At 41.1% G+C, this 72089-nt stretch overlaps 3 protein-coding genes across 3 annotated transcripts in view; 2 read left to right on the top strand and 1 right to left on the bottom strand.

Moving 5' to 3' along the window:
* The first annotated feature begins 12365 nt into the window (after positions 1-12365).
* Positions 12366-28766, top strand: LOC138966553 (uncharacterized). The gene is made up of 2 exons (XM_070338822.1): positions 12366-12866; positions 27677-28766. Exons 1-2 carry the CDS (start codon positions 12415-12417, stop codon positions 28353-28355), a joined length of 1131 nt encoding a protein of 376 aa, XP_070194923.1. The 5' UTR covers positions 12366-12414; the 3' UTR covers positions 28356-28766.
* Positions 28767-39501: 10735 nt separating this feature from the next.
* Positions 39502-55910, top strand: LOC138966552 (galactoside alpha-(1,2)-fucosyltransferase 1-like). Its single transcript, XM_070338821.1, has 3 exons — positions 39502-41954; positions 52136-52726; positions 53135-55910. Exons 2-3 carry the CDS (start codon positions 52186-52188, stop codon positions 53515-53517), a joined length of 924 nt encoding a protein of 307 aa, XP_070194922.1. The 5' UTR covers positions 39502-41954; positions 52136-52185; the 3' UTR covers positions 53518-55910.
* A 15367-nt stretch (positions 55911-71277) lies between these two features.
* Positions 71278-72089, bottom strand: part of LOC138966561 (protein zyg-11 homolog B-like) — a 17631-nt gene continuing 16819 nt past the window's right edge. The window contains exon 15 of the mRNA XM_070338835.1: positions 71278-72089. This exon is cut by the window's right edge and continues 1068 nt beyond it. The gene's annotated coding sequence lies outside the window, so the exon portion shown is untranslated.

The raw sequence follows: 72089 nt of genomic DNA, 5'->3' as shown, positions 1-72089 counted from the left end.
AAGTTACCTTTTTCGTTCAAGGAGAGGCTTCCTTTCCCTCCAGAAACATCAACAAGTCGCGAAAGGCGAAATTACTACATTTAGTCAAGCTGTGGAACTCACAGAATGAAACTGAACCCACTGCATTTTTTCACAATGACCGTAGTCCGCCGTTTGTGCATAACGGAGTGAAACTGACGAGCCTGTTCAGCGTGGTAGTGGTTTCGCTGTGCTGCATAGCACGCTTTTCTGTACCTCTCTTCGTTTTAACTTTCTGAGCGTGTTTTTAATCCAAACATATCATATCTATATGTTTTTGGAATCAGGAACCGACAAGGAATAATTTACGATGAAATAGTTTTTAAAACGATTTCGGAAATTTAATTTTGATCATAATTTTTATATTTTTAATTTTCAGAGCTTGTTTTTAATCCAAATATAATATATTTATATGTTTTTGGAATCAGGAAATGATGTAGAATAAGATGAACGTAAATTTGTATCGTTTGATATAAAAAAAAAATTATTACAATTTTTAGATTTTTAATGACCAAACTCATTAATCAATTTTTAAGCCACCAAGCTGAAATGCAATACCGAAGTCCGGCCTTCTTCGAAGATTGCTTTACAAAAATTTCAATCAATTTGATTGAAAAATGAGGGTGTAACAGTGCCGCCTCAACTTTTACAAAAAGCCGGATATGACGTCATCAAAGGTATTTATCGAAAAAAAGAAAAAAACGTCCGGGGATATCATACCCAGGAACTCTCATGTCAAATTTCATAAAGATCGGCCAGTAGTTTAGTCTGAATCGCTCTACACACACACACACAGACAGACAGACAGACACACACACACACACACACACACACACACACACACACACACACACACACACATACACCACGAGCCTCGTCTTGATTCCCCCCTCTATGTTAAAACATTTAGTCAAAACTTGACTAAATGTAAAAAGTGGTCCATACTGATTCGGGGCCCTTTCACTGTGAGTCTGTGTCATTTATGACTTTATTCTGCATCTGTTCATTTCGTTGGCGTTGCTGTATTTGTGGGTTTTTTCTTCTAGTTTTGCAACATTACTTGCTCATTTACCTAAGAGTTATCTTTCTTTTCCGGCGTTGTTACTGCCGGACCATTTGATTAATTATTCACATAAACAGGCGTCCTAATCGCAAGTCAGAGGAGGTTTTGACTACTTGGCGCTTTTCGTGACAATCGAAATCCGTTCCAAGCCAAAAAAGGGGCCGCATTGAATAATTCATTTCAGGTTTGGCAGAAAACAAGTGTGTGTGTGTGTTTTATGTGTTTTGTGTCTTTTGTCTTTTTACATTTAGTCAAGTTTTGACTAAATGTTTTAACATAGAGGGGGAATCGAGACGAGGGTCGTGGTGTATGTGTGTGTGTGTGTGTGTGTGTGTGTGTGTGTGTGTGTGTGTGTGTGTGTGTGTGTAGAGCGATTCAGACTAAACTACTGGACCGATCTTTATATTTTTCATGAGAGTTCCTGGGTATGATATCCCTAGATGTTTTTTTTAAATTTTTTCGATAAATGTCTTTCCTGACGTCATATCCGGCATTTTGTAAAAGTTGAGGTGGCACTGTCACACCCTCATTTTTCAATCAAATTGATTGAAATTTTGGCCAAGCAATCTTCGACGAAGGCCGGACTTTGGTATTGCATTTCAGCTTGGAGGCTTAAAAATTAATTAATGACTTTGGTCATTCTTTCTTTCTTTATTTGGTGTTTAACGTCGTTTTCAACCACGAAGGGTTATATCGCGACGGGGAAAGGGGGAAGATGGGATAGAGCCACTTGTCAATTGTTTCTTGTTCACAAAAGCACTAATCAAAAATTTGCTCCAGGGGCTTGCAACGTAGTACAATATATTACCTTACTGGGAGAATGCAAGTTTCCAGTACAAAGAACCTAACATTTCTTACATACTGCTTGACTAAAATCTTTGCAAAAATTGACTATATTCTATAAAAGAAACATTTAACAAGGGTAAAAGGAGAAACAGAATCCGTTAGTCGCCTCTTAAGACATGCTGGGGAGCATCGGGTAAATTCTTCCCCCTAAACCGCGGGGGGAACTTTGGTCATTAAAAATCTGAAAATTGTAATTAAAATTATTTTTTTATAAAACGATCCAAAATTACGTTTATCTTATTCTTCATCATTTTCTGATTCCAAAAACATATAAATATGTTTTATTCAGATTAAAAACAAGCTCTGAAAATTAAAAATATAAAAATTATGATTGAGATTAAATTTTCGAAATCGATTTAAAAACAATTTCATCTCAGTATTCCTGGTCTGTTCCTGATTCCAAAAACATATAGATATGATATGTTTGGATTAAAAACACGTTCAGAAAGTTAAAAAGAATAGAGATATAGAAAAGCGTGCTATCCTCCTCAGCGCAACCGCTACCGCTACTGCGCTTTTCTGGATTGTTAATTTCACTGCCTCGGCCACGAAGAGCGGTAGACAGACGATGCTACGAGTGTACGGTCTTGCGGAAAAAATGCAATGCGTTCAGTTTCATTCTGTGAGTTCGACTGAGCTTGACTAAATGTTGTATTTTCGCCTTACGCGACTTGTTTGTGTATGCGTTGACAATTAAAAATCTTTCCTATTTCTCCGTCTGTCTGTTTGTATGTATGTCTTCCCGTCTCTCTCTGCTTGTATGTATGTCTGCCTGTCTCTCTCTCTCTGTCTCTCTCTCTGTCTCTGTCTCTGTCTCTCTCTCTCTCTCTCTCTCTCTCTCTCTCATCAGAAATATTTCTCATGTTGTTCGCGGATGATCTCGCTCTCATGTCATCTACTGTAATAGGACTGCAAGCTCAGCTAACCACTCTAAACGAATCGTCAAACAGACTTGGACTGAAATTTAGCTAAAACTGGTGAAAAAACCATGAAAAAGTATCCAAATAATTATTTGACAAACGGAATGCCATAAAAATCCTCGTGCATTTCGTGCTCATCCACAAAACTTTTTCCGCAATACGGCAGCCAGCACAGGCGCATTACATTGCAATTTGGGAAAGGCGCCCCACAAAGAGTTCCTTTCCCACTCGTGTCACTGAAACCGTGACAGATTACGTGAAATGCTGCTTTTGTATATATATATATTTTTTTTTACCATTGTAAAAACCAATCCACTGGTTATACAATTAAACAATCCATCCATCTACCATCCATCCATCCATCTATCTATCTATCTATCTATCTATCTATCTATCTATCTATCTATCTATCTATCTATCTCTCTCTCTCTCTCTCCGTCTCAGCGTCCCCCCTCCCCCCTCATGTTTCCCCCTCCCAACCCCCAACCACACAAAACAAACTACGATGTTCAAGGACACTACTGTCTGACTGAATGTCTGTACAAATTTAGTGTGTTTAGAATTGGCAAGTGTGTTTTTATTTTATTTTTTTATTCTTCTGCAATTACACAATTCTATCAAAGCAGTGCAGTTCAGGTCCTTTTTGTGTATTGCATGGAAGAAACTTTCTTGCATTTGAAATCGTTTGAAACTTCTCACAAAGTTACGTGATCAGTTCAATGGGCATAGCTCTATCTACACACATTCTATACAAAAGAATACACCTCCAACCTTGTATTCGCCGTGTAAAAGAGTGCCTGCACACAACACATAAAGGGGAAAATCAATCATATTTGAAATGGAAGTCGTGCTTTTAGTGAGTCAATGCGGATCTACATAGCAGTCATACAAAGAAGCACAGAGATTTTGAAGTTATGGCTGAATCTTCTGCATAGTGTCAGTTAGTGAGTGGGGTATATGCCATAGTGTGTGACTGAATTGACAAAGCAGCGAAGTGGTATTAGGCGGCGCATATTTCCCAAGGGTAACTCAAGATTCGTGATTGTTTCAGTAACAAATCGTTCACAGATTGGTAGGGAACGCCAGTTATTTGATTGCAAAACTCTTTGATGTCTCTTTGGTTTTGCCAATGTGGGAAATTCTGTGCGGTCGCTCTCGTGAAATCAGTTTAGTATCCTGGCTGATTTTGCGGGGTTACAGGCTTTTCAACTGAATTTGATGCAGACGTGACTAAACCTTTAGTTCGATGTTGGAGCCCTGTCCAGCTTCTGTTAGCGAAACTACCACGATTTTGTTTCACAAGGTAAGACGTGTGTGTGTGTGTGTGTGTGTGTGTGTGTGTGTGTGTGTGTGTGTGTGTGTGTGCGCTCGTCAGGTATGTGTGTGTGCCGTTGTGATGGTGTGTGTGCGTGTGCGCTATGCGTCAGGATACACTAGATGTGTGTGTGTGTGTGTGTGAGGGTACGTGTGTGTGTGTGTCGATCGGTCGCTCAAATCAGGCTGTCCATGTTTTCGTTTTTCTGTCTCTTTTTCTGCCCAGCCGACTGTCCGTCTTATTGTGAGTTGTGCGTGACTACTGCAACCATGATGCAGAGCAAACAAAGTTCTTGCCCACACTGACGGTTGCACTACTCACTGTCGTAAGTTTGTTTCTACTGTTACAAGTTTATGACAAACGTTACCCCAGCTCTAGAGAAAATAACACACACATTAATACTGCGAAACAACAAATCTACCAAGGGCACATTGCAGTTTATGCTCGCCAACATTCTATGATTGTTGATTATCGCAGTGCCGATAGACCAAGCGCTTTTATTAGGATTTCTCTTTCTAACACTTGGACTGGTTTGATCGTATGTCTCTTTCTTAATTAATTAATTGATTAGTTGCCAGTTGGCGGCACGTAATTATGACTTGCGGCGAGCGGGCCGCTGTGGCTTATTGATTGCGTCGTAAACTCGTCGGCCAGGGTTGGCCTGATAATTAAAGTATTATATCTTAATTATTAGGTTCATAATTGATCAATGAGGTTGAAAGCTGCATGTTCTTTCTGCGTGGAAAAAATCTTTCTTGTGAGACAACTTTTGCTTTGAGAATTGTTGTCTCAGTCTGGCTGCCTGCTCTTCTGTTTTTACATTTAGTCAAGTTTTGACTAAATGTTTTAACATAGAGGGGGAATCGAGACGAGGGTCGTGGTGTATGTGCTAGTGTGTGTGTGTGTGTGTGTGTGTGTGTGTGTGTTCGTGTGCGTGTGTGTGTGTGTGTAGAGCGATTCAGACTAAACTACTGGACCGATCTTTATGAAATTTTACATGAGAGTTCCTGGGTATGATATCCCCAGATATTTTTTTAATTTTTTCGATAAATGTCTTTTATGACGTCATATCCGGCTTTTGTAAAAGTTGAGGCGGCACTGTCACACCTTCATTTTTTAATCAAATTGATTGAAATTTTGGCCAAGCAATCTTCGACGAAGGCCGGACTTCGGTATTGCATTTCAGCATGGAGGCTTAAACATTAATTGATGACTTTGGTCATTAAAACTCTGAAAATTGTAATTAAAATTATTTTTTTTATAAAACGATCCAAAATTACTTTTATTTTATTCTTCATCATGTTCTGATTCCAAAACCATATAAATATGTTATATTCGGATTAAAAACAAGCTCTGAAAATTAAAAATATAAAAATTATGATTACAATTAAATTTCCGAAATGGTTTTAAAAACAATTTCATCTTATTCCTTGTCAGTTCCTGATTCCAAAAACATATAGATATGATATGTTTGGATTAAAAACACGCTCACAAAGTTAAAACGAAGGGAGGTACAGTAAAGCGTGCTATGCAGCACATCGCAACCGCTACCGCGCTAAACAGGCTCGTCACTTTCACTGCCTTTTGCACTAGCGGCGGACTACGGTCATTGTGAAAAAATGCAGTGCGTACAGTTTCATTCTGTGAGTTCCACAGCTTGACTAAATGTAGTAATTTCGCCTTACGCGACTTGTTGTTTGTCTTCTTGCCTACCTGCATCTATATGTCTGCCTTAGCGTCTGCCTGCCTGTTTGTCTGTCTGTTTTCTGTCTGTCTATCCGTTAATTTGTCTTCCTGACAGTCTATCTATATTAATGTGTTCGCTTGTCAGGGTTAAATCTATTTCTCAAAGTCTGTCAAATATCTTGCCGTTTTCCAAACCCGCGTTGCAGTCGCTGTCTTTCACTGACACGCTAGGGCAGCCTGATTTAAACGAAATGAATATGCTCGTTTAATTAAGACTCCAAAGAAACTCACTGATGTATGAAATGTGAAATATCGGTTCAGTTTTACCGGCCGGTAAGTTTGTTTTAGGTGTCGATCACGGGAGTAACTATAATAGTTCCGGGTAGGAGCGTGAGTCCCAGTGAATTTGAGACAGAGCACTGGTAGAGTTAGTATATAGCCTAGGTGCAGTCGATAACATTTGTTACAAACTCATTTGTCCTCTCCTAAAAAATATTCCACACAGTTTTCAAGTTTTTGTGATTCTGTGATGGTTCAGGCAGAGCTAGCTGTCTCACGAGGATGCAATTTCCCAGAATTCATATTTTATGCAGGACTGGACCATTCCAGAATCGTCATTGCAGTGTGCGTTGACATGAATTTGAACATACTGGGTTTACGAATTGTTTGTACGGACCGATAATTCTCACGACTCCTTTGTGAAGAGTTCTCTTCTTTGGGATCTCTCTAGTTTAAATATGGGTTAGCAGTGAAATTCTAGCCCTAACACTTAAGGAGTTTTAGCTGTTCAGTGAATTCACAAATATATGCTGCGACTCTCCAAGGACTTGAGAGACACTAATCCATGAGGACTATATACGTATCTGTTACATCTGGGAAGATGTCGGCATAATTTGAAGCGACTCAGAAACTATGTAACAGCATCACATGATAGCATACCGATCATGTGCAAGCATATTCAGACCTTAAAGTATCTCATATCGGCTTCAGCCACTAACAATGGAGACGCTGTTTTCTTGGGTCGTTTTGCAGATTAGAGCGCTGGGGTTTGCAGGAACATTAGAAAACGATCTGTTCACTTCAGTTCGTCTTGGAGGAGTTGTTCGCAGCAGTATCAAAATCGGATCCATCCTGAGAGCAGGACCTTGCCGCAACGGTCTTGGAAACCCAGAAGCAAACAATGTCAGGCTTGTCGAGACGCAAAACAGAGGGAAATGTTATTACATGTAATTCTGCAAAGAAGCTGCAAAGCATTCACCCCGTTGTGAAGACTGGAGAAAGTGCGAGCTTAAATTCTGTTGCAAACGCATTATAATTACGAGTCGAGACTCTAGACCTTGAGGAATTGTGATTTATATACACTTGTTTAAGATAATCTAAATTTAGTTCACGTGCATTTTGTAGAGTATAATTATCTGAATGGACCATGACATGTCATTGTGTGTCATGATTAAGGTCGAAACATAATTGTCTATCCCATACATATTCATTCTTTCGAAGGTTTGAATGAAAGACGTAGAATATTTAACAACATAACGTTGTCAACACTGTATGCGGCTGCCAATATACTGAAAGAGAAAATGCCAACTCTAAAATATGACGTTGGCTATAATTGCAACACGGTTTCTTGGTTCAGTGGTGTTTACAGTGTTTCCCGCGGGTTTTCTATTTTGACAAATAGACTTGAACTGCCAAATTTTCTTGTTGAGTGAAAAAGCTCAATGAGCCTTGGTAGAGGTTAGTCAGTGGAGGTCTATTTCTCAAAGGGGCAAAAAGAAGGGACGTTGCTAGCTGTTAATACCTCCGGCAATTGTGCTATAATGGCCAAAACAAACATTGTTGGAAAGTTTAGGCAATCCTAGGTGCCACCATTCCGGCACCGTGAAAAAGTTGGGCAATTCTGCCGAAATGTCGGTGAATTTACGGCTATTTGAAATAAGTTCCGTGTCACAGTTACGCCGACTGCGACGTCAAACGACATCCCTGAAAAGGGACCAACTATAAGGAGTACATCGCGGCAGGCCTTTGTTGCTTCACGTTCCACCGACCATTTATGTCGTCTAATGAAAATGAGTTAATTGACCCATACTGATAATCAAAAGTAGCTTCGCACTGTTGACTTTGTGCACTTGGACACCACACTGACCTTACGTCAACAAACGCAGTCAATCGTTTCTTTCAAAGTCAACAAGGTCTGTTACAGAGAATCAACCAGCTGAAAAGAGAAACGGACTCTTGCGGGGAAAGTGCTGTGAAAATAGTGTGCAGGCGGGGTTAGAGCCCCCAAAAGCCTATTAGTAATGTAGCTTTGTCTCACGTAATTTCTTAGTGGATCGATACGTTATATTCGTTTCTACAAACGCCCCTCCTCCAACTCTCTCTCTCTCTCTCTCTCTCTCTCTCTCTCTCTCTCTCTCTCTCTCTCTCTCTCTCTCTCTCTCTCTCTCTCTCTCTCCGATTCCTGCACCCCCCCCCCCTCCACCCGCTCCTCGGCTTCCACTGACTCTTAGTGAACCGGCCTCAAACGGCCCTCAGTGCAATACTAATGCATTTCCAGCCAAGCTAATGGGTTTGTTCGTCTGATCAAAACCTCCAAGATAAAACCTTTATTATTCTCTCTTCAAAGAGCTTTTGAGCCTTATGTACCAAAGACGCAACTTGATTTGCGGAAGATGATTGTTTCTTCAGATGGCTTTGAAAAAGCCTGCGCGGTTATTAATTCTTTTTAGTTTACAACTACGCTATTCTGTCTCAGGACAGGATGTTTTCTCCGATAACAGTGCTGTATTGTGTCGGTTAGTTTGCATCTGAGGATTTCGAGCCGATGCGAGTGTTTCATCTTATGCTTCTGTGCGACTGTGTTGTAGTTACTGAGACGTTGTGTATTTTCTCCCTTGGAGGAGGAGTGTTTTTGCTGCTTTTTCGATGACGTGTGGTTCTGTGACATTTTAGTGAGAGACACACTGCACGTGCTTTTTGTCCAGGCGTCTCTTTGTGTGTTTGGTCTTAGAAACAGTAAATATGCGACATTTTGGACGATATGTGTTTCGATGCTGGTCACTTGACACAGGTGTGTCCGATCATTCACACTAAAGGAAACGCAGAATGCCGCTTACCAGCAAAACCCGGCCAAGAAATTATGGGACGTGAACGTTTGAATAAATGATGAACAAAGCTAGACTTAATCAAATCTCAGTGTACGATACCGTGATCAGATGTATTTCTTAGAACTGATACTGACCCACGGGTCTGGTGGTACTGGTCATAATAAGCATGAGTTGACGACGATGAGAGGTCTGTAGTATAGTCAACGAGACTGTCCTTCTCAGTGCCGAGGACAAAAACTCAGTCGCTAATTAGGTACACCATCGTCCAACATTAGACTTAAAACAATAATGTTAGTGGAATTTAGTGGAATTCCATTCCTGCCAAAAGCGAAGACGCGACCAAAATTCGAGAAAAAACACACGTCAAAACTGAGCGTCCGAATCTTAGTTCAAAAGGCGTTTCAATGTGATAGAGGATTTCAAGTTAATCTGGAGTAAACCTGCGAATACGGATTGATATTTTGATAGTTAAGCAAGAAAGAAAATAGTTTCAGAGATATGCTGTATGTAAAATATACCACTTCGCACCCAGTTACGCTATTAAATCTCGTTCTGTCGCGATATAACCTTGAACGGTTGAAAACGACGTTAAACACCAAATAAAGAAAGAAAGATATTTAAAAATCTCGTTAACTCTCTCCCCCCCCCCCCCCCCCCCCCTACATTCTTATAACGAAGGCGAAACGCCGACGAATCCGAAACTGAGAAATCCAGCAGCCTTTATTCACCTTTCAATTATTCAGCTTATTGTCGCATAAAGACCGAAGTAGTTACACGCTCTGCCGCGGGCGTAGTCTATACCAACCAGTGTGGGAACTATAGGTTAGTTTCACTTAAGTCGTGGGAATACTTAAGTGTTTCAGTACGATTCCAATTCTGTGTGAATAGACCAAGTTGTTTCGTGAAAATATATGACCAATTCAATACTGCTTATCTGAAAGGGTTTAAACTACATACTTGTGTTTCTTGAAGGGGAATTAACTGTAGGTCGATAGTAGCTCTTTACTCAGAAAGAAGTTCATAGCTATTGGAAAGGATAGGTTGGAGCTAAAATAACTGCAAATGCCATTGATCAAGAGTGAATCTTTTCAGTGTAAACTGAGTCTTGACAATCGGCGACCAGAATGATCGTTTCCACCATGCGGTACTTTCTAAATATGATAGCATATTGTAGGCTACCACTCTCTGGACATTTTGTTAGAAATTAAATCTTTGTTCAAAATCAATACCACCACGCTGTGCCTTCAGAAAAAAAATCTACTGAAATCATTAAGTTATCAAATGCAGCTGAACCTTTTCAATAACAGCTGATACTGAATTTTGTTTTTAACCGGTGTTAGTATGAAACAGTATTGGTATACTGCTCCAAATACTCGTGACGACTATGCAGCTGCAAACTCAAGCTGTTTTGAAACTGTATTAATATTGAGTTCTAATATTGACTTACAGCAGCAAACTCCAGCTGTCTGTTGAAATTGTATTAGTATGAATTATGAGTCTAATGCAAATGTCTTCATACCCAACGGCAAACCTAATCTCAGAGTCAACATTTTCTAGCAGTAAACTCCAGCTTTACATTCCCACTGTATAACTACGATTTGTTTTGTTGTTTTGTTGGGGGGGGTCTTTTGTAGCTGTACTATTTATCAAAAGCAGAAAGGAGCGCAAAGACCTCGTACTTAATTTCCAGCATACAAATCCAGAAAAGTTTTGAATCTGTATTAATATCAACATGAAACGTGTGTCTCATGCAATAGTGTTAATCAATACGCAACGCTAAATTAACCCTCGGAGTGCTTAATTTCCAGCAACAAATCCCAGCTGTCCTTTCGAATTCTGTCTTTTGTACCTGTATTCAATAGCAAAATCAGCCCACACAATGCTCGTGGCTCTCTGTAGCCAAGTCAAGGTGAAAAGTCTCAAAGAAATGGAGAAGATCGAACCGAGCAGCCAGCCCACGGCAAATCAATAACCAATTATGACATCAGGCTGGAGGTGAGTTCTCAAAGACACCACACTACCAGTGTCATTTTCTGCGCTACCACTACAATCTTAAAACTCTTGAACTTGCACGGTGGCTGTGAGTGAACTTCACAGGCGTACATGGACTGAAATAACTGAAGTTGAAACAGATCTGAACAAAAAAAGGAAACGGTACAAAATAGTCGATTGGCAAAAGACGTGAGTTTGAGGTCCGATTCTATGAAGAAAGTCCTGTTCAAATCTTGGTCCGAAAACAGCTAGATGTACGTGTGATTTTGGCTTTTTCGTTGGTCATAAAGTCTTGCAGGACCCAACCATACTTCTGCACGCTTTCTTTTCTTTTCATATTCAGTTGCTTCGCAAAAATGAAGTGTCATTGGTTTTCTCAACTTGTCAAGTCAGTCAAAACGACCGCAGAACACAGAACTGGGAAATGACACTGATTGAAATACGAAAGATCTCCGATCACGAAAGTATAAATGACGTCATGTGGTCACACCTATCTCGAGAATTAAGCTTCGCTCAGAACCAGCGCCCTTCCATTAATGTGCGTGATTGGGTTTGACACTAAGAGACAAATAATTTTTCGAGTATGATTCTTGGAGACGGTTGATGTGTTCTGCTAAGGCTTCATTCTTTGGAAAAGACTTGTGTTTTAGTTTACTGCTACACATGGCTCGTTTCTGGCCTGATTAGGGAAGAAAACACACAGAGAAACTTCCGTCGACGTCAAGCCCGGGAATTAAGAATTATGCTTGAATCTGACAGACTCACGGGTTATTTGGACTTGCTTGCTTTTTGAAGATACATATGTGATTTATGCTTCAGTGTACAGGAGATGCACACACGATTTTGGCTTACTTCTTTATGATATATATAGCTATGTCGGTTTAGGCTTAATAGACGAACTCGGAAATAATAATATAATTCTGTCGGTTTTCAATAGGTTGTGGAAGAGTGACTAACTAAAGGGGGGAGTTTACGTCCTCTCAGAAACTATTTCTATTTGGGACAAGAGTTGGTGATACGCTAGTGAATAGGCTACTCTTGCTTTTATAGTGAGGCAAACACGTGCTCCTTGTCCCCGTGTTTCAAACACACCCTCGCTCTTGACTGGCCTATAGGGTCACGTGAGAAAGTTTGACTCACGAAAAGCAAGAATATTCACTCTTTCTCAACCCATTACAAACCTGACAGATTTATTTCTGAACATTGTCTATTGAAGGAGATACACGTGTTGACTTCTTGTGATTCAGTTTACGGACGATCAGGATGTAGGTGGAAAATACACTGGTGGCGCATGAACTCGTGTTTCGTTTGTCTTCAGGTTTATGCGCCACCACTGTAAATTCTCAGTATGAGAAAATAAAGTGAATTTGAATCTTGATTTGATTTGATTAGAGACTTACTTCTTGGAAACACAAGAGTGATTGAGGACAAGGAATAGTAACAATCAAAGTTGACAGAATTTCAACTATGGAGCAACCATCAAGAGTAAACAGTGGGTACGACCCTTATATCCGCATACCCTCAGACCTCTTCGGCGAGCGCAGTAACCGCCAGGCCCCCTCCGTCCTCCTGCCAACCTCCAGCCAAGGGAGGACCGCTGGGGTGTACCCTCCGCCACGCCCCCTCCCACACACCCAACCCTGGACGTTTCAAAGTCGCCGGAGTGACGCCGAGGGGCAAAGAGGAGGGATGGCGGACCAAACTCCGGAAGGTTACAGAAGACACGTACAATCTGGACAAAGACTGGGGATGGTATATCAAAGTCTGGATGGTTATCGACGCTCAGTGGATGCGTGTTATAGGTACAGTCCTCATCGTTGTGGCTTCCGAAGGCCTGTGGTGTGGCAGCAGGAGGACTCCGTGGAAAGTGATATCTGTCCTCTTGCACATCCCATCGCCAGGAAGAGGATGGATGCGAAGTGAGTGGATTGGCTCCCTTCTACAAGCAAGCAAGCAAGCACAGACATAGGCGGACATGCACACATATACTTGACAGCCAAACACTGACGCACGCACGCACACGCACGCACGCACACACACACACACACGCACACACACACACACGCACGCACGCACATACTCACGCACGCACATACATACACACACACACACATACACACACACACACGGGTGATGAATGCTTGGTATTTTTGTTTTTCTAACCCACCGAACTGACATGGTTTGCATGATATTTTCCGTGTGAAATTGGCCTTGTGCTTTCGTATACACACGTAGAGGGATAAGGCACAAGCAGGTCTGCACATAAATTGACCTTATATCGGAACAATCTCCACCCTTACCCCGCCAGGCGCGACCGAGACTGGAACTTTCAACATAGTTCCACATTGGAGGCCGAAGTCTTGTCCACTAAGCTATTAAGCCCACCGTATACCCGTTTTTAATATTCTCACTTACTGTCTCAAACTGGATAAAGTGAACACCATCTTCCAGCAAGAATGTAACCCATAAGTGCACAGTTCGACAGTCTGTAAATTATTACGTGAGTCAGTCAAATGTTAATCTCTCACACTCTTCAGACAAATGAAGATGTTCAAGGCTATTTTCTGTGAATTAAGCTATGAGTATGAGGACATTACATTCAAGCAGATGCGTGCACTATTAAGTTTTTTGGAATCATAAATTCAGATAAGAAATGTGGTATGAGCCAACAGTGAGTGCATATCTTGGTAGAGTATTTCAAATCAGTACGGACCAGTACATATAGCCATTGGTTTGTTACGTCAAGGGAATGACAGATAATAAGCGAGTGTTTCTTCCCATAAACACAAAATACGATTCACATATTGAATCACTTGAATCACTTTCAACATGATATGAATTTGACACAACACGGGTTTTAAAATTCAATGTTACACTCACCACCTTGAGCTCCGTTTTGTGCGCGCATATCACATAGGCCTACATCACAGCTGAGGTTCAGGGTCACGCCTGGATTTGAAATGACCCATGAAATATCTCCGTCGTGTGCCGCTCCTAATCAGTGCTGAGCCTGTCCCAAGCGTGGGGTTAATTCTCTAACAAGGAGAGATAGTGGCTGCGCCGTGTTTGGTCTCGGCAGATTAGTTCACACTTGGTCAGAACCTCGACTCAGTGGAAGGGAAAGAAACACTCGTGGCAATGTCCCTATTACACGTAAAGCTGAGTGAACAGCCTAGGGTTCCCTAAACTATGCGTCCCTATGGCAATCCGAATGGTGCAAAAGTCCCTTTTAGCTCTTGATGTCTAAATAACACATTATTTAGCTAAATAACGCGTTATTTAGCTAAACAATGCTTTATTTAGCTATATCATGCATTATTTAGCTAAATAATGCATTGTTTAAATTAAACAATGCATTATTTACAGATACAGAAAAAAGAGAGCCCAGAGCACTAAATAATGCATTGTTTAGCATAAATAAGAGATTGTGTTTGTAAATAACTCATTATTTATAAATAATTACGCGTTTTCTCTAAACAATATATTATATGTAAATAAAGTGTTATTTAAATAAATAAAATATTATTTAGATAAATAAAATATTATTTATCTAAATAAAATATTATTTAGATAAATAAAATATTATATGTAAATAAAATATTATTTATCTAAATAAAATATTATTTATCTAAATAAAATATTATTTAGATAAATAATTTATTATTTAGATAAATAATTTATTATTTACTGTTTTTGCCTTGAAATAGTATTATTACACTAAATAATGCTTTATATAGCTATATAATAGGTTTCCGCTATATAATTCATGATTTGGTAAATAATACATTATATACCGTAAATAAAATATTATATACCGTAAACAATTCATTGTTTAGCGCATCGCGAAGCCGTTTTTTCTCTTGTTGTTTTTTTCCACGTGTTTCCGTGGATCCACGAGAGCTCTGTTGATTCTCAAACTGACCAATCAGACAACTAGCATCTGTACACTAATTAAAGTCCCATTGTTGAGTGTGACGAAAACTCGTGGTGACGATTTTAAAACATGTTGGGTCACGCATGGTCCAATCTTACATGGTCCAATCTTACATGGTCCAACCTTACATGGTCCAACCTTACATGGTCCAATCTTACATGGTCCAATCTTACATGGTCCAACCTTACATGGTTCAACCTTACATGGTCCAATCTTACATGGTCCAATCTTGCATGGTCCAATCTTACATGGTCCAACCTTGCATGGTCCAACCTTGCATGGTCCAACCTTGCATGGTCCAATCTTACATGGTCCAATCTTACATGGTCCAACCTTACATGGTCCAACCTTACATGGTCCAACCTTACATGGTCCAACCTTACATGGTCCAATCTTGCATGGTCCAATCTTACATGGTCCAACCTTGCATGGTCCAACCTTGCATGGTCCAATCTTACATGGTCCAACCTTACATGGTCCAATCTTACATGGTCCAACCTTACATGGTCCAATCTTACATGGTCCAATCTTACATGGTCCAACCTTACATGGTCCAACCTTACATGGTCCAATCTTACATGGTCCAACCTTACATGGTCCAACCTTACATGGTCCAATCTTACATGGTCCAATCTTGCATGGTCCAATCTTGCATGGTCCAATCTTACATGGTCCAATCTTACATGGTCCAACCTTACATGGTCCAACCTTACATGGTCCAACCTTACATGGTCCAACCTTACATGGTCCAACCTTACATGGTCCAATCTTACATGGTCCAATCTTGCATGGTCCAATCTTGCATGGTCCAACCTTGCATGGTTCAACCTTACATGGTCCAACCTTACATGGTCCAATCTTACATGGTCCAACCTTACATGGTCCAACCTTACATGGTCCAATCTTACATGGTCCAACCTTACATGGTTCAACCTTACATGGTCCAATCTTACATGGTCCAATCTTGCATGGTCCAATCTTACATGGTCCAACCTTGCATGGTCCAACCTTGCATGGTCCAATCTTACATGGTCCAACCTTACATGGTCCAACCTTGCATGGTCCAATCTTACATGGTCCAACCTTACATGGTCCAACCTTGCATGGTCCAATCTTACATGGTCCAACCTTACATGGTCCAACCTTACATGGTCCAATCTTACATGGTCCAACCTTACATGGTCCAACCTTACATGGTCCAATCTTACATGGTCCAATCTTGCATGGTCCAATCTTACATGGTCCAACCTTACATGGTCCAATCTTACATGGTCCAATCTTACATGGTCCAATCTTACATGGTCCAACCTTACATGGTCCAACCTTACATGGTCCAATCTTACATGGTCCAACCTTACATGGTCCAACCTTACATGGTCCAATCTTACATGGTCCAATCTTGCATGGTCCAATCTTACATGGTCCAATCTTACATGGTCCAACCTTACATGGTCCAACCTTACATGGTCCAATCTTACATGGTCCAACCTTACATGGTCCAACCTTACATGGTCCAATCTTACATGGTCCAATCTTGCATGGTCCAATCTTGCATGGTCCAACCTTGCATGGTCCAACCTTACATGGTCCAACCTTACATGGTCCAATCTTACATGGTCCAACCTTACATGGTCCAACCTTACATGGTCCAATCTTACATGGTCCAACCTTACATGGTCCAACCTTACATGGTTCAACCTTACATGGTCCAATCTTACATGGTCCAATCTTGCATGGTCCAATCTTACATGGTCCAACCTTGCATGGTCCAACCTTGCATGGTCCAATCTTACATGGTCCAACCTTACATGGTCCAACCTTGCATGGTCCAATCTTACATGGTCCAACCTTACATGGTCCAACCTTGCATGGTCCAATCTTACATGGTCCAACCTTACATGGTCCAACCTTACATGGTCCAATCTTACATGGTCCAACCTTACATGGTCCAACCTTACATGGTCCAATCTTACATGGTCCAATCTTGCATGGTCCAATCTTACATGGTCCAACCTTGCATGGTCCAACCTTACATGGTCCAACCTTACATGGTCCAACCTTACATGGTCCAATCTTACATGGTCCAACCTTACATGGTCCAACCTTACATGGTCCAATCTTACATGGTCCAACCTTACATGGTCCAACCTTACATGGTTCAACCTTACATGGTCCAATCTTACATGGTCCAATCTTGCATGGTCCAATCTTACATGGTCCAACTTTGCATGGTCCAACCTTGCATGGTCCAATCTTACATGGTCCAACCTTACATGGTCCAACCTTGCATGGTCCAATCTTACATGGTCCAACCTTACATGGTCCAATCTTGCATGGTCCAACCTTACATGGTCCAATCTTACATGGTCCAACCTTACATGGTCCAATCTTACATGGTCCATATATATTATTGGACCATGTAAGATTGGACCATGCAAGGTTGGACCATGCAAGATTGGACCATGCAAGATTGGACCATGTAAGATTGGACCATGTAAGGTTGGACCATGTAAGGTTGGACCATGTAAGATTGGACCATGTAAGGTTGGACCATGTAAGGTTGGACCATGTAAGATTGGACCATGCAAGGTTGAAACCATGCAAGGTTGGACCATGTAAGATTGGACCATGCAAGATTGGACCATGTAAGATTGGACCATGTAAGGTTGAACCATGTAAGGTTGGACCATGTAAGATTGGACCATGTAAGGTTGGACCATGTAAGGTTGGACCATGTAAGGTTGGACCATGTAAGGTTGGACCATGTAAGGTTGGACCATGTAAGATTGGACCATGCAAGATTGGACCATGTAAGATTGGACCATGTAAGGTTGGACCATGTAAGGTTGGACCATGTAAGGTTGGACCATGTAAGGTTGGACCATGTAAGATTGGACCATGTAAGGTTGGACCATGCAAGGTTGGACCATGTAAGGTTGGACCATGTAAGGTTGGACCATGTAAGGTTGGACCATGTAAGGTTGGACCATGTAAGATTGGACCATGCAAGGTTGGACCATGCAAGGTTGGACCATGTAAGATTGGACCATGCAAGATTGGACCATGTAAGATTGGACCATGTAAGGTTGGACCATGTAAGGTTGGACCATGTAAGATTGGACCATGCAAGGTTGGACCATGCAAGATTGGACCATGCAAGATTGGACCATGTAAGATTGGACCATGTAAGGTTGGACCATGTAAGGTTGGACCATGTAAGATTGGACCATGTAAGGTTGGACCATGTAAGGTTGGACCATGTAAGGTTGGACCATGTAAGATTGGACCATGCAAGGTTGGACCATGCAAGGTTGGACCATGTAAGATTGGACCATGCAAGATTGGACCATGTAAGATTGGACCATGTAAGGTTGAACCATGTAAGGTTGGACCATGTAAGATTGGACCATGTAAGATTGGACCATGTAAGGTTGGACCATGTAAGGTTGGACCATGTAAGATTGGACCATGTAAGGTTGGACCATGCAAGATTGGACCATGCAAGATTGGACCATGTAAGATTGGACCATGTAAGGTTGGACCATGTAAGGTTGGACCATGTAAGATTGGACCATGTAAGGTTGGACCATGTAAGGTTGGACCATGTAAGATTGGACCATGTAAGATTGGACCATGCGTGACCCAACATGTTTTAAAATCGTCACCACGAGTTTTCGTCACACTCAACAATGGGACTTTAATTAGTGTACAGATGCTAGTTGTCTGATTGGTCAGTTTGAGAATCAACAGAGCTCTCGTGGATCCACGGAAACACGTGGAAAAAAACAACAAGAGAAAAAACGGCTTCGCGATGCGCTAAACAATGAATTGTTTACGGTATATAATATTTTATTTACGGTATATAATGTATTATTTACCAAATCATGAATTATATAGCGGAAACCTATTATATAGCTATATAAAGCATTATTTAGTGTAATAATACTATTTCAAGGCAAAAACAGTAAATAATAAATTATTTATCTAAATAATAAATTATTTATCTAAATAATAAATTATTTATCTAAATAATAAATTATTTATCTAAATAATATTTTATTTAGATAAATAATATTTTATTTAGATAAATAATATTTTATTTACATATAATATTTTATTTATCTAAATAATATTTTATTTAGATAAATAATATTTTATTTATCTAAATAATATTTTATTTATTTAAATAACACTTTATTTACATATAATATATTGTTTAGAGAAAACGCGTAATTATTTATAAATAATGAGTTATTTACAAACACAATCTCTTATTTATGCTAAACAATGCATTATTTAGTGCTCTGGGCTCTCTTTTTTCTGTATCTGTAAATAATGCATTGTTTAATTTAAACAATGCATTATTTAGCTAAATAATGCATGATATAGCTAAATAAAGCATTGTTTAGCTAAATAACGCGTTATTTAGCTAAATAATGTGTTATTTAGACATCAAGAGCTAAAAGGGACTTTTGCACCATTCGGATTGCCATAGTCCCTGCGTCCAAAACTTGACGCAATAGAAGCCGACAAAAACGGTCTTGGGACGCACTAAACTCCCGTTACCACTGATGATGCATACCGTCGGTGCTGTTTTCAGTAAACGTTCTGTACCGACGCCATATTTTTGGCTCACGTAAGTGTAGCCTATGCGATGCTAACTTTTGTCTGTCTGTGCGTGCGTGCGTGTGTGATAGAAACTTTAACATTTGACTGAACACCGAAATACTAATTTTACCGGGTTATTATCCAAGCAACAGCTTCAAAGTATTGAAGCAATGATCAACATTTCGTCGGCACGTATGTACATAAAGTGTGTATCCAAAGAAAACGGGTGGTGGTGGGTTGGGGGGGGGGGTAAAAACAGGTGACTGGTTTGTGTTGTGTGTGGTATGTAGACCAGGTCAGGGGTCAAGGTTAGGTCAGATCGCGTGAAGGATTGTGGTATAGATACAGTTCTCACCCAGCTCATAGATCTATACATACCCAGCTGCAGTTCGCCGATTCGGGGAAGACGATTTCACATTGTTCGGTTTCGTAGCGGCTCCAGAAAAAATAGATAAAGAAGATACCAAAGGAGATTTCCTACAGGTTGATCTGCACAGCGTGTTTTCAGTGTCTGCGCGAGGAAGCGCTGTCGAAAGGGCAGTGTCGATCTCAGTGGCAGTCGTGTCCCTGTAAGTAGGCTACAGACAGACAGATCTAGATCTAGCGTCTCCCACTCTTGCACCGTGTCTATGCTTACTGTGTGTGTGTATGTGTGACGGAGTGATTGAGTTTGTGTTACTGTTTGTCGATTTCTGACGGGAGCCTTGAAGGCTTCGCCTCTTGTTTTTAACCTAATAATCCCTTGGCACGTCAATTATATCGTTAACTATCGTCGTCTTTGACAGCGTGGGGAAGAAAAAAAAAGTTCGTGCAAGCTTTCCTGGGGGAGGAAGGGGGGGGGGGGGGATGGAGAAGAACTGTACGTAAAAAGGCTCTTCAGTAACTACTCTCAGGGAGCAAGTTGAGATTTTTGTGGCAATGTGTAAATACACCCCATCCCTCCCCCCCCCCCCCCCCCCGGCCTTGGATCAAAATTAGTGTCGGAGTGAGAAGGTCAGTGTCAAGTGTTTGCCACTATCCAGATCGTCTGCCTATTGTTACATGTACAATCACATTATATTGTTGCACTTCTGACTGCCTTAAACTTCAGGAAGGAACAAATTATAACCGTATGGCAAATTACTAACAACGTTTTTTTGTGTTACACTTATTCTAGCCAGAAAGCAATATTAACCGTCACCTATGTTAAAATACCGTTTTATCATTTTTAAATAGTTTTGACATCAAGCTGTTTGGTCGGGTCACGACTAGCTCGTGTACCTTTAAAGGCACAGTAAGCCTCCCGTAAACCATCACAGAGCTCCCCGAGCGTCTAAATACAGTACAAGCATACTTCCATTTGAACGCTCACCGAACGGGAACATCCTGGCTGCTTTCTGTCGAGCGTGAGACATTTTCAAAGAATTTATTTTCGTAGACTTGTTCCGTTAACAACAACGGCGCCTCGTTTTTGCGCTAGACCTAACTTTTAAAATCTAAATAATAAATTGACAGCTTGTTACACAAACATTCTTTAATCATAAAAGAATTCGTTTTTCATCAAGACAAGATCAGAACAATTCGAAGTTGTGAAAGTTTAAAAAAAGAAAAGCCCGGAAGCAGGGTCACGCAAGGGTCGTAGCAGACGACGGCCGGTTTATCAGTGCAAATCGCCGTTCCTCTCAACAGTCAAAAGCCATCGCTAGAGTTCTTGTGAACCACAGCCGTTGTTTCGTGCATAAAAAAAAACGTGCTATTGTAGATAAGCTCACGTCGAGTCGCATTCAAATGACTAACTATGACGACTGCATTGTGAAAAGGGAAAACTGGATCACACGGGTTCACGATGGCTCAGGGGTAAGATAAACCACGCAAAAATAAATTCTTTGAAAATTGTTCGCTCTTTACGGAGGGCACCTAGGATGTTCTCAATTGGTGAGTGTTTAAATGAAATGGTGTTTGTACTGTGTGTAAAAGCCTGACCGTATCTGTGATGGTTTACGGGAGGCTTACTCTGCCTTTAAGTGTAAATAATGGTCTAATACCCAGGCTATCAACACTCGATCTTGGTACAATATACTGCTTGACCCGACACCTACAGTGACAGAATGGCCGGACAATGTCTGAGTGACGATAAAAACCATAAGCGAAAACCTTTCGAGCTACAGTAGACTCCGCTTAATAAGGTCACCTTGGTGCAGGACAAAAGTGGCTATATTAAGCGGGTGGATTTAATAAAAGCATAAGCATAAAACATAAGGAAAAATCCGTGCAGTCAGAAATTGGCCTCAAAAAGCGGGTGGCTTTCTTAAACATGGCCTTATTCAGCGGATTCTACTGTATTTGCTTCAGGTGTGGGACAGATTTTCAATCCGGAGACAGATATAATTATATTTCACGACATCTGACGCTTTCGGTTTTGTAATGTGTACTTATGATGTCCGTGGTAGGAAAGAGAAATATTCAGTCGGGATATACAGGGTGGGCCATAAAAAGTGTCCACATTTAATTTGTTAATATTTTTCCTGTAAAGTGATATTTTCTTTTCTGTTTCAGATAGAATTTGAGACAAGCATCTTAGAATTCTTTTAAAGCCTGAATGGATCGCATTCCAGTACAGGAAAGGACCTCGTGGATAAATTCAGGAACACTGGTAGTCTCGCAGATAACAATAAAGGACATAGTGGTCGACCATTTTCTGAATTTATCCACGAGGCGCTTCACAGTTCTCGCACATGGACAGTGTGTGCCAGGGAACTCTCTCCGAAAAGCGCGCTGGGCGAGAACCACAGAATTGGTAGCAAAGTAAAGTTCAACGATTTTGGTCCTTTCCTGTACTGGAATGCGATCCATTCAGGCTTTAAAAGAATTCTAAGATGCTTGTCTCAAATTCTATTTGAAACAGAAAAGAAACTATCACTTTACAGGAAAAATATTAACAAATTAAATGTGGACACTTTTTATGGCCCACCCTGTATACAAGACTCCTGAAGCTTTCGGTTTACTGTGCGTGTGTTTATGATTATGTCGGACGGTGGTAGAAAAAGAAATGTGTGGCAATGGCTATACTAAACTGGGTTCCCTTGTTTCTTTACACCGAGCTGACCACATATCGCTCATTCTGAGACGGAGCTTCGATTAAGTGTTAAACAAGATTCAAGAAACAACAAAAGTATGTGGTATGTGCTCTTAATAGATGGACAACCAAAGTAAGTGAGAGTTGTGCGAAACCATAGACCTATTATATAGGTCCCTGGCGGAACGTAGCACCCGAAACTGAGGGAATAAGAAGCGCTGAAATGTACAAACAAATTTCATCATCAATCGACTGTTAGGCTGTCACAGCAAACAACTTTTATCACCAATACAATAGACGATTTTCGGAAATAACTCCGTCGGGTTTGTATGGGTTGTGAAAGAGTGAATACCCTTGTTTTTCTTCGGACAAATTCATTCACGCGTGCTCCTGTCCGGCACGTGTTTCAGACACACTAGTAATTGGTCCCTCCAATGGTTGTCTTTTCACAACCCATACAAACCCGACAGATTATTTTCGGAATTCATCTATTTATATTGACTGTTCGGCTGTCGTAGCAGGTGAAGAACATCCAGTTCCGCTTTTCCTTCAACATCCCCTACCAGCATTAAATGCAGACTCTAATCTTGCACAGAGCACTTCTCTCCAAGCCTTGCGGGAACTTGATACAGACACAGTCCCCGGTTCGATCTGCGATGCGTGTTCTCGTGACGTGAATAGTTAAGTGAACAGGATGAGAACAAGTGTTAGGTACTCGAACAGTGTCAGTTGTAGTGCAGAGTTCTGTGAGGTACAGGTGTTTTGTGAGTGAACGTGGAACCGTAATATTATTATGGACACTGAGTCGGAACTGTCTACTTGCCTGAATGTCAGGTAAAATTATCTTTGTTTTTTTGGCTGGGTATTGTGTGTGTGTGTGTGTGTGTGTGTGTGTGTGTGTGTGTGTGTGTGTGTGTGTGTGTGTGTGTGTGTGTGTGTGTGTGTGTGTGTGTGTGTGTGTGTGTTCCACTTGTGTTTTCTTTTTCTTTTTTTCATCTTCCTTTCTTTATTTCGTTCTTCTTTTTCTTCGTCCCCCCCCCCCCCCCCCCCCATACCCCCACCCCTCCTCCCATGATGAGCGCGCTTGCGCATGTATGTACTATTGGTTTGCGTGTCACTTGAAATAAACCGCAGGTTGATTAAATGTGTACCGATTCTGGACCTACAAGCCGCACATTTTCCAGGGTATGAGGTGCAGATAGTCGCAGTATTGATCAAAGATTGATAGCATATATATATAATTCAGTACTCTAACGGGTACGGGGCTTATCATGACCATAGCCTGAGAATGCTATCCCCAAAACGCGAAAATAATACTGTTTAAAGGCATACTAACGCACTCCCGTGTTTACAAAGTGTAGTTTGCCCACAATCGATGTCAAACGCACCATAAGACCATATAATGACGATACGTCACCATGCGCGGACCATAATACATGCATTACAGCTTGTTCTAGCCTCTGAAAAAGTGAGGATGTCAACAAAGCCGCGGTGTTCTCTCCCTTGCATCACAACGTTACATGTGTTGCCAAATCTATAAATAGGACGATCCAGATCAAAATGAAAATTCAAATATCTCAACATTTAAGGGGTCCTAGACCACAATATTTTGCAGGGAACTTAATTTAGTCTGTCTCCAGCTGTTGGTAAAGCAATTAGCGAGTATAGTCATCGAGTACATATGGCTTTAAACATAACAGTGTAACAGCCAGTTATATTTTGTAACTTTCACAGTATACTGCTTGGTTTGTTAAATACAATTTTCTCGTAATCGAGTGCATAATGTTTCTCTTTGTCTCTGCCTGTCTGTCCGTATTTCCTCTTTTCTCTCTGTCTGTCTGTCTCTCTGTCTGTCTCTCTCTCGCCTTCCAAGCTTGTCGTCATTGCTGACCTCATACTAGTTTGAGCAGATCAAGGAAATATTCATGAAAGTTTGACGACTACCGCAAGAAAATCGATTGCACGTCTGTCAAAAATGCAATACTGGTTTCTGTGGCAAAGATAATGACATTTTCAACGGCTGTACTGGATTAATCAACACATTGTCGAAACGCCGACAAAGACTGGACATTAATTAATTATGCCCTCGATCCGATCCCAAAGCGCCCCCCCCCCCCCTCTCCTAAATCTGTCATCCCTCAACACCCACACTCACATGGTAGTATTGGTGAGCAAGGCGAAAGTCCCTATTCAGCAAATGTCCAAGCTATTGTTTATTTGTTCTTTCGTTTGTTTGTTTTTGTTTCCGTGCGGGTTTGTTGGAGCCTCAAGTTAGAGGATGCGCACTCGTGCCTCTCTGTTTTTGCGCTGTTCAAATGTTATTTCCAGCGCGTAGTTTCTGATTGTAAAGAAACTACCAATTCTACCAAACCCAGGGGCGGATCCAGGGGGGGGGGGGGTTCCAGGGTTCCCCCCCCCCCCCCAGCCTAAAAAAAAAGAAAAGAAATCAATTTGAAAAGAAAGAAAAAATTATGGCTCAGATTGCACCAGATTCTTCCATTTTCCTAGTTTTTATCAAATTTTTCCGGGATGTCAGGGGACCCCCCTAGGAGCCGGCCTTTGTCTTCTAAATGACGGTTTTAAAATGTAGTTGGGTTGGTTTTTTTGTGGCTCAGGTTGCACCAGATCGGTCAATTTCCCTTGTTTTGATCCAAATTTTTCTTCTAAAATCAACTTTTGGGAAGGTGTATTAGGGGAAGTTTTTTGGTTCAGATTGCACCAGATTGCCTAATTTTCCTTGTTTTTATCAACATTTTTCGGGGGGGGGGGGGCGGCATCCCCCCCCCCCCCCCCCAAGAGGGTCGGACGCTTTGCGCCCTCAATTGAACGCTTCGCGTCGTCGACCTGTCCCTAAACACATTTTGGAAACTCCCCCTTGAAAATGATTTGATCCGCCCCTGAAACCAAAGCTACTTAATTCATTAAGCTTGGATGGCTTTGTTTTGGATCCATGTTAGCCCCACTCAGATATGCAGATTCTGGCAACAGAAGAAGACAAGAATAGAACAAGAGTTGTATGCAACAAAGCCATAATGGCTTTCTCATGACTTCACATTATATTTCTCTTTCTGACAGAAAAAAAGAAGAGTGGATATTTTTCCTTCGTGCATAAACTGTTAACGCACATAAGGCGCAGCCCAGTGCCGACTGTTGTACACACTGGCAAATCATGACCAAAATGTTAATCCGATCACAAGGCTGAGAAAGTTCATGACCATAACATTGTGGTCCCAGAAGTGTGTGTGTTGAGTGTTCATATTGTGCTTGATCGTTCATGGCGGTCGCGACTTTAGTGTAAGTTTTGATTTTACGATTGATTTTATGACAGTTATCTCGATGTAATTCAAATTTTTTGTTTGTTTTGAGAACGATGTTTAATAACTGCAAGATTTTCTCACTGAAGAAAGTTCACCACAGCATTGTGATCCCAGTAGTGTTTGTGCGTGTATGTTGAACTAGATGAATACCCGCTTCGCCGGGTACGGCTGGGCCAGGAAGAAGTCGAGCCGAATACCCGGCTGCGCCGGGGACCCGGCTATGCCGGGTGTACGCCGGCTTTGCTGGCGCACCGCACGGAGGAAGGGAGACAAACGCGGCTGAAAACACTGGAGAAGATAAGGAAGAGTTACTGGGAATGGATCCAGAGAAAAACCAAAATCGGTTCAGCGCTGCGCGCTGAGAGCACGTGTTCAAATATCTCATCGATGAGGTTGTGTCCGGGGTGTAGCTGAATACGGTCTCCAAATTTGAAAAAGATCCACCGAGATCTTTGGCTTGGCATCGCGGACACACACAGACAGACACAAGTCGTATATATATATAGAAGATAGATGTTTAGATTATGGTAGATCACATCAGTGTAAGTTTAGTTTCTGCTTGATTTTATATGTAGAGTTAATTTAACAGATATGTTTTGCGTATCGACAATGAACATTCATAATTATAATCACAATAGTGATTTGATTATTTTTCACAAATAATTCATTCAGACGTTCGTAGCAATAGATGACAACTTAAAACGCTGAGGAACAGGGTGGTGTTGTACTTAAAGGAGCGTGGCTTCACCGTGAAAAAGAGTTAACCCTTTGGCATATCAGTCACGTCAACACTCAGGGTTCAGTGAATCTACCGAAACTATCAATTCTGGTGATCCTAGTCTCCAGTCGGAACCTAGGCCGAACATAATACTTCTATACTCTGCACATCACATTCATCTTCTCGCCAGTGACAGGTACCCTAAAGGTATTAAACCGACATCTCCTTTAATTGCATATCTCATTGAAATCCTTACTGCATTCTTCTTCACTATACATGCACTATAGGGAGCGATGTTACATGTATGATCTGTTATTTCTGGTGGTGTTTTGGCATCAGCGAAATAATTATCCTTGTTAATCGATCTCTGTCATCGAGTCCGCTGTCGCTATGTGGTGTAATTCTGGGGAACAACTTTGCAGTATAATTCAAACAAAATGATGAAACCGCGTTTACGAGTGTCTCAGATCACTTGCCATAAAAGTAATACATGACATTTGAAATGATTTGAAATGCAAACCCTTTTAAATGAGATAGGACATTGATTTAACAAACCAAGACATTTCTCTTTGACCTTATATCTAAAATGAAACCTGTGGCGTCAAAAGCGAAGTAAATTTGAAGACGTCATAAATGCGAGTAATGGCGTCACGTATAAGTTCTTTCACATCTTATGTACGTGTCCCGATGAAATGACAAAAAGAATTATTTCTGAATAAGTTTGTCTCGGTGACGTAGTCATATTTGCACAGACAGAAGAATCGTACATGTACATGTATCGGTATCGTATCTCATTAACTGGTATCCCTTTCAGGGGTGATGTCATTAGACCTTTACGTCATAAAATGACGACGTTCAAAATACGATACTTTTTGGTGTGCTTCACAATGGTGTCTTTGCAAGACTGTGGCTGGGTAAGCTTATATACAATCAATGGAAATTGAGGAAAGTTACACGAATCAAAGCTGCTCTGGAGGGATGGGCGGACAGAACAGCAGAACTAATATGTAGACGGACAGGTAGATATCGATCTACCCCCATCTCAAACAATGCTAATGCATAAACTTTTTGTTTGTTTTTTGTTTTTGTTTTTGCAGACGCATGCACAGTGAGGAGCGTCTCCTCGACGACAGTGGAGGAGGAGGAGGAGACGACAGAGGCGTAGGGATGGATGACCTTGACAACCTCATTGACCTTGTTGCACGCGCCAATGACGTGCACATAGACCCCGGGAACATTCTTTCCTCGGTGCGCGCCAGCCCTTGTCCTATCAATAACCGTCAATTCACACCTCAAGACCGACCTGGCCTTGACCCACTTTACTCCACTAGTTGCCATGGCGGCAAGGTCAGCTCGCCCAGGATCAAGCTCACTGGAGACAGACTCTTCGACACCAAGCCGCCACCTCTTCCACTGAGCCTAGCAGATGCGCATAAACTGCAAGGGTACAGTCATAGCGAATGCACGCCCAGGGGTGGGAGAGAGAGTGACTTGAAAGAAGTGAGAGACCGAAGAAAGAAGGGAGGGATACTGTACGGCCTGGGAATCAAAGACTCCATGTTAAGCCCCAAAGAGCGATACAACAGCCAGTTTCAGTTGCCTGAGCGACGCATGCCTGCCAAGCTTCCAGAAGAAATGCCGACCAAAGACGTGGTCATGTCGTGGTTAAAACACGGCTCCGCTCCTGAAGGCGAGAGCCATTTTCCTGACATTCTGCAGCCCCCTAGCAAGGGCAAGGCCAGGCAGAAACGTAAACCGTCTGCAGTGAGTGAATAGACGTGTATTGTGGAACTTTGTACTATATTGTAGACATTTTGGAACCCGCTAACATGGTCATGGTCAGGTGGTACCATAACCAGTCTGCAGTGAGTGAATAGAAGTTTACATAATAATTGTGGAACTTTGTAGACATTCTGCAGCCCCCTAACAACGGCAAGGCCAGGCGTAACCAGTCTGCATTGAGTGAACAAAATGTTGACATCATACACTGTGGCGTGGCTTATCTGCCGTCTTACGTGTGTACAGTATGCTGTGGGAGAGTCAAGTTGTACGTCAATAAATTTAAACTCCGGATGTCGAGAACCTTATTTTTCGGACATTCTGCAACCCCTTCAGCAGGTCAACGGCTGGCGGGAACGAAATCAGTCTACACTGAGTGAATAAAAGTTTACATGATACATAGTGTGACGTGACGTGTCTACTGGTGTACAGTCTGTTGTCAGGAAGGAAGAGTTAACGTCTTTAGTTGTGAGTTGAGGTGGCTCGTCTGCTGACTCGAGTGTGTGCATTCTGATGTCAGCGAGTAGGAACTGTGTACATATGTGTGATGTGTGACGCCCTTCTATAATAATAATAATAATAATAATAATAAATGAGCATTTATATAGCGCAACATCATAACTTTACAATTATGCTCTTTGCGCTTGACACATTTAAAATTAAAACACAGTTATACAAGCATTTACATCTACATTCATAGTCAACAACGCTTAATTAAAAGCATACACCATCAAACATACATTACAAAAAATTCTTCCACTAACTAAGTAATAAAAACATGAATAAAATAGGTTGTGAAAACTACCAAACGACAAGCGCATGGCCACGGAGGCTGCAGTCAGCAAAGAGAAACATGCGTCAGTTGTTTTTGACGTCGTGTAATTATCAACGTAGAACATCTGAATTGCTGCGCACTATCCACAAACCTACGGCTATTTTACATGGCAAAATTGCGTCGTAAATTGAGGCATTTGTCAATCAGGAAGGACGACAATACAATATATCTTCACTTCTACTGGCGAATACAAACTGGGATGTAATGCATTTTGACGTCTTTTGTCCATCACTAGCTGGTCATGAAGAAACGCAAGCTTTACCGCCGGACCGGTTCGGTAGACGTCACAGGTGACGCCTTGTACTCCTCCTCTGTTGGGTATCATCATGCTTTTTGACATGAACCACCTCTAAAGCAAGAAGCGAACGTCACAAACATTGCATGAACAAAAAGATAGGGACACAGTATTTGTGAAGGAGGGTGCTCATCGACAGAATAACGTCATGTGCTTTGACGACTGGACTTTGTGTCATCAAATAGGGATATGTTTCAACGCTGTGAGCTTTTCTCCGCAGACTCAAGACTATGATATGTCCGTGAGGACACCATTCCCTTTTGTCTGAAAGACTTGGGATCCTTTCTTTATTTGGTGTTTAACGTCGTTTTCAACCACGAAGGTTATATCGCGACGAGGGAAAGGGGGGAGATGGGATAGGGGAAAGGGGGGAGATGGGATAGAGCCACTTGTTAAGTGTTTCTTGTTCACAAAAGCACTAATCAAAAAATTGTTCCAGGGGCTTGCAACGTAGTACAATATATGACCTTACTGGGAGAATGCAATTTTCCAGTACAAAGGACTAAACATTTCTTACATTCTGCTTGACTAAAATCTTTACAAACATTGACCATTTTCTATACAAGAACCACTTAACAAGGGTTAAAGGAGAAACAGAATCCGTTAGTCGCCTCATACGACATGCGGGGTGCAGAGAAATAAGGATGTGGAAAAGAAGACTTTTGGTAAGTGAAATAAAGGTGATGGATCCAGTCAGGTAGAAATAAGACAACAAGAAAAGAATTGGAAAACTGCAGGGAATAGTAGGGAGAGTTTTCTTGGAAGGAAATATAGGTGAAAGGACTGGTAAGGCAGAAATAAGACAAAAGAAGAGAAGAAACAGAACCGTTAGTCGCCTCTTACGACATGCTGGGTAGCATCGGGTAAATTCTTTCTAGTCCCAACCAATATGGGACTCCCCCTAACCCGCGGGGGGTCTTGGGATCCTAAAACGCAGCACCAGCCTACACGAAAGTGTGGCACCATACCCAGTGACGTGATTGAAACGGACTGAATCGAGAATATCGTGAATTTGCAATGACTTTTTATGCTTTCATATCACAACGGTTTATTTGACTGGTGGTATGAATTGTTTTTTACACCGTAAATGAGTGTGTGTGTACATTTCAGTCTATTTGACTGGCTGTCCTTCTGTCCGCACCCAGACCTCCGGTGTTATATAGGCCGATTGAGCTGAAATGTGTATGTGTATAGCATAATATGAACCTGACAGTGCCAGTAGGAGATATCGCATGCTTACAAAGTTTACCCGTGAGTTGTGATGTATTATATTATATTCAACTAAAACTGTTTACACATTTTTCATTGTCTGAAAATTGAATAGCGTCATGCAAAAGTTGTTGAAAGAATACGTAGATGAGCCCTCTTTTTGTGATATATGTGGGTGCGTACGTGTGTGCGCGCATGCGTGTGTGTGTGTGTGTGACAGGGAGACTACCGTCGCCCTTCACAGCAGACTCTGCAGTTGTTCGCCTTAGAAGTTGCGAGCTATAAATAGGATTGTAGAGTTCTGTTTGTGATGGGGTCTAAAATTCTCAATCCTGTTTGATTGGACTTCGCTTCCAAAGTTGATTGTGGTGTTTTGGCACTCGGTTACATTTGGCGTCGTCGACAGGGATGGGACTCGACATGAAATGTTCAGGAATGGCGTTATGGCCACTGAATCATTTTCGTGCTGTTCCCATTCCACGAACCTGGGAGGGGGCGGGGACGTAGCTCAGTTGGTAGCGCGCTGGCTTTGTAGCCAGTTGGTCGCTATCAGCGTGGGTTCGATCCCCACGTTCGGCGAGAGATTTATTTCTCGGAGTCAAATGCAACTTTGTGCAGACTCTCTTCGGTGTCCGAACACCCCCGTGTGCACACATGCGCACGAAAAAGATCCCACATTCACAGCGAAAGTCGCAGGGCTTGGAAAACACGAAGACACGCATGCATCATCTCTCGTCTCTGATTATCATGATCGTATTTCGATACTTTGACGAGACAAACCCAATGCTGGTGTGTCGAAGAAGACAGCCACAGCGGGCTTGTTCGAATCAAAGTATCACACCATATCTTCAGCGTATTACCAATACCTGTCCCAATATAGACCAGTTGGTCTAAGAGGACGTTAAACCCTAATAGTCAGTCAGTCAGTCAACCTGGGAGGGACCTAAGCTTGGCGGGTCCATGGTTCGGAACTTTGGGGGACAAAGTTCATTCAAACGGGGGCGAGTGTGACAGGGAGACTACCGTCGCCCTTCACAGCAGACTCTGCATAGTTGTTCGCCTTAGAAGTTGCGAGCTATTTATAGCTCGCAAGGCAACACCTGTGGATTGTAGAGTTCTGTTTGTGATGGGGTCTGGCGGCTTTTGTCTCTCTGTATGATCATGGAATCCTTTGCGAATGCATAACAGATTTTATAGGGCTTAGAAATAAGCTCTAAAATTCTCAATCCTGTTTGATTGGACTTCGCCTCCAAAGGTGATTGTGGTGTTTCGGCACTCGGTTACATGTGTGTGTGTGGAGGAGGAGGTGTAGGTGTGTGCTAGCGTATGTATACGTGCGTGCGTGCGTGTATGTACACACATGCGTGCAGGGTTTAGCCTGGAAGAAAAAGACAATGGGACATTTGTCCCCCTCAACCAAATTCTGATGGGACATTACATAGTCGACGGCAAAACGCACAAAGCAGGCTAGGCGCTCCGAAAATGCTTTTGTCGAAAGATGCAAAATAGTGCTATTTAGTGCCATATGCTGATATGAGAATGTGCCAGTGTATCGGGTTAGTGTGTGTGTGTTTGTCTGTGTTTCGATCGATATCGCTTCTGTTGACAGTTTCCACAGAGGTAATCGCGCAAGCACAGATAGTTCGCAGAATTGGTTGAATACTAATGAATTACAATTTAAAAGCAAATCACATTGCATTTTACAAACTCGCAAGTTGCTCGGCTTGGCGCGCATTTTTGCCTAGCTCATTTCGAACATTGTACTCCCGTGAAAAGTGTGCATGGGGTGGCGCAGTGGTACGTAATCTCAGTGCGCCCTTTGACGCACTGAAGGCAATTCCAATGGGACATTTTGAGATGTTATGCACCAATGGCACAAGGCGCACTAGTAAATGAAACCATGTGCGTGAGTACACTCTTCAAAAAAAGGTTAAGGATCACTTTTTTACAAGCACGCCACACAAAACAGACAAGACCGAATTCTTTCATTTAAAAAAAAGTATATAATTGAACAACCAAGGAGTAATGACAAACGAAGCAAAGATCGAACGCGGCAGCGACAATTTAGCTAGAGTGTGTCAAACGTGACAACCCTCGAAAATGGAATTCACAACAATGTGAATCAGTGTCAATAACGTGTGTGGCCTCCGTTGTGTGCCAGGAATTTAACACATCGTTGGTGCATGGAGTGGATCAGGTTGCATATGAATGCTCTGGGAACTCCATTCCACTCCTGCTGGAGCCATTGCAGCAGTTGACCCAGATTGGCAGGAGGAGGGGGATGTTGCTGTACCCGACGACAAAGCTCGTCCCACATATGCTCTATGGGGTTCAGGTCCGGGCTGTTGGCTGGCCCCAGCATCCTGTTGATCCTGACCTGCTGGATGAAGGTGTTTACAGCTGCAGAGCGATGGGGAGGTGCGTTGTCATCCTGAAGAATCGCACGAGGGCCGATCGCTTGGAGGGCTGGAACGACCAGGGGTTGCAGGATCTCATTCTGGTAGCGGACACCGGTCAAGTTGCCCACTACATGGTACAGAGGTGTCCTTAGACGTGTGCTGATCCTTCCCCAGACCATCACAGAGCCTCCGCCAAAACACTGTTGTTCCCGAACAGCGCCTTCTGCAAATCGCTCTCCGCGACGCCTCCACACTCGGATGCGACCATCAGCAGGTTCCAAGCAAAAGCGGGACTCATCTGTAAACAACACCTGAGCCCACTGCTGACGTTGCCACCTCACATGTTGAGTAGACCAGGCTCGGCGAGCTGATCGGTGATTAGCAGTCAGTGTTGTTCCTCGGACTGGACGCCTTGCACGCAAGCCAAAGTTGTGTAAGCGGTTTCGGATCGTCTGACCACTATCAACAGTGTTGGTGGTAGCTTGTAGGCCGTTGCCTAATGTTGTTTGCCGTAGCCATTCTTTGTTGCATGGCCTGCCTCTGAATGAAGCGATCCTCTCTTTGTGGGGTGACTGGGCCGACCAGAACGTTGTCGCTCCTGCACTCTTCCAGTTGCGTGGAATCTCTGTTTTAGTCTGATGATGACAGAGGGAGCCACTGCAAGCCTCTGGGCCACTTGCCTGGCAGCAACACCGTCTTGTAGCCATCCTATTGCCCTTCCTCTATCCAAATCGCTCAGTTTTATTCGTGGGGCATGTTGCTACTCTGCATAATTGTGTCAGCGTGTCAACCTTTAAACACAAGCTGGTGAGCGATGTTCATAGCCAGGACCCTGTTGTAGCACGTGCATCACAACCTTTTGCCCTGGCATGCGTTCCGCAAATTTCATGGGGCTATAAAAAGCACCCTTTTTCTTCCAAAATGCAGAAGCTTTTGAGAAGTCCCACTGAAAGGGAAATAACTCTGCCTGCCAAACAAAATTCTAGGTCAAGACTCATTGTTCATTTGTTAATTCAAACACATTAATCTTTTAATTATTATGTCGATGTTTAATTGTTTAGCAATTTTTTATAATTAGATCCGTTTTTTCAACCGATCCTTAACATTTTTTGAAGAGTGTATGTGTGCGTGGAGGTGTGCGTGTGGAGGAGGTGTGTGTGTGTGTCCTTCATGTTTCCTTCTCTTTCATACGTGCACAGTCACGCTCATACAATAGCACAGATTAAAGTTAATTTTAAGTTCAAAGGAAAATCAGCGAAATTGAATTCTTGTCCGCTTCTGTGAAACTCAGCGAGTAGCTCTAGATAAGAAACTTGATTGATCTCACACAGGACAAATAAATGTTCCTTATTCATGCTCATATTTTTGGCAGTTCCTTCATAACCGGCGCGAGTTTCTTGGAGCTCCAAATATTCAACGCTGATAAAATGTCTTATCGTCTTAGTCATTTGTGAAGATTTCCCCGTTGGCAGATAAGTTACTTGTCACCTTTAATTTACAAGATAGGACTGATACACCAAACACTTAAAAATAGTCCTCAGGGTTTATTTACATATGAGCATGAATAAAAACGACAACATCACGGGCAACATCATAAAGAATAACACCTCCACCACCTGTCACAACACCAAAAATAGCCAGCATTGACTGTTTATTCAGACAGCGTAAGGTTTCCAATGACCGAAAAGCAAATGAGGCATAGCGCTATTTTATCTGAGAAACAAAGGGAAGTAAGCAGAAGCGCTCTAAATGCATACGATAATTATGTGCAGGGACAATGGTTCCGCGTAACTCCCACTTACTCTTGTTGCTTATGTATGCATTTAAAGCGCTTGCTACCCTTTGATTCTCAGAGTGATAAGACGAACACCACGCTTGCCCATTAATCTGCCCGAATCCAGATAGAGCCATGTGTGTAAGTAGGGGAAGGGCTCCAAATATGGACCACTTTTTGTTTCATGCTGATAACTAGCTCGTTTTCTTGCGAAGATGTTTCATTTTGTGTTTGGTAGTCCTTCTTCCTTAGGTTAACCGTTAGGCCTAATTAGAGTGAAATAGCTTTGATAGACATTCAGCAAAAATTGAATACAGAAAAAAATCACAAATGGTCCATATTAGGAGCCTGGGCGCCTAATATGGACCAGTGAAGCGGCCTTCACGAATCACTGTAAAAAGCCCCCTATACTTCAAAATAACATGATACAACTTAGTGTACAATTCAGACTAATTGAAATATGCTTTAGATTTATCTGTTACCCCCAGCGGGTTAGGGGGAAGAATCTACCCGATGCTCCCCAGCATGTCGTAAGAGGCGACTAACGGATTCTGTTTCTCTTTTTACCCTTGTTAAGTGTTTCTTGTATAGAATATAGTCAATTTTTGTAAAGATTTTAGTCAAGCCGTATGTAAGAAATGTTAAGTCCTTTTTACTGGAAACTTGCATTCTCCCAGTAAGGTAATATATTGTACTACGTTGCAAGCCCCTGGAGCAAATTTTTGATTAGTGCTTTTGTGAACAAGAAACAATTGACAAGTGGCTCTATCCCATCTCCCCCCTTTCCCCGTCGCGATATAACCTCCGTGGTTGAAAACGACGTTAAACACCAAATAAAGAAATGTATCTGTTTCGGGTTGATGAAAGCATTATTTGAAGCACACTAGGAAACTAAAGAAGCTTATCAAAAACAGAGTGAAAGTAAGTGAAATTATCAACTTCCACAAAAAGAAGACTTTTTGTTATATTTTTTTTAAATCTCGAGGGCTAGTTATAGGTTATTTCCAGCAAGCTTCTTAATGAATTCATGAAAATAGTCTTTAGCTTTTATTTTCTTCGATTTGTTGAAGGTGGTCCATATTAAGGGACTCGCACATATACCGAGCAACAAAAGAAACGCGAATTTTCTCCAGAAAAACGTTTAATCACAATTTTAAAATGTCATTTCTCATAAACGTAACATCGAAACGAATCAAAATCACGGTGGTATGTTCTTTGAACACTGTTCTTGGCTATGGCATGGTCTTTCGCTGCCACGGGCAAAGGAAGCCTCTGCAGATGGTCAGTACGGTGTGTGACCCCCATGGACGTTGATGACGGCCTGGCAGCGGCGACTCATAGAGTGGATGAGTCGGTCTCTCGGGATGGTGCACCAGGCATGGATAAGGGCCTGACGCAGTTCTGCGGCAGTTCTTGGTCCTGGGCTTAACTGGTTGAGCTTTCTTTGAAGTTGGTCCCAGAAATGTTCAATGGGATTCAGATCTGGGCTGAGGGCGGGCCAGGCCATGATGTCGATGTTATTGTGCTGCAGGAAGGCCTGGGTGACCCTGGCTGTGTGCGGGCGAGCGTTGTCTTGCTGCAGAACACAGTTTCTGCGCGCCTGGAAAAAGGGCACAACATGAGGCTGTAGGATCTGGTCAATATAACGCTGTGCTGTGATGCCGTTTCCCCGACCAGGACCAAGATTGTTGAAAAACACAGGTCCCAGGGATTGGTTGAGGCCGATTCCACCCCAGACCATGACGTTTGGTCCACTCTGGGCATTGTGTTCCATGACGCAGTCACCAGCATAGCATTCACCTCTTCTTCGCCACACTCTGACACGCCCATCAACATGACTAATGCAGTAACGGCTCTCATCGGTGAACAGAATGTTTCGCCATTGTCTTCAGTTCCAGTTGATGTGATCCTGGGCCCACTGCTGGCGCGCCATGCGATGTCTTTGAGTGAGGACTGGTCCTCTAGCTGGACGACAGTTTTGGAGGTCTCGCTCAGCAAGTCTTCGGCGTACTGTCTAGCCACTGATGGGTCTCTGGTGGTTACCGACGGTGTTCCTGGCTGTTTCATTGGCTGTATGGAATTGGTTTCTCAAATGATGACGCAGGATTTGGCGATCTTGTCTCTGTGTGGTAACGCGAGGTCTTCCACTTCGTTGTGTATCAGCATTGCTTCCGGTGTTGACAAAACATAGCTGAAGGCGATATACTGTTGACAGATGCACATTGAAAGCGACTGCTACCGCTTCTGGGTCATCACCAGCCGATAATCGACCCACTGCCCTCTCGCGTTGTTCTGGTGTCAATCTTGGCATCTTGACTCTGTCAAAAGTTATACTGGCAGTAAGCGTGCCATGGTCTCTTTTTATTACTAATGCATCAGTGAACACATCTCACACATGAGGTTTCCCCCACTCCGCTTGCACGTGTTGTAAGCGCGCATCATGTGTTTCACGTGGAAACTGCTTGTCATGTGCGTTGAGACAGCAGCAATGGGAAAATATTCACACTACAGCTTTGTTACACATGACTGCATAGGGCATCTATATCCCGAAAATTGTCACTCTCAGATTAACTGCGTTTTTTAAAATCAAAATATCGAAAAATAATTCGCGTTTCTTTTGTTGCTCGGTATACTTTGAGATGTTGCTATTATTTTTTGTTTGCAGTAGAAACTCGGGGTAAACACTGCTAAAACTTAACAAATACGGTCTTAGCTGTCAATGTCATACATAGCAATTTTTGTGTGATAAAAGCTTTGGCTGTGGACAGAAACGAGTCCGTTTTAGGCGGCAAATTTAGAGTGAACGCTACCAAAAGTGAAAACAAGTCGCGTAAGGCGAAATTACTACATTTAGTCAAGCTGTGGAACTCACAGAATGAAACTGAACGTAGTCCGCCGCTAGTGCAAAAGGCAGTGAAAGTGACGAGCCTGTTTGGCGCGGTAGCGGTTGCGCTGTGCTTCATAGCACGCTTTACTGTAACTCTCTTCGTTTTAACTTTCTGAGCGTGTTTTTAATCCAAGCATATCATATCTATATGTTTTTGGAATCAGGAACCGACAAGGAATAAGATTTTTTTGAAACGATTTCGGAAATTTAATTTTAATCATAATTTTTATATTTTTAATTTTCAGAGCTTGTTTTTAATCCGAATATAACATATTTATATGTTTTTGGAATAAAAAAATGATGAAAAATAAAATAAAAGTAACTTTGGATCGTTTTAGAAAAAATAGTTTTAATTACAATTTTCTGATTTTTAATGACCAAAGTCATTAATTAATTTGTAAGCCTCCATGCTAAAATGCAATACCGAAGTCCGGTCTTCGTCGAAGATTGCTTGGCCAAAATTTCAATCAATTTGATTGAAAATTGAGGGTGTGACAGTGCCGCCTCAACTTTTACAAAAAGCCGGATATGACGTCATAATATACATTTATCAAAAAAATGAAAAAAACCATCTGGGGATATCATACCCAGGAACTCTCATGTAAAATTTCATAAAGATCGGTCCAGTAGTTTAGTCTGAATCGCTCTACACACACACACACACACACAAACACACAAACACACTGACAAAACGCACGCACACACACACACACACACACACACACACACACATACATACACCACGACCCTCGTCTCGATTCCCCCTCTATGTTAAAACATTTACGGTCAAAACTTGACTAAATGTAAAAAGAGAAAAAGCCTAACGGTTTTCAGATTTGTGTTTCTGCAACTGTTTTGACATGTGCAAGTTATCCAGAGAGGGTGAATACAGGGAATAAAACTTTTTTGAGCGCTCTAGCGCCGTTAGTTTGTCAGAACAGGAGGTGGTTCATATTAGGAGCCGGTCCATATTAGGAGCCCTTCCCCTAAGTCTAAGTGTCTCTGAACACATTTTTATTGGACTACGCTTATTTTTATAGGCAGTGGCCTATGGATAGGTCGAAGCAAAGAGCTGAACCCTTTGACTGACACAAGACGTACATTTGTATCAGGTAGGCTACGTTTTTCGCTATCATGAAAAACAAATCTATAGGTCCAATTCATTCTTCTTACTCGGCGTGACGTTATCAAATGGATCGGCTAGCTTTAGCCCTAAGGGGCACAACTCCGCTCATACTCTCTTCGCGCCGCCATATTGGATGCCGTCTTTGTTAGTTTTCTTCATTGCACTCTTGTTCTTTTTGCGTATTTCACTGTGTATGCAGACAAAATGAAGAAAACTGTGCATGCATGAGTCCAAAGGGGATCTGCCTTTTTAACACCACAGCACAACATAAAAAGTAAAGCAAGAATACATTATTATATTCATTTATTTATTCTTTATCTCAAATTACCATGCAGACAGTGCACCAAAATTCACAAGATAAAGCTCTCAAGACAGGCAAATGAGGTACAATGCAGCTCAGGTAACTACTGCAAAGTATTATTTTCAAAGCATCCTATCACAGTGTTCACTCTAAAGGCACAACCGATGGACAATTGTTGATTAGCGCACTGCACACAGCAAAAAATAACCAGTTATAATCGTCTTCTCCGCTCAGTAACTTCCTTCCAGTTGTCACCCTGATGGTAAACAACTTTAGGGATCCTAAAGTGTGCCTGCTGACTGCAGTTTTTGGCCACACAACGTGTCATTTTCACTTTTGTCGAGTCGCCACCCAACGCTCAAGCACTGTCAGAGATCGTGCAAGGCATCCAACATGGCGGCGGATGACCAATTCCAGAGAGTTACGACCCGTGATTCTCATACCGCGCGCGCCGAGTAGAAATGCTGTTGTTAACTTGAGTTTCTGCAATGGGCCTATACTCTGACAAGGGAAACAACCGCTGTAGATTCCCCCTTGAATTGCAGAAAAATTATCACCTCCCTTAAAGACCATTTTTCTCCGTTTTAATCTGATTGTTTTCCGTTTATGAATTTGTTTTGTTACTAAAAATGAGTCAGCAGTCAAGAGGTTAAAGTGCACCACATGTTAATACGTGTGAATGTTTCTTTTCACATCATAATTAGACTATAGTTATCATCTCTCCGGACTATCACTCTACTTAACTATCATTGCCCTGAATTATTGGTCTCATCGGACTTATCACTTCGTCGGACCACCAACAGGGTTGTCGAGTCACTAGTCCGCCTGTACAAGTTACCCAGACAAGTGGATAACAGTACTTCAATATTGCAGTGTTGGACTATCTTTCTTTATTTGGTGTTTAACGTCGTTTTCAACCGTTCAAGGTTATATCGCGACGGAATGTTGGACTATTAATCAAATGCACTTTATATAGCTTGGTCAGACCAAGTACAAATGCAATCCTTGGTCGAACCCCAGGAGCTTGTACCAAAGTGCCGGTCGATGGAAGTATCCTATTCCTTAGTCTTAAGCCCGTCTATTAACTGGGCGAAGTCGACTACGCGAAGTATACTTCGCGAAGCTGGCCGCACGAAGCTTTAGCACTGAGTTTTCGTTAAAAAGACTTCGTGAAGTCGACTTCGGACTCACTTAAGGACCGCCTTTACTGTAGTAGCCTACACGTATTACTTTACTGGACGTAAGGCTAAGGAGTAGGATAATTCGATCGACCGACTACACCCTCTTGGGAACGACCTACTCCGGCCTTCGTCGAAGATTGCTTTACAAAAATTTCAATCAATTTGATTGAAAAATGAGGGTGTGACAGTGCCGCCTCAACTTTTACAAAAAGCCGGATATGACATCATCAAAAGTATTTATCGAAAAAAAGAAAAATACGTCCGGGGATATCATTCCCAGGAACTCTCATGTCAAGTTTCATAAAGATCGGTCCAGTAGTTTGGTCTGAATCGCTCTACACACACACACGCACAGACAGACAGACAGACAGACAGACAGACAGACAGACACAGACACACACACACACACACACACACACACACCACGACCCTCGTCTCGATTCCCCCTCTATGTTAAAACATTTAGTCAAAACTTGACTAAATGTAAAAAGGGTGAGTCTGACAATTAAAAGAAAAATCGAGCTTATTCAGAAGCTGGAAACTGGCTGCAAAAAAAGAAAGGAAGTAGCTGAGGAATATGGAACTGTGTGTTTGTGTGTGTAAGGGAGGGGGGGCGTGCGTGTGGGTGTCCGTGTTTGTGTGTGTGTGTGTGTGCAGAAAAAAGCAAGGAGCCTCGAAGAACAACAGCCAACAGGTGAAAGATTAATGGGAATATATCTCACATCAAACGCAATGTGTGGACACGGAAATAAGAACGTATAGTGAAAAAAGGTTCGGTTATATTGAATTTCTGAAGGAACAAGGAGGGAAATTCAATATAACCGAGAATTGCCTATATTGAAGTTCCGGCTATATTGAAGGTCTTCCCGGGTCCCGTGCCACTTCAATATAGCCGGGTTTCACTGTATACAATCAATGAAAATTGAGGAAAGTTACACGAATCAAAGCTGCTCTGGAGGGATGGGCGGACAGAACAGCAGAACTAATATGTAGACGGACAGGTAGATATCGATGTACCCCCATCTCAAACAATGCTAATGCATAAACTTTTTGTTTTGTTTTTGCAGACGCATGCACAGTGAGGAGCGTCTCCTCGACGACAGTGGAGGAGGAGGAGGAGACGACAGAGGCGTAGGGATGGATGACCTTGACAACCTCATTGACCTTGTTGCACGCGCCAATGACGTGCACATAGACCCCGGGAACATTTTCCCCTCGGTGCGCGCCAGCCCTTGTCCTATCAATAACCGTCAATTCACACCTCAAGACCGACCTGGCCTTGACCCACTTTACTCCACTAGTTGCCATGGCGGCAAGGTCAGCTCGCCCAGGATCAAGCTCACTGGAGACAGACTCTTCGACACCAAGCCGCCACCTCTTCCACTGAGCCTAGCAGATGCGCATAAACTGCAAGGGTACAGTCATAGCGAATGCACGCCCAGGGGTGGGAGAGAGAGTGACTTGAAAGAAGTGAGAGACCGAAGAAAGAAGGGAGGGATACTGTACGGCCTGGGAATCAAAGACTCCATGTTAAGCCCCAAAGAGCGATACAATCTGCGGTCAAAGTTAATAGTTAATAGTTAATAGAGGTAAGTATCTTTCTAAAATATCAATTTGAGCAGGAAAAATACATTGTTTGTGTGTCAGTGTGTGTGTCCGTGTTTATGTGTGCGCGCGCGCGTGTGTTTGTGTGTGTGTGTCAGCGTGTGAGTGTGTGTGTGTGTATGTGTGTCAGTCAGTGTGTGTGTGTGTGTGTGTGTGGTTGGGTGTCCACACTGACTATCCTCCCAAAGTGGTACATTATCCCGCTGAGTGTTTTGTTTGAAAGACCCTTGGGTTGACCAGTTCAGCCCAGCCCACGTACCCGTTTCTATTCAATGCAATACGAACGCTCAACAAGAACGTTCGAGTGTGCCGGATAGATTTTAGTGTAAAAATAGGTTAAAGGTGAACTATCTAAGGAGCCATTTTGGGAAAGTTTTCTGGCCATTTGGACCTTAAAAAGTTCAAGGGACTTTCGATAAGCTGTTCTTTACAGGGTTACCACACAAACAAAATGCAACCCACAAAAATGTTCCTAACTTCCGCACTGCCTGCATGACCGTGAAAGTTTCATTCAACTAAATCCAAAAACAAAGAGACTGCCAACGTTCCAAAATTCAGCATAAAAAAACAAGAAAGGTAGGTTGTTGGAACGTTTGTTATTGACAAAACAATACATTCACAGATTCGACCCAACGGTCTTTTAAGTGAACAGACAAACAAATATTCACACAAAACTTATCTTGATAGTTCTATCTGTTTACGTCCACTCGTCAGGAAGCCGAGGGAATGAATGATTTAGCTTCATTCAACGCCTGACTTTTGCGCTGGTAACTTCATGTTTGCTCTCTCGTGGGACATACTTTATTTTCAAGATGGATTTAGGGGAAAAAATAAACGCCTCGACGAAGACCCGAACTCACGACCTCGACATTACGGGGCCGGTGTCCTGACCACTAGGGTACTGCGCCTTCTATAACAAATGAGGAACAAATTATGATTTTATTGTTATGCTATTCTTGAAACAGCATCTATTTTATACTGGTGCCGGTGTAATACGAAAAAACTACTCCCACGAGATTTTTACTCCGGAGTAAAAATTTCGTACGAAAATGTTACTCCCTTTACGAAAAAAGTACTCCACCATTACACGAGAAAATTACTCCCCACGACAGGTGAGTTCCGAGTAAACATTTCGTACAAAAATTTTATTCCCCTGGCGAATAAATAACGAATAAATTACTTCACCCTAACATGAGCAATTTAACTTCCCATGACAGGTGTACGACATTTTTACTTCCTTGTCCCCTGTTAGGAAGGGGTGGATCATGGAGGGAGGGTAGTGCGACATTCGTTTGCGTGAGATCACATATTGGCATTATCCCTTCGCCTGCATCCCATTTTCGCGTACGAGATTTTTACTGGAAGTAAAAACAAGTCGCGTAAGGCGAAATTACTACATTTAGTCAAGCTGTGGAACTCACAGAATGAAACTGAACGTAGTCCGCCGCTAGTGCAAAAGGCAGTGAAAGTGACGAGCCTGTTTGGCGCGGTAGCGGTTGCGCTGTGCTTCATAGCACGCTTTACTGTACCTCTCTTCGTTTTAACTTTCTGAGCGTGTTTTTAATCCAAACATATCATATCTATATGTTTTTGGAATCAGGAACCGACAAGGAATAAGATGAAATTGTTTTTAAATCGATTTCGGAAATTTAATTTTGAACATAATTTTTATATTTTAATTTTCAGAGATTGTTTTTAATCCAAATATAACATATGTATATTTTTTTTGGAATCAGAAAACGACGAAGAGTAAGATGAAATTGTTTTTGGATCGTTTAATAAAAAAATAATTTTAATTACAAGTTTCCGATTTTTAATGACCAAACTCACTCATTAATTTTTAAGCCACCAAGCTGAAATGCAACACCAAACCCCGGCCTTTGTCGAAGATTGCTTTGCCAAAATTTCAATCAATTTAATTGAAAAATGAGGGTGTGACAGTGCCGCCTCAACTTTTACAAAAAGCTGAATATGACGTCATCAAAGGTATTTATCGAAAAAAAGAAAACAACGTCCGGGGATATCATACCCCGGAACTCACATGTCAAATTTCATAAAGATCGGCCCAGTAGTTTAGTCTGAATCGCTCTACACACACACACAGACAGACACACACACACACACACACACACACACACACACACACACACACACACACACACACATACACCACGACCCTCGTCTCGATTCCCCCCTCTATGTTAAAACATTTAGTCAAAACTTGACTAAAATAATGTAAAAATGGGAAGTAAAAATTTCGTGGAGGGAGTAATTTGTTAGTGCCTTGGGGAGTTCTTTTCTCGTACGAAAGGTGTACTCGGAGTAAGAATTTCGTACGAAATTTTTACTCCGGAGTAAATTTTTCGTGGAGTAAAAATTTCGTGTTACACCGGCGGTTTAATGTCTCCATGTCTGAAGTGTGCTCTGGGATGCCTATTCATACCAAACTGATTTTGCGTTGTGCACTTGGATTGTTTTTGAGTTGATGGAGGGACGTTTATAAGACAGTAATGCATGAAGTATATTGTGGCTGTTGTGAGTAAACGCATGCACAATGGAGGCTTTATTCTACACAGCTATGTGCAGTTGGCTTGCTCTTGATGTGATCATAGACCAAATAGATAAATGGTCTATGATGTGATGTAGTGTCGTTTGTAAGAACCCTTGATATCAGTGTTCTGTATTGGAGTTGGAGTGACGAGTATGCACGAGGAGGTCTACGGAGGCTGATGGATAGTTCGGGACTATGACTCCAAACTTAAAACACGGTGAGATGTGGTCTGTTTGTTGTTTGATGTTCGCTGTTCTTGAAGCATTCTTCTTCTTCTTCTGCGTTCGACAGACTGCACGATTTGGAGTCTCTCTCCGAGGGATGCCGCAAAGTTGGCCGTGCGGCGGAGTTCATATGCCGTTCCCCTGAAGGTCCGTTCCGTCTGGCCACTGCTCTCGGCGCCTTGCTTCGTGGGAGGGACAGTCCTGAAGCATGTGGGATGGAGTTTGGTCAGCTTGACCGCACTCGCACAGGGCTGTGTCTGTTATGCCGATTCTCTTGAGATGAGCACGCATGCCACAGTGCCCTCTGCGCTTGAAGCATTCAATTTCCGTCATTCTTTTCTTCTTCAGTGTTTTGACTCATCGTTGGTTAAGACTGACATGATTTTATTCAGATAACATTGGGTGGTATGTAATACAAATGAAAACCTTGGGAACACACAACAAGCGATGCTTATATAAAGTGTGGTTGTGTATTTACATCTACGCAGAAAACGTCTTATACAGGTACTGTCATGTGGAAAATAATGCTAATTCCCTTAAAACAAAATCAGATCAAAATAATAATGTAACTTATAATCTAAAGCAAAGTGGAGAAGAAAAGAAGAATCATCGTTATTTTTGTTGTTGTGAAGAACATTTATTCTTAATCCTGTCTTGTAGCTGTCGTCATCGTCGTTACTGCCTCCACCGTCACTATCATCGCTGTCATCATAGTCATCATCATCATCATCATCAACATCGCCACCGCCACCGCCACCATTATCATCATTGTGAAACATAATGGAAGCTTACTGACCAGATTTTTTTTTTATAAGATGACTTTGTTTCCACAAAGAGACAGAAACAAAGGATCACGTTATTTAACACACACACACACACACACACACACACACACACACACACACACACACACACACGCCCGTGTGCAATAATTGATTTAGATGATATCATCGTTTTGTTGTCCCTCCTGTCCATCCAAACAGAGAGCGAAAACTGATATCGAATGTGAACACTCGGATATATTGATTAGGAATACTCAGACTCATTCATCTTTGACGAGCATGTTCCTGCACTGTTTATTGCGAAATATCAACGCTTTATTGATTTTATCATTCGCTTTGCAAGGAGCTACAGTGGAACCCCCCTTTTAAGACCTATAAAAATGTGGGAAAATCGGGTCTTATAAAGGAGGGAGTCTTAAAATGGAGGTAAATGTACACAGGTTATGAACAGAACATCTGAAAAATCAAGGTCTTAAAAGGGGCAAGTCTTAAATTGGGGTTTTTTAAAAGGGGGGTTCCACTGTATGACAAGATGACCCGTTGTCCTAGGCCAGCAGCTATTAGACTGAAATTCATGACACGTGTAAACCATTTGAGGCAGACTGGGGCTTTAATGTTCCTTCCTTGCTGTGTAAATTAACCATCAAGCTATATGATCACCACATATAGCTGTCCAGGCTTGTACGTGGGATAGGAGATCTTTTCACTTTTGCAAGTAGGCCTACTAAAAATCTACAGCCTAACCGTGTTCTGTGCTGCGCGGGTATTTTTTTTATTTTGAAATTATTTTTGTAATTGACACCTATGAAGCCTTTGTCAAAGTGCGAGCTTGCCGTTGAGATTCATCACTGCATGATGCACAGGCCATTCTATGACATCAGACGACATTGTGTTTTGCCGAAAGCTGGCTGTTGTACAGTACTCGAGCTTTAGTACTTTTTGTAATTGAGGTGTGTTTGATGTGCGTAGAAATCGTTCCCAGGGAGGCTTTTTGATAGAGGAATAATACTTTGTTCCACGACTGCGAGATTGACATGAAACAGCAGGAGGCCCAACGTTTGGAATAGAACAGTCGCACTTTCACTTATATTCAATACATTTTCGGAGTGAATACATCAAAAACCGTCTTGTTCTGTGGCAATGCTGCCAGTGTGTGTTGTGTTGGACTGTGTCCGCTTCCTGGATGTGAGACAGCGACATTGTCAGTATGTCATTACGGGTCCAGATCGTGACACTAACTTCTATGCACATGGCAGTGAGTGGTTAATAGTTAAAACAGTGTGGACAATGTTGGTATTCGGCTGCGTGGGTTCCCTAGACATGATACTGCATCGTCATCGTCACCGCCGTTACTGGGACACCAGAGTGTGTAACTGTCGTCTGCGACAACGAGGTTCGTTTTGTGAGGTTATTGTTGGCGTGGAAATGAGATGGTGAAGGGGGAAAATATAGCAAAGATAAAAGAGCCAGAGGCTTAGAGAGAGAGAGAGAGAGAGAGAGAGAGAGAGAGAGAGAGAGAGAGAGAGAGAGAGAGAGAGAGAGAATTGAATTGAATTGAACTTTATTTAACAAGGATTAAGATTTAAGGCTACGCCTTTTCTTACAATCTGTCCTTGGGACGCATAGACACACAATTATATACTTTTTAAAAAAATTAAAAAGTTAAAAGGTTAACCAACAAAAGGAGGTCGGAAAACTTCAGCATGTGATAATAAAGATGACGATGATGATGATGATAATGATGATGATGATGATGAAGATGAGGCATGAAGAGCATACATATGTGGTTATTCATAAAATAAAATGCATACTATGCAGGTAATTATAAATACAAGCTGGTAGCAATCGAACATGTAGCAATAGTACAACAAAAATATGTTCAGAACATACAATGCACAGCATATCTTTGACGTAATATTAAGGGTGGTAAATCTTCTTCTTCTTCTTCTACGTTCCCGGAAGGGTGGTAAATCAAAAGGCGTTAAACTACTCAGACATTAAGTGGTTTTTAACACATTTTTTAAACTTTTTAATGACTTTAAGTGCTTAAATAACTCCTGACAACATCCCTTCCTAGACATTGAGTGTCCTTGTTAAGCTTTTACCTATTAACCGGGAAAATAAATTATCATTACTTTAGAAACCCACCTTGTTGATGGCCGCAGGAGCGGTCATCTATTGCAATGCATTCGGAGAGGTGACATGTCTCGTTTTGTTACTGTTCTCACGAGATCAGTTAGTTCTCTCTCTCTCTCTCTCTCTCTCTCTCTCTCTCTCTCTCTCTCTCTCTCTCTCTCTCTCTCTCTCTCTGTATGTATGTCTTTGTCTGTGTCTCCCTCTGAGTCTCTCCGCTTCTGTCTTTCTATGTCTGTCTCTGTCTATGTGTGTGTGTGTGTGTGTCTCTCTCGCTCTCGCTCTCACGCTCTCTCTCTCTCTCATCTGAAAACTGCTGAAGCTTTAATGGCCATTTCGGCAAATTTGTCGAAGAAAATAACTCTCTCTCTCTCTCTCTTTCTCTTTCTCTTTCTCTCTCTCTCTCTCTCTCTCTCTCTCTCTCTCTCTCTCTCTCTCTCTCTCTCTCTCTCTCTCTCTCTCTGTATGTATGTCTTTGTCTGTGTCTCCCTCTGAGTCTCTCCGCTTCTGTCTGTCTCTGTCTATGTGTGTGTGTGTGTGTCTCTCTCGCTCCCGCTCTCACGCTCTCTCTCTCTCTCTCATCCGACTCCTGGCACACAGGTCAAAGCAGAGGTTAACTTGAGTGCACGTGTACCTAGCAGGAGGGGGGTGATTCGGGCCAGAAGTGGGGTAAAGCACTTTGGTCTTCAGTCTGTGGGTTATAGCTTTTAGTGGAGAAGATGCCAACATGAAATTGCACTATGCTCTACTATTTGTTGTCCTTGTCTATCGGACACGAAGAAGGGAAGCTACAATCGCCCCAGGCCATATATATATACTTTTTGTTTCCTGAGCCTGGACCATTGAGACGGTTACCTCATAGATCTGTTCATTCTTTAGTTTGTTGGTGTCAAAAGTTATACCCCCATTCCACACAACCGTTGTTTGTCCCGTTCCCGTACCAACCAAGGAATGCAGCCACAACAATGGAACGCTGCGCAAACGGCCGTTTTTTGGCATCTTTCAGCAGCCGTCCTTGGTCGGTAAGGGAACGGGACCTAGAACGAATGACGGAATGTGTGGAATGCGGGTATGACAACTGCGTGTGTAAGAGCGCTACCGTTGCGTTACCGTTGTTTTAAGTTCCTTTAACGATCCAAGCGTTCCGTTGCCGATGGGTTGAGGTTCCATTACCGTTCATTCTGATCGGGAGGGAACGGCAAAAAATTTGAACATGCAGCCCAAACTCAGCCGTCCCTACCGACCCTACCGTTCAAAGCAGTTCCGTTAACGATCAGTTACGTTCATTGCGGTTCTGTCCCGATCCCTCCCGTGCCCGCACCGTTCCTTGGTCGGTACGGGAACGGGACCTAGAACGGTTGTGTGGAAAGGGGGTATAAGACTCGACCACTTGGCTTATGGTGGAGACAGCTGGAAGATCTCTGGATATAATTGAAGAGGAGTAGTCTTCCTTTTAGAAAATGTGTACTCTGCCTTGCATATTACCAATTTGTGCTGTCGGGGCTGGGTAAAGGGAGTGGAGGGTAAGGGGGTGGGGGGTGGGTAAGCGAGGGGTAAGAGAAACGAAAGAGAAAACTGGACAGGGAAAAGTCACTGCCTGAAGTATTCAATAAAGCCACACACACACACACAAAATCACCACATATGCAGGTTTTCAATTCATATTTTTGCAAAGTATATGCACAAGCACGTGTGCCTCTGTATGTTCGTGGCTGCTTTCATGGGGTGCCTGTATGCTCAGGAATTTAAGGATTTCTGTTATTTTTTTTTTTGTTGACACCGTTGATTTAACGTCATTTTTACAGGACATTTTTACATTTAGTCAAGTTTTGACTAAATGTTTTAACGTAGAGGGGGGAATCGAGACGAGGGTCGTGGTGTATGTGCGTGTGTGTGTCTGTCTGTGTGTGTGTGTGTGTGTGTGTAGAGCGATTCAGACTAAATTACTAGACCGATCTTTATGAAATTTGACATGAGAGTTCCTGGGTATGATATCCTCAGACGTTTTTTTCATTTTTTTGATAAATGTCTTTGATGACGTCATATCCGGCTTTTCGTGAAAGTTGAGGCGGCACTGTCACGCCCTCATTTTTCAAACCAAATTGGTTGAAATTTTGGTCAAGTAATCTTCGACAAAGCCCGGACTTCGGTATTGCATTTCAGCTTGGTGGCTTAAAAATTAATTATGACTTTGGTCATTAAAAATCTGAAAATTGTAAAATAAAATAAAAATTCATAAAACGATCCAAATTTACGTTCATCTTATTCTCCATCATTTTCTGATTCCAAAAACATATAAATGTGTTATATTTGGATTAAAAACAAGCTCTGAAAATTAAATATATAAATATTATTATCAAAATTAAATTGTCGAAATCAATTTAAAAACACTTTCATCTTATTCCTTGTCGGTTCCTGATTCCAAAAACATATAGATATGATATGTTTGGATTAAAAACACGCTCAGAAAGTTAAAACAAAGAGAGGTACAGAAAAGCGTGCTATCCTTCTTAGCGCAACTACTACCCCGCTCTTCTTGTCAATTTCACTGCCTTTGCCATGAGCGGTGGACTGACGATGCTACGAGTATTCGGTCTTGCTGAAAAATGGCATTGCGTTCAGTTTCATTCTGTGAGTTCGACAGCTACTTGACTAAATGTTGTATTTTCGCCTTACGCGACTTGTTTTTCTTTCAGTTATAAGTTGTAGTAGTTTGACCTTATTGATGGCCGCAGGAGCGGTCATCTATTGGAATGCATTCGGAGAGGTGACATGTTTCGTTTTTTAGGACAAGTAGAGCTCGTTACCAGTAGCAAAGACTCACTCAGTCCGCCAGTGTGCCTGAGTGTGTGTGATGGGGGGGGGGGGGGGGGGGGGGCTGTCCCGTGACCGGCCACCTGCAATGTACGGACAGGTTTGCACTGGGTGTCCGTTCATGAGATGGACTGTTATAACAGCAAAACTAGTGTGAAACATAAGTAATCAATTAATCCACTTGACTATATTCACAACAGGGACCTATCACTCTTCTTTGCATGTTTTTATGCCTACGGATTTTGAAATACTCTGCAACACATGTTACCCAAATTCAACATGTGCCCGTACAATACCGCTTCTTTTATGAAAACATTGCTTCGGCCATGTTGATTTCAATCAACCAATTTTCTTGTCCATACTGGAATCAGAAGAAACAAGCTCATGAAAAGCATAAATGTCAACTCGTATGGACTGATGTCGTAATAAAACAGTAATGAACTGAGAAATAATGCATGCTTTCTTGGTCTCTATAGTGCCATGAAAAACTGTTTTGTTAAGGATCGGCAAGCTCACAAGAAGCTAAGGGGAACACTTGGGAAGGGCAAACACAGTCTGATTGAGAGGACTACTTTATTGAGAGGTTTGGAGTGATGCCCTCATAAACAAGAAATTCCTTCGAGGTAGGAAAAACACCCCCGTTGGTCAAAGGGAAATAACCATTCTCACTGCACCCATTCTCACTGCCACCAACTGAGAAGGTTATTTCCCTTTGACCATGAATATGTTTCTCTATAAGTCCTTGTAGAATCTTAATCCACCAGTAACTCCCTAACCGTGTGTTTGACTGGTCCCAATTTTTGTAAGGTCCGTCTCAGGAATGTATAGAACCTGTTCACCAAGTTTGGTGACGATCGGTCCGTTCATTCTTGAGATCTATATGCGAACACAAACACATCGAGCGAAACCTATACACACCCCTATACCGGGGGTGTAAACACCCCTATACCGGGGGTGTAAAGATAGATGAACTAAGAAGTAAAGCATACTTTCTCTGGTTTTATTTTGGTCGCGATAGAACAGTCTCGTGAAAGGAGACCACAGAGTGCGTGAGAACGTATCGAGGTTCGGCCAGCTGAGAAGAAAAGGTCAACCTGCATTGCAGGCTGCTTTTATTGGCCTTCTCCTCAAATTTCAACCATACAAACCCGGGCGAAAAATGTGATTTTGTGTTGTTTTGTCTATGTTTTGTTGTGGTGTGGTGTGGTGTGGTGTGGTGTGGTGTGTGTGTGTGTGTGTGGTGTATGTGCGCGCACGTTCAGTTGTGTTGTTTTTATGTTTTTATTGTGTAAGGTGTGAGTTGGTGTTTGAGAGAGAGAGAGAGAGAGAGAGAGAGAGAGAGAGAGAGAGAGAGAGAGAGAGAGAGACGGGGGCAGTATGTGTGTGTGTGTGTTGTGTGTGTGTGTGTGGTGTATGTGCGCGCACGTTCAGTTGCGTTGTTTTTATGTTTTTATTGTGTAAGGTGGGGGGGGGGGGGTCCGGGGCGTGTCGTTCCTTCATTCGTTTGGTTGTCGGACAGGCTGCTTTGTTGATAAGCTGGGTGTTCCCGGTTGGTTAGTTGGTTAGTTGGTTTATGCACTCGTTAGTAGATCAGCTCCCTGCATGGCATGTGCAGCCAAACCCGTTGTGACCTTGACATTTGTATTTTTTTGTCTTCACAGTCGCAGTTTACGGCTACACCTTCTTGGCCCTGGTCACACTGTGTGTGCTGATGATGATAGACAGGGAGAGGGTCATACCAAACATACTGGCAAATAACATACGCCCACAGCCTCCAGCGCCGCGAGCCAAAAATACAAGCAAAGAAAACATCTACATGTGCGGAAAAATTCTTGGCCGGGTGGGCAACGCTTTCTTCAACTACGCGTCCATCGTCGGCATTGCGCGTGCCAACAACATGACCTTGTACCTCAAGGACGAATCCGTCTTGGCTGACGTCCTGCAAAACCCGCCCACGGCAACGTCAGCGAGAGAGTTCGACGAGAAGTGCTCAACGGCTTTGTTTCTACCGCAGCCCAAATGCTGCGCCTTTTATCCGCAGTTCATGCAGCTGCCCAAAGACGATCATTACATGGTCATCACCTGCCTCATATCATGGAGATACTTCGAGAACATCAAGGCCGAGATTAAGAGTTTGTTGCAGTTTCGGACTGACGTTCAGACAGAGGCGCAGCGTATTGTGGGCAAAGTGAGGTCGCAGACCAAGAACGTGACAGTAGTCGGTATGCACATCCGTCGTGGAGATCAGTCGGGTGAGTGGTAGATACTCAGAGTGTGTGTGTGTGTGTGTGTGTGTGTGTGTGTGTGTGTGTGTGTGTGTGTGTGTGTGTGTGTATGTGTATGTGTGTGTGTATGTGTATGTGTGTGCATGTGTGTGTGTGTGTGTGTGTGTGTGTGTATGTGTGTGTGTCTGAGAGAGAGAGAGAGAGAGAGAGAGAGAGAGAAAGAGAGAGAGAGAGAGAGGTTAAAGACTCAGTCATTTCCCCCTATCATGAACTTGCCAGTTGATTTTTAAAAATGGCCCATTGCTTATTTAGTGAGTCGAACAAATGACCTTGCTATCCTGCGCCGATCCTGGACAACTCATGACTGATTTCATGTAAATTGTTTAGAAGAAGAACCTGTCTTATTTTCTCTCTTCTGCTTGCCATTGCATTCAGGGTGGATCGCATACCTACACGGACACAACCCAGTGACGCCAGAATACGTCAGCAGGGCCATGACCTACTTTCTGCAGCGCTTCCCGCACGTGCACTTCCTGGTGGCAAGCGAGGACACCGCCTGGTGCCAACAATATGTAGGTCAAGGTAGCGAGAACGTCACCATCATGGAAGGCAACTCGGCGGCCGTGGACATCGCCGTGCTGACGTTGACAGATCACATGATCGTTTCCATAGGAACGTTTGGCTGGTGGGCGGGGTATCTGAACCCCGGGATAAAGACATACATGAAAGGTTTCATCGGAGCAGATTCTGATTTCTCTGGGAATTTTGATGACCTGAACGCGACGGACTATGTCTATCCTGACTGGATTCCTTTGTGAAGAGGTGGACTTGTCAGAGTTCGGTGGGTCATAGAAACACGAAAATACCCAGCATGCTTCCCCCAAAAGCGGCGTATGGCTGCCTAAATGACGGGGTAAAAACGGCCATACGCGTAAATGCCGTGGGAGTTTTAGCCCATGAACGAAACAAACAAACAAACAGTGTCTTCAAGTGTCCGAGCTAGGGATAAGATTTTTGTGTGGTTAATTTTACCTCATGACTCTCAGGTAATTTACAGAACTCCTGTAATTTGAACACAGTAATTGAAGTCAAATTTGTGTGTGTGTTTTATTTTAAGTGTAACTAAATCTTGACTGGCTAAAAGGTGCATTTAGTCCGATCAGCATTCTTAATGAATTGATAACTTACCCTTTACAAAAGTAGACCTGTGCTTTTATTTTGATCACCATTTTCAATGAAATAATGACCTCTCACTTAGCAAAGAGATGCTTTAATCAGTACGATCATCATCAGTAATAAAACAATGTGTTTACCAATATAAAAGTGTTTTTTTCTCCATAGTAAAGTTCTGAAACTTCCACTGGTCGAGCCTATACGCAAGCATGGAGTTTTGCACTATTGAATTTTGTTACCGTTTCTTCAATCAATTTCCGTCCAGTCAGTCACAATGTGTACTGCGTATGAGCTCTAAAACGGTCTTCATGTGAGTTGAAAGCCATTCAGTCTCATGTTCCTTTATTGTTTGCTGATGTTACGAACTTTTACTTCTGTTGTCGTCGTTGCTGCCGTCCCCGCCGTTTAGAGCGCCGTGCCAACTTTATCCTAGGATGGTTTTAACCGGAAAGGACGGTTAAAATGTGAAAATACCGGAAATTAAATCGTCAGCCGGTCATACATGCCGGTTGATACTTCGTTTCAACGGTTTCTTCCTGACAAACATAATGTAATTACTATGTTTTGAAGTTGCTTTGACTGCTTTGTGTTAAAAAAAAAAGTGTCCGGTTTGGATGACAAACATGATTCGTACTTATTAGATGAACGCTGTTTACAAAACATGGCTAGCGCAATCAGTCTTGGCGTAAGCTGGACAAATTGTCATTTACTCGCTCGTTTCTTTTTTTACTGGCCGACATTCTACGCCGTCCCCCGCACCCTTTTCCTTTCCTTTCCTCGTCCCCCCCCTTTCGTGGTGTGTGTGCGTACGTGTGTGTGTGTGTGTGTGTGTGTGTGTGCGTGCGTGCGTGCGGTCGTACGTGCGTGCGTGCGTGCGTGCGTGGTGAGGGTGTGTGTGTGCACTTAAACAAAGAGGCAATGTTGTTGAGTGAGACTCGTGATCAAAAATTAAATCGGCCGGTAAGTGTCTCTTGTGGTGTTCGATATGAATACCAAATCTGCTGGATAAAAACGAGCTTGAATGCTGTGTGATGTATTGAAAATGTTATTATTTATTTTAAACCTGCTTCAACAGAGTGTCATTATAACTTGTTTGAAACTTGCTTCATCGTGATTTTTTTTTTTTATTTTACTTGAAACTTGCTTCATCGTGGTACGTTTTATCGTGTATTACTTGAACTTGCTTCATCTTGCTGTTATCATTTCTTAAACTTGAAACTTGCTTCATCGTGGCGTTATCATGGTTTACTTAAAACTTGCTTCATCGTAGTGTTACTATCAGTTTTACTTAAAACTTGTTTCATCGTGGTATTATCATGTGTTACTTAAAACTTGCTTCATCGTGGTGTTATCATGTTTTACTTAATTAAAACTTGCTTCATCGCGGTGTTATTTTTTAAAAACTTGAAACTTGCTTCATCGTGGTGTTGTCATGTTTAACTTGACACTTGCTTCATCGTGGTGTTATCAAGTTTGATTTACTTGAAACTTGGTTTATCATGGTGTTGTCATTTTTTACTCAAATCTTACTTCATCTTGGTATTATCGTTTTACTTAAAACTTGCTTCATCGTGGTGTTATAATGTATTCCTTGAAACTTGCTTCATCATTGTTGTTATGTTTTACTTGAAACTTGCTTCATCATTGTTATTATGTTTTACTTGAAACTTGCTTCATCGTGGTGTTATCATGTTTTATTTTAAACTTGTTTCATCACTGGTGTTGTAATGTTTTACTTGAAACTTCATATTAGACTAGAGCCTAGTGGTCTGGTGTTGTCTGCTGTTGGCTGACACAGTCTTTGCGGTTGGCTTTTCAGTATTTCTTCAAAAATGTCAAATTTTGAGATTGTCGCGTTTTTTTGCTGTGTCTCTATTCTTGTCTGAGAAACAAAGGGACGCAAGAGCTCCAAAATATGGCCGAAATGTGCGAGAAAGAGAGAGTTATTTGGAAGCAAACTCCTGGCATCTGTGAGAAAAACAAGCATTGAAACTGAACCTGCGACTTGATAACTGCTGGCCAAAATTATAGTGGTGATATCAGCGTGTACTGCCTTTCTGCTCGAAGCGTTATGTGTATGTATGTTTAAGTGTGTGTGTGTGTGTGTGTGTGTGTGTGTGTGTGTGTGTGTGTGTGTGTGTGTGTGTGTGTGTGTGTGTGAATGGCAACGTAGGGGAAGGGCTCCTAATATGGACTGCTTTTTGTTTCATGCTGATAACTAGCTTGTTTTCTTGCGAAGAAGTTTCATTTTGTGTTTGGTAGCCCTGCTCTCTTAACCGTTTGGCCTAATTAGAGTAAACTAGCTTTAATAGACATTCAGCAAAAATTAAATACAGAAAAAAATCACAAATGGTCCATATTAGGACCCTGGGCGCCTAATATGGACCAGTGGAGAGGCCTTCACGAATCACTGTAAAAAGCCACCTATACTTCAAAATAACATGATACAACTTAGTGTGCAGGTCAGACTAATTAAAATATGCTTAAGATTTATCTGTTTTGGGTTGATGAGAGCATTATTTGAAGCACACCAGGAAACTGAAGAAGCTTACCAAAAACATGGTGAAAATAAGCGAAATTATCAACTTCCACGAAAAGAAGACTATTTGTTATATTTTTTTGAAATCTCGAGGGCTAGTCATAGGTTATTTTCAGCAAGCTTCTTAATGAATTAATGAAAATAGCCTTTAGCTTTTATTTTCTTCGATTTGTTGAAGGTGGTCCATATTAGGGGACTCACACATACTTTGCTATTTTGCTATTATGTTTTGTTTGCAGTAGAAACTCGGGGTCAACACTGCTAAAATGTAACAAATACGGTCTTAGCTGTCATATATAGCAAAAAGCTTTGGCTGTGGACAGAAACGAGTCCGGTTTTAGGTGGCAAATTTAGAGTGAACGCTGCCAAATGTGAAAAAAAATAGAAAAGCCTAACGGTTTTGAGGTTTGTGTTTCTGCAACTGTTTTGACATGTGCAAGTTATCCAGAGAGGATGAATACAGCGAATGGAATTGTTTTGAGCGCTCTGGCGCCGTTAGTTTGTCAGAACAGGAGGTGGTCCATATTAGGAGCCGGTCCATATTAGGAGTCCTTCCCCTACATGATATACACACGTGTGATTAGAACGATTATTATCTCATGAGTATCTCTCTCACGTATGTAGGATAAATCAGGATTCAGCATACACAAAATCGTGTGTGTGTGTGTGTGTGTGTGTGTGTACCCCCGTTTCCACAGGTTTGGTTGCCTAAATCACCATAAGGCAACCATCCACACGTGGATGGCAACCTAAACTCTGGATGGCAACCTAATTGTTTGGATGGTCGCTTCATTTAACACCGTTAAATTGACTTTTTTGACGGAAAGAATGTCATAACAATGTTCAAAATAACATTCTTTCCGTCCTCTATAGGCGACGAAATAGGTCAAATTTTGTGCATTTTTTAGTGCAAAATTCTTCGATGCCGGAGCGAGTACTGCACCCAGTGCTGTTGTAGTGCAAGTGCACTAGAAAGGCACTACACCCAGTGCCGCCTCTTAGGTAACCATCCACACTTTAGGTATGTGTGTGTGTGTGTGAGTAGGGGAAGGGCTCCTAATATGGACCCCTTTTTACATTTAGTCAAGTTTTGACTAAATGTTTTAACATAGAGGGGGGAATCGAGACGAGGGTCGTGGTGTATGTGTGTGTGTGTGTCTGTCTGTCTGTCTGTCTGTGTGTGTAGAGCGATTCAGACTAAACTACTGGGCCGATCTTTATGAAATTTTACATGAGAGTTCCTGGGTATGATATCCCCGGACGTTTTTTTCATTTTTTCGATAAATACCTTTGATGACGTCATATCCGGCTTTTTGTAAAAGTTGAGGCGGCACTGTGACACCCTCATTTTTCAATCAAATTGATTGAAATTTTGGCAAACCAATCTTCGACGAAGCCCGGGGTTTGGTATTGCATTTCAGCTTGGTGGCTTAAAAACTAATGAGTGAGTTTGGTCATTAAAAATCGGAAACTTGTAATTAAAATTATTTTTTTATTAAACGATCCAAAAACAATTTCATCTTATTCTTCGTCATTTTCTGATTCCAAAAACATATACATATGTTATATTTGGATTAAAAACAAGCTCTGAAAATTAAAAATATAAAAATTATGATCAAAATTAAATTTTCGAAATCGTTTTAAAAACTATTTCATCTTATTCCTTGTCGGTTCCTGATTCCAAAAACATATAGATATGATATGTTTGGATGAAAAACACGCTCAGAAAGTTAAAACGAAGAGAGGTACAGTAAAGCGTGCTATGAAGCACAGCGCAATCGCTACCGCGCCAAACAGGCTCGTCACTTTCACTGCCTTTTGCACTAGCGGCGGACTACGTTCAGTTTCATTCTGTGAGTTCCACAGCTTGACTAAATGTAGTAATTTTGCCTTACGCGACTTGTTACATTTAGTCAAGTTTTGACAAAATGTTTTAACATAGAGGGGGGAATCGAGACGAGGGTCGTGGTGCATGTGTGTCTGTCTGTCTGTCTGTCTGTGTGTGTGTGTAGAGCGATTCAGACTAAACTACTGGGCCGATCTTTATGAAATTTTACATGAGAGTTCCTGGGTATGATATCCCCGGACGTTTTTTTTTCATTTTTTCGATAAATACCTTTGATGACGTCATATCCGGCTTTTTGTAAAAGTTGAGGCGGCACTGTCACACCCTCATTTTTCAATTAAATTGATTGAAATTTTGGCAAAGCAATCTTCGACGAAGGCCGGGATTTGGTATTGCATTTCAGCTGGGTGGCTTAAAAACTAATGAGTGAGTTTGGTCATTAAAAATCGGAAACTTGTAATTAAAATAATTTTTTTTATTAAACGATCCAAAAACAATTTCATCTTATTCTTCGTCATTTTCTAATTCCAAAAACATATAGATATGTTATATTTGGATTAAAATCAAGCTCTGAAAATTAAAAATATAAAAATTATGATCAAAATTAAATTTCCGAAATCGATTCAAAAACTATTTCATCTTATTCCTTGTCGGTTCCTGATTCCAAAAACATATAGATATGATATGTTTGGATGAAAAACACGCTCAGAAAGTTAAAACGAAGAGAGGTACAGTAAAGCGTGCTATGAAGCACAGCGCAATCGCTACCGCGCCAAACAGGCTCGTCACTTTCACTGCCTTTTGCACTAGCGGCGGACTACGTTCAGTTTCATTCTGTGAGTTCCACAGCTTGACTAAATGTAGTAATTTCGCCTTACGCGACTTGTTTCATGCTGATAACTAGCTTGTTTTCTTGCGAAGAAGTTTCATTTTGTGTTTGGTAATCATTCTTTCGTAGGTTAACCGTTAGGCCCAATTAGAGTGAATAACCTTTGATAGACTTTCAGCAAAAATAAAATACAGAAAAAAATCACAAATGGTCCATATTAGGAGCCTGGGCGCCTAATATGGACCGGTGAAGCGGCCTTCACGAATCACTGTAAAAAGCCCCCTATACTTCAAAATAACATGATATAACTTAGTGTGCAAGTCAGACTAATTCAAATATGCTTAAGATTTATCTGTTTCGGGTTGATGAGAGCAATATTTGAAGCACACCAGGAAACTGAAGAAGCTTGTCAAAAACAGAGTGAAAATAAGTGAAATTATCAACTTCCACAAAAAAAATACTATTTGTTATATTTTTTTGAAATCTCGAGGGCTAGTCATAGGTTATTTTCAGCAAGCTTCTTAATGAAAATAGCCTTTAGCTTTTATTTTCTTCGATTTGTTGAAGGTGGTCCATATTAGGGGACTCACACATACTTTGCTATTTTGCTATTATGTTTTGTTTGCAGTAGAAACTCGGGGTCAACACTGCTAAAATGTAACAAATACGGTCTTAGGTGTCATATATAGCCATTTTTGTGTGATAAAAGTTTTGGCTGTGGACAGAAACGTGTCCGTTTTAGGCGGCAAATTTAGAGTGAACGCTGCCAAAACTGAAAACAAGTCGCGTAAGGCGAAAATACAACATTTAGTCAAGTAGCTGTCGAACTCACAGAATGAAACTGAACGCAATGCCATTTTTCAGCAAGACCGTATACTCGTAACATCGTCAGTCCACCGCTCACGGCAAAGGCAGTGAAATTGACAAGAAGAGCGGGGTAGTAGTTGCGCTAAGAAGGATAGCACGCTTTTCTGTACCTCTCTTTGTTTTAACTTTCTGAGCGTGTTTTTAATCCAAACATATCATATGTATATGTTTTTGGAATCAAGAACCGACAAGGAATAAGATGAAAGTGTTTTTAAATTGATTTCGACAATTTAATTTTGATAATAATTTTTATATATTTAATTTTCAGAGCTTGTTTTTAATCCAAATATAACATATTTATATGTTTTTGGAATCAGCAAATGATGGAGAATAAGATGAACGTAAATTTGGATCGTTTTATAAAAGAAATATTATTTTTACAATTTTCAGATTTTTAATGACCAAAGTCATTAATTAATTTTTAAGCCACCACGCTGAAATGCAATACCGAAGTCCGGGCTTCGTCGAACAATACTTGACCAAAATGTCAACCAATTTGGTTGAAAAATGAGGGCGTGACAGTGCCGCCTCAACTTTCACGAAAAGCCGGATATGACGTCATCAAAGACATTTATCAAAAAAATGAAAAAAACGTATGGGAACTTTCATGTCAAATTTCATAAAGATCGGTCCAGTAGTTTGGTCTGAATCGCTCTACACGCACACACACACACACACACACACATACACACACACATACACCACGACCCTCGTCTCGATTCCCCCCTCGATGTTAAAACATTTAGTCATAACTTGACTAAATGTAAAAAATGAAAAGGCCTAACGGTTTTGAGGTTTGTGTTCCTGCAACTGTTTTGACATGTGCAACGTATCCAGAGAGGGTGACTAAAGCGAATAAAATTGTTTTGAGCGCTCTAGCGCCGTTAGTTTGTCAGAACAGGAGGTGGTCCATATTAGGAGCCGGTCCATATTAGGAGCCTTTCCCCTACTAACGTTTTTTTCAAGCTATAGTAAAAGAATGTTGCAAGGTGACGCCGTACTATCGCCTTTCAATATGACGTAATTTGCGTGCTCAAGACTTGATATGGCGTTCTCTTATCGAAAAGTGAGCTACCAATCAGTTGAAAGTTTGAACCATTATTTTCATTCAACGAATTTCTTCATTTTGAGCATACGTTTACCATCAAACACAACAAAATAATAATTTTTTCTGGAATCAGAAAATGATAAGGAATAGACGAATTTTAATTTTATGAGTCTTGATTAAAAAAGCAGAAATGGCTATTTGATGGCTTTCTCCTCTTTTCAATCAAACACAACAAAACTATATGTTTTCGGCTACAGGAGGCAATAAGGAATAAAATGATATCACTTGTATGATTCACATTCCGATTTTTTTAAAAAGAAAAAATAGTCAACTTTTAAATTTGAATGAACATTTCATAAACAAATGCTTAAAGTACCAAGCCGAAATGCAATCCCTTATTCCGGACCGAGTCAAAGATTATGTGACACAAATTTAAATAAAATTATTGAAAAAGTGTACCCGCGACAGTGCCGCCTGAACTTTGGCAGACGGGACAAAATATGACATCATGAGATAGCCCTATCAAACTCAGAGAAAAACGACACAAGTAAATGCCCCTTATAAGTGTGTACATCGATTTTCATACAAATACTTTCTGTAGTTTTGAAAATATTGTCTGCACAGACAGACAGATAAACCTGCCTAGGAAGACAAACCTTCGCCCTCGGCCGTCGTTGAATCTTTCAGTTACCTATTGGCTGAATGTTAAAAAAAAATCAACTCTTGTTCTCACGTGTCACGATTAATCTCCCTTTAATAAATGTTTGTTAAATATTTTGGGGCGAGGACATGCCTTTCTGCTCCCATGGGGTCGCCTTCACGCGGCGGGAGTGTTTCCACAGAGCTACCCCACCCCTTTACTTCTCTTCTTTTGTCTTATTTCTGCCTTACCAGTCCTTTCACCTATATTTCCTTCCAAGAAAACTCTCCCTACTATTCCCTGCAGATTTCCAATTCTTTTCTTGTTGTCTTATTTCTATCTGACTGGATCCATCACCTTTATTTCACTTACCAAAAGTCTTCTTTTCCACATCCTTATTTCTCTGCACCCCGCATGTCATAAGAGGCGACTAACGGATTATGTTTCTCCTTTTACCCTTGTTTAGTGGTTCTTGTATAGAATATAGTCAATGTTTGTAAAGATTTTAGTCAAGCAGTATGTAAGAAATGTTTAGTCCTTTGTACTGGAAACTTGCATTCTCCCAGTAAGGTCATATATTGTACTACGTTGCAAGCCCCTGGAGCAATTTTTTGATTAGTGCTTTTGTGAACTAGAAACACTTAACAAGTGGCTCTATCCCATCTCCCCCCTTTCCCCTATCCCATCTCCCCCCTTTCCCTCGTCGCGATATAACCTTCGTGGTTGAAAACGACGTTAAACACCAAATAAAGAAAGAAAGACATGCCTTTCTAACGCTACGCTAATCTGAACCAGTGTGGATCTACAACCAAATCTTGTGGCACCTGTAGTGTTCAAAAACTAAAGAGCGTTGCGTTTCCTTCCGCACAAATGCATATAAGCACACATCAATCAATCAATCAATATGAGGCTTATATCGCGCGTATTCCGTGGGTACAGTTCTAAGCGCAGGGATTTTTTTTTATTTATTTATTTTTTTTAAATTTTATGCAATTTATATTGCGCACATATTCAAGGCGCAGGAATTTATGTATGCCGTGTGAGATGGAATTTTTTTACACAATACATCACGCATTCACATCGGCCAGCAGATCGCAGCCATTTCGGCGCATATCCTACTTTTCACGGCCTATTATTCCAAGTCACACGGGTATTTTGGTGGACATTTTTATCTATGCCTATACAATTTTGCCAGGAAAGACCCTTTTGTCAATCGTGGGATCTTTAACGTGCACACCCCAATGTAGTGTACACATAACACATCTGCACAACCATAGACACAAACACACTAGCAGGAGGTCAAAGTTTTTATTTCCGAGCATCACTTTGATCCAACAAAAATCACAGTCTAAGTCCTCTGACTTGAGAATCAAAACAAAGGGCATGATTTGTTTACCAGCAACAAACAAAACAAATTCTGCACAGACAAACCAACAATATTCATCAGTCTTCTTTGACAACCAGAGATCGAATGCACAAGCGCTCGATCAGAAAAAATACAGGCAGTCCAAAATGTCTGTATCAGTCCCTCCCGTTGTGACAAAAATAACTCGCTCTTGTTTTCTATAATTGCAAATTGACAGAGATACTATGATATAACGGTACTTGTTTCATGAATAAGTGAAGAGATTTTGCAAATCAAAATCTGAACCATTCCTATACATAATAACAATTCAAGCAAACCCTCTACTTAAAAGATGGGGTGTGACAGAAAAGCCATGACATTATTATTAAGTTTTCATGAAATTGTGTATGTGTGGGGGGGGGGGGGGGGGGGGGTTCACAATATATAATGCGAGAGACTTTGCCTTGAAGTTATTGTCACTTCATTAATAAACAACAGCAAGCAATGTAACATTCTCAATGCTGACAACCAGGGCACATCTGTCTATTGAGTTACATACCACTAAACAGGAATGAAATACATTACTATACAACAATGCCCCTAGACCCATCTCACCTTTAGAACCCTGAACATATAATGCTACCCAAAACCTACAAAAGTTGCTACATATCCCATGCAGATGAACTTGGGAAGGGAGGGGGTGGATGCAAAGTCACTGACAACATACATACCACTCATCTATTAACATACATCCCCCTGCTGAAAGAAAAAGAAAGATAAACATGAAGACAAAACACAGCTCTTTCATAAATAAGTGATCTCAAAGCTGAGTATGCTCAACATAATTGTATGTAAACACAATTGGGGTAACTAGCTCTCACTTCTTAATCTCCAGACAAAATCTGACCTTAAGAACAAGCTGCAAAATATATTTTTCGCTTCATTACAACCATTTCAAGAAAACCTTACATGTGGCAAAACTAGCATTATTCAAGCAAGAAAAACAAAGACTTGTGTATTTCTGATACAGCCCATCCAAAGACATACACATCCAAATGATAACACAGTAAAGCGTCCAAAACAATAACACAGTGTGTTGCTATAACATAAGTACGTACATGCACACAATGCAAATCAAACTCAAAGGCAATGCTAACCAAACACAAACCTTATGACAGATCCAAAGACCAACCCTAATGATACTTAAGTACCCCATGTTAAAAATTACACACAAAAATAAACAATATAAAATAGTTACTGTGAACTGAAATGTCCTGTGAAACTCTTTTCAAACTTAGTGTTACAAGGCAGACATGTAAATATGCTCCACACTTTCTTTCTTTCTTTCTTTATTTGGTGTTTAACGTCGTTTTCAACCACGAAGGTTATATCGCGACGGGGAAAGGGGGGAGATGGGATAGAGCCACTTGTCAATTGTTTCTTGTTCACAAAAGCACTAATCAAAAATTTGCTCCAGGGGCATGCAACGTAGTACAATATATTACCTTACTGGGAGAATGCAAATTTCCAGTACAAAGGACTTAACATTTCTTACATACTGCTTGACTAAAATCTTTACAAAAATTGACTATATTCTATACAAGAAACACTTAACAAGGGTAAAAGGAGAAACAGAATCTGTTAGTCGCCTCTTACGACATGCTGGGCCCATGGGGAGCATCGGGTAAATTCTTCCCCCTAACCCGCGGGGGGTATGCTCCACACCAATATGAACAGAAAACACCTCAACAATATGTATCAAAGATTGACCTTTATCAAACAGATGTACAGTCGAACCCACTTAAAACGAACACGCTAGTTACGAATTTTGACTTATAACGTATTAGTTTTAAGTTCCCAACTGAATACCTCTTTCTTCATGCTTAAAAAAAAATGCTTGAAACGAATTCTTTGTAACGAATTTATGCTTATAACGAGCACTTTTTGGATTCCCAAGCATGCATAATGTCTGCAATTTACTCACGCTTATGGCGAAATCTTTAAACTCGTCCCGAGATCGACATATCATATCATTTGCATAACGAACCCCTCTTTTAACAAACACGTTTTCATCGCCCCAGAGCCGCTTTGTCTCTAAAAGTCACAAGGCGAGGTCAAAGGCAGGTCCATTGTGATGGCTGGGTGGCCTTCTTTATAGACACTGACCTTCTTCCCAGGGGTCATTGACCCAGTTTTAGCTATGAGAGGTGGTTCCCCTTTCATATGAGAGAGGAAACACTTCCTGCACCCGGGTCAGTGACCGAGTTTAACCTATGGGGAGTTTAATCTATGGGGCGGTCTCTTTGATGTCTTGAGAGGAAACTTGGCCAGGGTAGTACATGCACCAGAACTGGTGGACACCATGAAATCGGAGATTGATCAGAATGTGCATGTACATGCTTTTACACGACTTTTTAAATTTTACTTCTAAAATTGTGACAGTAAAAAAATCAATCAATTCTCTTAATGCGAATTTCGGTTAAGACGAACTTATTTCCCGATCCCCAGTGATTCGTCTTAAGCGAGTTCGACTGTAATTCATTATTATCCTATGTTTTCTACATAACAAATTTGAGCATACCTGAATAAAATATGTCGCATACATTTCCTTAAATATCTGCAGATCATTCTGAATTCACTGGTGTATATGCTTGTGTTATCAATAACTTCTTGACAACATTCAAAGGAAAAACACACACAAAAACAAGAATTTGTGCTTAGGCCAAAAAAAAAAATAGGTCTGTTTACGGTAACCCGACCGACCCTAGTTTTTTCGCGCGACCCTAGACTTTTTTTTGGCATTTGGGAAAAGAAAAAAAAAATTCTTGTTTTTTTGGCAAAATAACGTAAAAATATGGTTTTTTGGAGAAAAAAAAAGAAAAAAAACAAAAAACATCCCGACCTACCGACCCTATTTTTTTGGCCTATGTTACCGTAAACAGACCTATTTTTTTTTTTTGGCCTTATCTAGCTCAGATTCCTACTAGACTTCTTGAAATTTCTTGAAAAGCTATAAGCAACTGATATTATACTCGCCTTTGCATAGATCTGTGAATGTGTGAATGTGTGTGTGTGTGTTCATGAATGTGTGTACATGTGCACATTCCTAAATCTAGGAGTGATCACACTGGTGGCAGTGATGGTGATGGCGGTTCAAGTATTCCTTCTTGTTACCCCAAACATCATGTACTTAATTCAAGGTAAATCGTTGATTTTTTCTTTTCCCTTTTTATTCTTTTAAGCGCTGATAAAGTCTTTTCTTACAGTCGATTGGTGATATATAGTACTTTCTACTATGCAGGTCCCCTTTTGTGGGAACAATAAGAAAATGTTCGCATTTTGTTTTTGCTGTGAATATTGCGAGTCATACACACGTCTTTCTTTTTGTGTTTCTATAACCCACCGAACATGTGTACACATCAAACCTGAATCCCGAAAAAGCTGAGCTTCACAGTATTTAAACAAACTAACGCTGAGATCGCAACTCTCGCCCGCAAATTCAAGCTAGCTCCGTACAAATAAACACTTAACAGAATAACTCATCCAATCTGCACGGAGATTGAATCGAAAACTCAAAACTAAAACACAAAACAATGCAAAACAATGAAAGACTCTCTGAAGAAATCAGTATTGAAAAGATGCATGAAGCAGATTGCAAAAATGAATGATATAAAAGCATTGTTAAAGAATTACATGTATGGGATGAAATAAAAATCAGCACAACCATTCACCAAGTTCATTCTAAACAATGCAGATATTAATTCTAAACAATGCAGATATTAATTCTATACAATGCAGATATTAATTATAAACAATGCGAATATTCATTCAAAACAATGCAGATATTCATTCTAAACAATGCAGATATTAATTTTAAACAATGCAGATATTCATTCTAAACAATGCAGATATTCGATATTCATTCTAAACAATGCAGATATTCATTCTAAACAATGCTAATATTCATTCTTTCTTTCTTTCTTTATTTGGTGTTTAACGTCGTTTTCAACCACGAAGGTTATATCGCGACGGGGAATGGGGGGAGATGGGATAGAGCCACTTGTCAATTGTTTCTTGTTCACAAAAGCACTAATCAAAAATGTGCTCCAGGGGCTTGCAACGTAGTACAATGTATTACCTTACTGGGAGAATGCAAGTTTCCAGTACAAAGGACTTAACATTTCTTACATACTGCTTGACTAAAATCTGTACAAAAATTGACTATATTCTATACAAGAAACACTTAACAAGGGTAAAAGGAGAAACAGAATCCGTTAGTCGCCTCTTACGACATGCTGGGGAGCATCGGGTAAATTCTTCCCCCTAACCCGCGGGGGGAATTCACCAAGTTCATTCTAAACAATGCAGATATTAATTCTAAACAATGCAGATATTCATTCTAAACAATGCAGATATTCATTCTAAACAATGCAGATATTCATTCTAAACAATGCAGATATTCATTCAAAACAATGCAGATATTCATTCTAAACAATGCGAATATTCATTCAAAACAATGCAGATATTCATTCTAAACAATGCAAATATTTATTCAAAACAATGCGGATAAAAAGCAATCTCACGCAACTTCTAGCTAGTGTTAATTCAAAATCATTCAACCGTTACAACATGGCATAGCAAAAAACCATATTTTGACATACATGCATTTATCATCAAAGCATTTGTTCAGGTCAAAGGAAAGTACAGTGTATATTCCTGACATTCTTGTAAGTTATTCACAATTTTACAACAATGCAACAGGATCTGCAGTTATGTACAAACAACAAAAATCAGTATAGGTTGTAATGCTGAGCCATAGAAACATAACAACAAAGGCAAGATCTAATAAATAAATAGTTCAGCCATTGTTTCAAGTTTCCAGAACTTTACCACTGGCAAGCAGAGAACAGCAGACCTGGGAACCCTTGTTTTGCACTAAGAGTATTCTCAAACAAACTTGGTGTATTTTCAGAAAAATTACCGTACTCCACACAGCATTTGAACATCCATGATTAAAACATGCTTCACACGTGTCCGTCACAACGTTAATTAAGTTTACCTATACATTTAAAACAAAAGCTTTTTTCAATGTTTACTGACACAAACTGTTAATTGTGTAATCATGTGTCAAAATTTCTTTCTTTCTTTCTTTATTTGGTGTTTAACGTCGTTTTCAACCGTTCAAGGTTATATCGCGACGGGGAAAGGGGGGAGATGGGATAGAGCCACTTGTTAATTGTTTCTTGTTCACAAAAGCACTAATCAAAACATTGCTCCAGGGGCTTGCAACGTAGTACAATATATTACCTTACTGGGAGAATGCAAGTTTCCAGTACAAAGGACTTAACATTTCTCACATACTGCTAGACTAAAATCTTTACAAACATTGACTATATTCTATACAAGAAACACTTAACAAGGGTAAAAGGAGAAACAGAATCCGTTAGTCGCCTCTTACGACATGCTGGGGAGCATCGGGTAAATTCTTCCCCCTAACCCGCGGGGGGTATGTGTCAAAATACTGGATCGGCTTCGGCTTCGGGATGATGGGCTTGTGAAACAAGAAGGGCAAAGCCCATATGACTCACATGCTTGACCTTGACCTTTACATGAACTTGACCTTCAGGGTCAAGGTCAAATAACTAAACCTAGCAATGACATCATACACTAAGAACTGCTTTACACATTTTTCCTACCAAAATACATGTGACCTTGACCCAAGGTCATCCAAGGTCATGCAACACAAAGCTGTTAATTCAAGACATAGGAAGTACAATGGTGCTTATTGGCTCTTTCTACCATGAGATATGGTCACTTTTAGTGGTTCACTACCTTATTTTGGTCACATTTCATAAGGGTCAAAGTGACCTTGACCTTGATCATATGTGACCAAATGTGTCTCATGATGAAAGCATAACATCTGCCCCACATAATTTTTTAGTTTGAAACAGTTATCTTCCATAGTTCAGGGTCAAGGTCACTTCAAAATATGTATACAATCCAACTTTGAAGAGCTCCTGTGACCTTGACCTTGAAGCAAGGTAAACCAAACTGGTATCAAAAGATGGGGCTTACTTTGCCCTATATATCATATATAGGTGAGGTATTCAATCTCAAAAACTTCAGAGAAAATGGGAAAAATGTGAAAAATAGCTGTTTTTTAGGCAACATTTATGGCCCCTGCGACCTTGATGCAAGGTCAAGATGCTATGTATGTTTTTTGGGGCCTTGTCATCATACACCATCTTGCCAAATTTGGTACTGATAGACTGAATAGTGTCCAAGAAATATCCAACGTTAAAGTTTTCCGGACGGACGGACGGGGGGGACGGACGGACGGACGACTCGGGTGAGTACATAGACTCACTTTTGCTTCGCATGTGAGTCAAAAAACTATTCTATGAATATTTCTCCCGCTTATTGTTTTCCCACTGACCGTACTGATCGTATTCTCGACAATCATGCGTACAAAATACGTCGAAATCATATGGGTTCCCAGGTCTGGAACAGGTAACCACACATACAAAAATTAAAAAAACCATTATCCTTAAAATTTAGAAACAATAACATGCTTCCATTTGAAACTTCGATGACGACCGAGAAGTTTCAAATGGAAGCGTGTTAATGTTATTGTAATTCAATCTGACGACGATCTCTTTCCTGCTTTCATGCGATAGTAAACAGACAGAATTGGTTCTGTTCTGTTCACACACTACTTTCAGTCCACCTACTTGCAAGGGTCAAGTCCCAAGAAATATTTTCTGTATTCCTATCTTATCACTCTGCTCCTGTTTTGTTTTCTTTCACATACATTTTCCCTTCTTTTTTAAACGGGTTCCTGGACAGCAAACTCTAAAACAAATTCTTTTCATCACAAAAGTGATCGTTGGAATTGACTGACATAGTCCGGAAGAATTCATGCATAAACTTACGTCACGTATTCGACGTCATCACTTCGCATACCTTATGGTCTCGGTATTTCGTTGGCCTTCATATTTCCTACTTGTAAAATGACCCTCAAAGCTAACCGAGACTAGTTGAGGTTGTATCAATGCGCCTCGCCAGCAGGTGGTTAATGGCTTTTTTAGCGAGTGGTTATCGACAATTAATGACCGGTAATTTTCAATGAGTTGGGAGCATTCTGACCAATCACAGGATCTGTTTCATTAAAACGCCAACTTGATTGAATTACAATAATAATTCACTACAAAGTTAGAGCCCATTGGTTTTGCCATCAGTATTATCCAGCATGTGTTGAACCTTAAACAACTCTTACTCAAACTTTTTTAAGAAGCTCATCAGTCTAAAATCAAGTTGAGTAAAACGAAATCAATACATTTAGTCAATCTGTCAGCATGAAACCAAAAATCCTACACTGAAAACCGAAAATCTGTCATCACCAAGATAACTAAAGCTGTGGAAAGCATGCAAACTGTGCTGCTGCTTGGTATAGCGCAGTAGCGATTCAGGACAATATAAAGAATATAATGAGATACAATGCAAATCAATCTTCAATATGGTACCAAAAATTTTAGTTTAATCTACTTTAATAAACAATTTATTAATTTAATTCTTAAGCTTCCAAGCTGAAATTCAATCACATAGTCCGGACTGAGCCAAAGAATGTTTGACCAAAGTTTCAATCAGTTTGCTTAAAAAATAAAGTTACCACAGTGCGGCCTCAACTTTTGCAAAAAAGCCGGATATGATGTCATCAAAGACATTTCTCAAAAAAGTAAGAGAAAAAACTGTGTCTAAGTATTATCTGGAGAAACTTCCATGTAATTGTTCATAAAGATCTGTTCGGTAGTTTTCCTTAAATTGCTGTCCACACAAACACATTCACATACCACTACCCTCGTCTCGATTCCCGATCTAAGGAGCAAGTTTGACAATAATGCTACACTGCCGCAATTTTTTTTTTTTTAATCCAGTTTACTTGTGGTCTTTCTTTAAGGCTAACAGAGCACGCAGCCTCAAACGTCTGCAAATGCTTTCCCTACCATGAAAAAAAGAATCAGCAAATGTATCCCTCTTGAAAAAACCCAAACATTTTAGCTACAGAAGTGTTCACAGAGAAAGAAACAGAAAATGATTGTACAGGTTTCAGGCATCTGATGTCATGTAAATAATCAAAAGTAAGGAACAAACACCTGACAGTCTTGCTAATCCCTCCAAAGATTAAGAAGACATTACCAAGACATGTCAGTTTTAAAACAATCTAACACTTCTAACATGTCTTCGTCTCTCTACCACTAAAAAAAATTTTTTTAAACTTCTGCTGTTTTTCATGATTAACACTATTGTGACTAGCACTGCCACGGCGTTTACGTCCTGCCTGCCCAAGCTTGCCACCAAGAAACTTCCCAAAAATCAGTAACTGTAAAGAAATCTGTCTAGCAAGCTTGAATTAAGTCCAATCACCACCAAATTTTGTGTACTAATTCAAAAATGGATGCCCAGTTCAGTCGTGCTATTTATAAGTTTGTCACGCGATTTGTTTTAGCAAAGGGGGGTGAAAGGGGGGTGAAAGGGGGATAATTTGTGTTTTTTAACGTTTTTTTGTGTGTGTTTTATTTTCTACTGCTTTTTTTAAAAGTTATTTTTTAACAGAAAGTATTATAAATAATGTTATAACCAAACAAGGTGTAAAACCTATGAATTAGCTGAAATATTGTTAACATTGTACACAGAAATAAGGAGACAGTACAAAGAAAAAAACAAGCAAATCACGCATTCACTCACAGCATCCTGACTCAAATGAAACAAAACTGTAGATCTAACACTCACCAAATGATGTCTAGGTAATCCATATTGAATATAAGTCACATTTTCACAACAAAGTACCAACTGTACACCTATGAACAATTCCAAAAGGATTTGAAGGCTCCAGCCATCCATTGTTATCAGTGCTGCCACGCCCCCATAGCTCCTGCACGATTCCGAGATACATGTTCGTCTAGCAGTATCACCGCCAACCACGTGTAGTTTGCCGACTCGTACTAGCAACAACGGGACTGTTTCTTCCTCACTTTCACTGCTTGTATCGCTTTCGTGAGGCGAAAACGATACGTCCGAATCATGCTCTACGGGATCCTCTAGG

This window comes from Littorina saxatilis, linkage group LG5 (genome assembly GCF_037325665.1).
Source record: "Littorina saxatilis isolate snail1 linkage group LG5, US_GU_Lsax_2.0, whole genome shotgun sequence".
Lineage (NCBI taxonomy): Eukaryota > Metazoa > Mollusca > Gastropoda > Littorinimorpha > Littorinidae > Littorina > Littorina saxatilis.
Note: the sequence above shows the minus strand (reverse complement) of the source record. Positions and strands in the feature narration are given on the sequence as shown.

What these genes read in the sequence shown, in the direction of transcription:
- LOC138966553 (XM_070338822.1), top strand. Translation starts at nt 12,415, where the DNA reads ATGGAGCAACCATCAAGAGTAAACAGTGGGTACGACCCTTATATCCGC. An exon ending in AGGAAGAGGATGGATGCGAA is followed by an intron (nt 12,867 to 27,676) that starts GTGAGTGGATTG and finishes TTGTTTTTGCAG; the next exon opens with ACGCATGCACAGTGAGGAGC.
- LOC138966552 (XM_070338821.1), top strand. Translation starts at nt 52,186, where the DNA reads ATGATGATAGACAGGGAGAGGGTCATACCAAACATACTGGCAAATAAC. An exon ending in CCGTCGTGGAGATCAGTCGG is followed by an intron (nt 52,727 to 53,134) that starts GTGAGTGGTAGA and finishes CATTGCATTCAG; the next exon opens with GGTGGATCGCATACCTACAC.